Here is a 71,071-nt window from a genome sequence, read left to right as displayed (position 1 = left end):
TTCTTCCAAGATGGGAATCTCTCTCTCTCTCCCTCTCTCCAAAAAAATTCATTATCTCTATATTCAACATATTTTCTTTGTAGATTTATTTCTTCTTTGTTTGCAGTCTACTGGTACATTTATTGCTGTCTCAAGGTATGGGAGTGCAACACCTGTACCGCCTTCTGTTCTCAGCCGTGGAGTTGGTTGGCAGGTGCCTGTGTTTACCATGATGTCTTACTGTGATTCTATAAATTCTATGTTCTCAAAGTATTTACCCTCTTGATCTCTAATGTAATTATCTCGGTTTCAGGGAATAGGAATACTGCTGGATGGAATGTTTGGCACAGGGAATGGCTCCACTGCTTCAGTGTAATGAACTTAAAAACAGAGGAAGCTATCTGAACTTATTCTTTGAAAGTGTTATAAATTCAAAATCAGAACTTTAAAATTCAAATTCTCATGTGAAAATCAATTCAATGACTATGATGAATTCTCACCAAGATTGCTTATATGAATTTCTAGATCTGATATAAGAACTATAACAAGTACCTCTGGTTTTCTGATTCATAAGTTGACCGCAACTTGTGAGGATCTTGACTTGAGCTTCCAGTTGAATTCATGCCTGACTGGGGTTGAGGGTTGTCTCTCTCAGCTCCAAATAGCTAATGAGTTGGTTTATATGGGAAAGCTATATGTTTATATAATTTCAACCACCCCCTAAATCCTAGAGAGGTACTCCAGTTTCCAAGCTAATAGATTTAACTACTAATTAAATTAGTTGCTTAATTGATCTACCCTTTCTAGAGTTTCTATCTTGCAACATTAGTTAGGAACTTAACCACACAACTTTTTTATATTGTACTTTGTGAAAAAATCCATTGAACTCTTTGAATATCAGAAATTGCAAAGAGATCATTTCCTACTCAACTCTTTTAACAGAAATATCCCTTCAAAGTAGTGAATTCCTAATGGAGAATGTAATTAATTTTTTTGATGGATTGGAAAAATTGGTCACTTTCAAGCACCATATCACCAACCCAAGTTGTTAGGTATTTATGAAAACTGATCTCATTGTTAGCAACTCAAAGATGGTAAAGACTAGATTGATATGATTCTTTTATGTCTAGAGATACAAGTGAGAAACACATTTGCTTTTGGATAGAACATTGCAAATATAATGCTCAAGGAATTCATTCAGTTTAATTAAACCTATATTAGACCTTGAGCCAACATTCAAATGGCTGAGACTTTTTCTCTATTTTATAGGTGTCTTTTGAATTAGCAGTATTTTCTAGTGAGATGTCAAATCCTCCAATTGACTTCGAAATATACAAGGTCACAGGAACTGTACTCGGGTCTCCATCAGGTGCAACTCTTGCACAAAACCAAGTTCATACTCTGTTAGTTGTGGACACTGTGATCCATTTGGTAGAATTTCATAACCCCAAATAAAAGTAACACTTTGACAATAGTAATAAGAGCAGTAAATGAAAGCTACCGTTTCTAATTAAAACAATAAACAATTCATCAAAATTAATTAAAGTTCATCCAATGTTGATCCTAGCTATATCAGGTCTTGGAAACCAAACCTTTGGCAATTTTTTTCCTACAAAGTGGCTGCTCTTAAACTCAAACCCATGTTTACACACTTGGCCCGAGAATTTACTATTATGCCAAGGAGTGGCCCTTAATTCATAGATAATGGTTTCTAGTGTCTTTGTCAGGGTGCTTAACCCTGCAACAGAGACTGCCGTCAAGGAACATCCATCATGGGGTGCTTGTTCAAGTTCTCATTTCACTATAAAGATTGCTTTAACTCTTTCTTGTTATATGTACAGTGGAAATGCGGGTCTGTTGGCATTAACACGAGTTGGAAGTCGAAGAGTTGTTCAAATATCTGCAGGTTTTATGCTCTTCTTTTCTGTATTAGGTAAGTTTCCATTTCCCCACCCTAAGAGTTCCTTGTTGGCTGGACCACTAACTTATATAATTGAACACAGAAAATTTCAGTTTCATTTTTTTATATCGTCAATGGCAGCTTTGTATTCAAATTCAAATTCCTCCATTTTTTTTGTCAATCATATGTTGTTCTTCATGTCAATAAGCAGGAAAATTTGGAGCACTTTTTGCTTCTATTCCAATGTCAATAGTAGCAGCTCTTAACTGTATCCTCTTTTCCTATGTGGGTATGACCCTCTTCTCTATGTGAGTGTGTGAATGTGTGAGCATGTGTGTCGTGCTAATATGGTTTCTGTGCGTCATACTTGATTTCGAAATCTATTTGTTTTCTGGATTGCACATGAATTAGAAATATGGTGGCTGTACTTTTTCTCAGTAATCGTATGGTGGTTGTACTTTTTTCTTTTGGTAATCATATGTTGGTTGCACACTTACACTTGGTGCCAAGGCAAATGATTATTGTTTTTCTGTATCTTGTTATGTCCTAGCAAATAAGATAGGGTGCATATTCCATAAAAACATCTTATACATAGTGACTGAAATATTAGTGGTGGAACTAACAAGAAATGTGTGCATGAATAAAAGAATTTCATACCATGTTGTTTCAGCTGTCCTAATATATTTTATTTTGCCATCTTCCTAGTAAGCAAACTCTTATTTTTTCTCTCTTAATTACTAAATCCTTTGAAATTTTTTACTTGTAGACTATTTCCTAATGCTCTGATACAAATAAGATTAATATTGTGAATCACGGGATTGAATTTATTCACATTTATTACTCCAAGCTATTCCAGTTTACTAAAGCCTTGTACACACTACTCTAAAGCAGAATTATAGTAGTATTTTCCACTACATATATTAAGAGGTAATCCAAATTTTTTGACTAACCATAAGGCCATGAAGCAACATATCTAGAAAATGAATGTGGCAGAGTGTTGGGCAGTCAAAAAACATGTCCAGAAAATTTATGTGGCAGAAATGCAAATGCTACGATGGATGAGTGGAAAAATTATGAAGGATAGGAACAGGAATGAAGTTATCCGTAAGAACCTAGGAGTAGCTCCTATAGGTGATAAAATGAGAGAATAGACTAAGATGGTTTGGTCATGTGCATAGAAGACCACCAATTGTGCCAGTTAGAAGAAGTGATTTGTTACACATTGAAGGATCTAGAAGAGGCTCGGGGTAGACTAAAAAGGGCATGGGTAGAAGTAGTAAGAAATGGTTTAAGCACTATAAGTTAACAGTTGATATGGCTTTAAATAGAACGGATTGGCAAATCAGGATTCCCATAGCCAACCCCATATAATTGGGATTAAGGCATGGATGGTGGTTATGATAAGGACATGAAAACCACCACTTTTGGATGAAAATAAATAATTCCCCTCAAAATGTTCCCTAACAAATACCCAATAAGATTAAGGACTGTGGCTTTATGTTTTACTAAGCCATGAAGGAAGACATGAGTGGCATGGTAGTGAAAATATTGTACATTATATTTCGTTTTTGGAGCATCTCAACAGTTACTATTAAGATCCATGGATTCTGTGAACTTTATATGAATAGAAACTGAAAAGAATATATATTGCTTTGAATTTGTCTGAAAAATATTCTTTTATGATAAAGTTCTAAAAGACATTTAGTTGGGAATTATAAGGAACGAGAGCAACTTGATGGTAAAAATAATTAATTAATTACTGCTACACGTGAGGAACTTATCTATAAGTATGTTCTTATACTGGAGAAGCAAGTTCTTTACTTCAAAACGGTCTCTTATTTATATTTGTTTATTACTACGTCCATTTGAATTACTTGGTAGTAATGATTGATAATCCATCAGCATTTGACTTCGGTTATGGTCTTTCATTGTTCAAGCAGCTTCTGCAGGTCTTGGTTTTCTTCAGTTCTGCAACCTCAACAGTTTTAGAACGAAGTTCATATTAGGCTTCTCTTTCTTCATGGGATTCTCAGTGCAACAGTACTTCAATGAATATGTTGTGGTTTCTGGCCACGGTCCTGTTAACACACATTCCATATCGGTATGGAAACTTAAAACTGATCTAATCTTAATCTTTGTCAAGCCAGAAATTATATTTGATTTCTTTTCTACTATCTGCAGTTCAACAACATCATGAATGTGATATTCTCGTCCAATGTAACTGTAGCAGCAGTGGTAGCTTTTTTCCTGGATTGCACACTTGGTCGTGGGGACAGTACTGTTGTTAGAGACAGTGGTTCTCACTGGTGGGAAAAGTTTAGGAATTTCAAGACAGATAGCAGGAGCGAAGAATTTTATTCGCTCCCTTGCAACCTTAATAAGTTGTTCCCGTCAGTCTAGCGGCCAAAGGTTTGGTTCATGGTATTTGTCCTTCCCAATAGAATCTATTTTTAAGTGAAGTAGCGAAAGAGGAGGGGGGGTGGGGAACAAGAGAATCATTTGGTATAGTGCATGTACATGCTATATAGTCTAATTCTATAGTGTCTCAAAATCAGATTCTAACCTCCTATTTTAGAGCAAATATGTTTGATTTTTGATAAAAGGAGCAACTTTATTGGATAGTGGCTAAAACTGTAAAATCTTTTATTTTCTTCTGCTGTTAATTTGATACTACAGGTTTTACTTACTAATTGTTCCGTGGTATGCTTACATCTAGGTTTGATGTATCAAATAGAACAATATCAACTTTTATTCCCGTAAGTAGAAAAGGGTTCTTTTGTTCCATGCACCTTTTATAAGCATTTGCTAGTTCTCGTTCTCTTTTCAGAAAACATAGTGTGTAGCAAGGAGTAGTACCACTGTTACCATGGAACATAGCGGTTATTATAACTAAAGAATAGAAACTAGAAAGTGAAGAAGCAGAGTCAACAGACATGGGGCCCATTAACATTGAACTCTATTCTAAAGGTTTTTTTTTCCCATTTAATCTGATGCATTATATTAGGTTGTATTTTGGTGGTTTGTAATACTATACTAGGTTTAGGTTGGTTTGGACTGGCTCGTTAGTTAGCTCCGTTTCCCTCGAGCCATGGGGCTGGTCTTAAATCTTATAGTTGAGCCGGGGTCGACCCCAAGCTTGTCCCGACCCGCCGACATGAAAAGATGGAAGCTTATATTTGCATCAGTGTGAATGTGGTATTGTGATAGAGGCCCGTTTCTGCATGGTAGTCGTGCATGGATGATTGTACAGGCCGCTGCCTGCCCGACACTTATTCTGTCAGTTGCCAAGGCATGCCATACACTTTTTCTTTTTGCTTTTTTGGATTATCAAACGATTCATTTGTGCTGGTTATATATACTTTGGGACAATAAAAAACAGAAGTAAAAAGAAATGACTTATTTGAAAATTCAAAGAATTGCTCCTCTACGTTAAAGATACCTCCTATACATCTTTTTCTCTCTCTCTCTCTCTCTCTCTCCCCTCTTGACTTCTCCAGTGTGCAAAAAATATCATGAAAAGCTACAAGCCCACCTTGAAAAAAAAGAAGCTTGAAGAGCAGAAGAGACATAACATTACAAGTAGAGTGCTGTTTTAAAAAAACAAAGGATAATTGAACGAAAAGTTCATGCAGACAAAAGGGGAAGGGACAGGCGGCAAAGCTGAAAAGAAGGGTATTATTGATCAATCAGGACACAGAAACAGTTCTTTTACAGCATATATGTTTTTTAAAGTGTACAAGGGGCCAAAACCAGAGATGGTGGTGGTGGGGATGGGTGCTCGCTGTGTTACCTTAACAGTACACACCACAGGCCCCATGCAAAGTTCACGAATCATGCCAAGTCACACAGCCTCGTTCACCGTGTATGTCGTACCTGTTGTGGTGGGGTTTACTTCTGGCCCTAATTGATCTTTTTCCATTAATTAACCCAAATCTCCCTTTGATGGAATCATGGAATAGATCTTTACAATGGATCAATGCAAAACAACTGCAGATTTTACGAAACCTTTGCTGGGGTTCTTTACAGTTTACACAACAACGAATTCGTTATCCCCACACAGATTACAGATCAACCCAGTATTCAATTCGCCAATTCGCATATTAAGCAAGTGGAGAAAGCAAATCCTAATCTCGTTTATATAAATCACTGTACAAACACTGTATCTGCTAACATCTGTTGTTATCACAAGTCACAACTTGGGCCGATGAATTTAGAAACAAGTTACGTATATTCTTTGCAGGTTCATGAATGATGAATGGATACAACGAATTGACATTATCGTGGACATTTAATGAAAGTGAATTTTGCCCATTAAACAAGCGAATCAATGTCGGGAATGGGTTTGTGCCTTTGTGGTGGCTGGCTGTCGTCATATCCAGTATTCAACCATTCATCCTCCAACGACTGACCATTGGCGTGCTTGTCCACACAGAAAACAAGTATTAAAAAAATGAAAGAAATCAATGTCAGATATTGGTACCGGATCATATCTGGGCTGCTTTTAGTGCACGTAGAATGAATGATTTTCTCAGAAAAGTAGACAAAAAAAAAAGGTTTTCTTTACTTATTCTGTTGCTTGGCTTAACTTGGGAAAATAACTTGAATACGTGAAGAGCATTTTGGGTATGAGGGTATTTTTGTCATTGTAAAAGTTATTACTCCATATTGGTCCTGGGCATCTGCAAACAACTTTCGCTACGATGTGGCTTTAGTATTGTGCTAAAACCATAAAATTAAAGTATTGTTGTCATGCTGTGGCCCTACGGGTGCAGGTCTGGTGGGCTGGACCAGGTTTAAGTTAAACACTGGTCCAATCCTAAGAATTGGACCTACGGCTCAAGCTCGGATTAAGTCCAAAGTAAAATCCAATCTGTCCAATTCGGGCCCAGCCCATACAGAAATTTGATGTTTTAAAGTTGGGTCAAGTTCGGATTAAGCCCAAGGTCAAGCTTGATCTGTCCAATTAGGTTGGTCAATTAATCCATACTAAAATTCGTTATAAATAAATGTGTGCACATATGTATATTTTACTAAAACAGTATACATATATGTATATATAGATAGGCTGGATTCAGGCTACCAAAGAGTTAGGCTTGGACCCAGCCCAAGGAGTGAAAATTCAAGCCCAACTCGTCTAAAACTATGGATTCGATTGGTTTGGGCTTGGGTTGGATCCGCCTAAGGTGCACCCCTATGTAGCCCCACCTTGAATTAGCTGAACGTCAATACATGAAAGATTATGATCCTCAATTTTAACCCTGAGTTAATCTTAACAAAAATGAGCTTATTAGTTTCTCTAGGGTCTTGGAGGGATGGATTGGATCCAATCCTAATTTTTGTCATTTTATGCACAAAGTGACTTGCTTTACACTTAAATCCTTGCCTTCTCAAACTTTGTCAGTTCAAGATTTTACCATTAGACCAAGAAATTTCTTCTTTATCATTATGAAAGTTTTGAAGGTTCAAAATAGTCAAGAAAGCACACTTAAGTGCACAACTAATAATTGATAATCAATTGTTCAATCACTTTACTCATGATCAAAGTTTCAGATATAAGTGGGTCCATCAGAATACACAGGAAAGTGGATAAATTATCAACGAAGGAGAATTTTTTGTAGTATTAATATTAATAATACATGTATTTGATTAATTAATTATACGAAAAGACCCCATGATTATTAAAGATATATAGAACACCTCTTAAATGAGCAAAGAGAATTGTGTGAATGTCAAAAATAAGATTCAAATAACATATTGGTAAAACCCTTCTTAGATTAGAGGTGGTTCGGTTCAAATGTTGATGATAAAACCGGGTCATAATCAACCCGCTTTTGAATTATCCAACTACCCAAACAAGCAACCAGGTAAACCCTCCAAGAGAAGTTTCCTGACTCCATTGCCTGAATTTTTTTTTTTTTTTTAGTTCATTGCCTGAAACAATTAATTACCATGAGCATCGTCCCTTTAAATTGCACGATACGTAATTTTTGCATATTCATGTCAATACTTTTGTTCTATGGATGGTAAATGAATTGACGTAATGGGGCTTTATTAAGAAAATGGAGAGAGGGGGGGGGGGGGTTATGGGATGATTTCACCGAGCGTGGTAATACTTAAGGTTTTTAAAACCAGATCAGACAGGGAACCATGTTGGGTCTGGTTCCCGGGTTGAATGGTCCAACCGTTCAATCTGAATGGATAGTTCATTCTGACATAAACATTAAAAACGGCCAAAAACATTCTTGGGTCAAATAGTTTGACAGTTCAATCACCCGGATCAACAGTTTTGGGGTTAAATGAAACCAGCTAGATGATCAATTCCCGATTTTTCCGATCCAACAGTCAGGTCTGATCCGGTCTTGAAAACAATGGTAATACTTAATAAGTTGCAAAGTCAATTAGAGATTGTACAGCAGCATGGGTCCGGGTCCGGGTCCAGGTCCAGGGGAGAGACGATTGTGATGCATCACCATCACGTACTCCTTCAGCGTCAGTGGCTACTTATTGAGGTCCCACTCATTCCTGAAGAGGGGAGGAAAGAAGATGGAGCCTAAAACCATAAGACCTTGAGCTGCAATTTTTAATCAATAATTAACGTCCCCTATAGAAATTAATTCAGGAGGTACCTTCTGTAGTCCTTTCCTTCTTTAAGTTTCTTTTTTTTTTTTTTTTTTTGAGGGGATGAACAAACCACTTTTTCAGCCCAACTTGCTATTTGCTTGTTGTTTGTCCTACAGAAACATGCGCCACACTGAAACTGAAATTAAAGCGCGTTTACCAAAAAATAAAGAAGAAATTAAAGCGGAGACCGTTCGTTGAGGATGGGTTGATATCATTGACACTCTGGATCCGCTGGACCGATCATCTCATATCTAATAGTAACACACCAGCTGTCTCACAGAGCGCAGATGACACAAGTGTTTGAAGTGACCATTTAAAGAAAAAACACAACATTTTCCTCTCCTGAGTCCTGAATCTCCTCACCCAAATCTATAAAGTATAAACCCCCATTCTCTCCCTCGTTTGAGATGAAGTGAAAATCAAAGTTGCTCATTTCACATGTCATCAATAGGTGGAGGATTCACTCAAAATCCTGGAAATTACTTCTCAAATTTAAGTACTAGACAAGAACGATCAAGTTCAGCTACATCTTGAGATTGTATAATTGTAAAGGTTCTATACTTTTACGAAGTGTTTTCTTTTCTAGGAATTGTGTTTGACAACACTAGGGGGGGGGGGGGGGGGGGGGGGGGGGGGGGGGGGGGGGGATTTTGGGAAACACATGAAAGAAAACGAATCGCTTCAATTCATTTTCAGTAAATACCAGATTAATTTTCCACTAAACCCACGGATTAAATAAAATACTGTAATATCAGACAAATTTTATAATACTTCCTTTTTACGATCCATCCAAAGAGGAGGATAAAGACGAACACTAGGGCTAGGGGGTGTTCAGATCAGAATCAGATAATATATATATATATATTAAAAAGAAGAAAAGAAATAAGAAGGTAGAGATGAAAAAAGATAAGGCCGCAAAAAGAAGTAAAAACTAAAAAGAGATTTCATTTTTATTGTAATGGTGGAGGGGGTGTGTGGGTAGAGAGCGGAAAGGGCGTGGGAAGTAGGGAAGAGTTTCAACTCCCAACCTCTGCGATGCTCTGTAATGCTGGCTTCCATTGCCCACCACCACCATGATGCCTCCCCGCTCCTCTGCTGCTGCTCGGTCGGTGAACCATCTGCTCCACCTGAAAACCATGATTATACCAAATAATAAACAAATTGCATGAATTCGGAATCCATCCAAGTTTCACCTCTACCACTATTCCCTCAACCGGAAAAACAAAAGGCAAACACTGTAGTAGCTTTATGTGCTCTTTCTATCTCTCTCTCTCTCTAATATGACAATGACATGAACTACACAATTGACAAACGTGTCCTGTGCGCAGTGCTCCATTCTAATTTTCAGATGGTCTGAGGGTCTGTTCGATCGATCATTGATCCACGTGAACGTTGACAAAGATGCAGTGTTTTATCCGTACTTCTCCGTTTATCTTAATGACTAGTTTACTTTATAATTAACAAAAACACCATTACATTAAAACAAAGACTTTGCAAAATCTCTACATTCCGTTGCAATCATTACTATTTTTTTAATAATAATATCGATATCAGTTTTGTTTGAGCAAAAAAATCGCACTTGTAATTAATTAATTAATTAATAGAGATTAGGAAATACAAAATTCAATAGTATCTCCAACCTGCGGATTAATGGCTGTCGATTTGATTAAAAGTAAATCCCCACGCTTGAATTCCGTACCCAATCTACAGATTTCTCTTCTCTACTGTCTGCACAAAGTATCCATTCCACTTGCTTGATGGTTTTCCTTTTTTTTTTTTTTTGTTTTTTCTATTATATTGTATTAATATAAAAAGGAAAAGGTCCTATTATTTTGGGGATGGCACCTAATCAGTTGAATTAGCCAACTTCGACGGTCAAGATTAAAAATCGTCTGCTTTGCATTTAACCAAAACAGCTTCACCCAGAGAAGCACCGAATTGAGATGCAAAGATTAAATAAGACGTGCATCCCCGTGTAAATTCCAGATAGGAAACTATATATGGACGGTGTGTGATGTCCAAAGGATAAGGGATTTCAAATTTTTAATGGACTGATCTCATCGGCTTGGAAATTTTTTATGTGGTTCAAAAAAATATTAACTTATTAAAAGTAAAAAAGAAAAAAAGATGCCTCTGGTGGGGGGAATGGAGAAACCAGAGAGAGAAAGGGCGAAGGACAGAAGGAAAAGACGAGAAACATATTCACATTCTCATCTCAGATCCCCCACAACAATTTTTGGGCTCCCACCGAGAAACCAAATCGGACGACGGAAGGTCTAACCAATTTACGACGAGAGCTAGAGAGGAAAAAAAGAAGATGGCTGTAGCTTACCTTGGCTGAACTTGGGTTCTCCGGTTTGGAGTTGGAATTGGAGTTAGAAGGAGGCCTCGAACATCCTCCGTCTTTCCTCAACTCGAGTCCTCTCTCCTTGAGCAGCTTTCCCAATTTCACGCTCTTCTTTGCAGCGAACTCCTTCAACACCTCTGTAGAATTGGAGGGAATGATAATAATTGTAAGAACCTATTTCAAGTAATTAAGCAAAATAAAAAGCAAGGACGAAATAGTCGTTAAAAGAAAGTGAAGACAAGTTACAGTAGATTTGTTGTGTTGAATTAATATTACCTTCGAAACTGATGAGTCGATAAACCTGGCCGATATGGAGGGTGTCGTCAGGGCGAAGGAGCTTGAGTTGCCTTACCGGAATCCCGTTCTCGGTCTTGAGAGTGGGAGAGGGGATGACGAGAGCGACGTAGTGACCGGGGTTGGAGGTCATGACCTCGTGTGCACTTACGGACCAGTAGATCCTCTCTATCTTGCTTCGAGGATGTTGAATCACCACCGTCGCTGCCTCTGCTGCCTGGCAGTTCCCCATCTCTTCTCAGAGTCGATCACCTCTCCTGGAACCGACCTGATACACCCAGCAGACCTACAAATAATATGTGTGCAATCTACGTTTCTCCTTGTTCCACGACAGTTTCTGTTTCTTAAGAGAGACCTTCACAGTACCAACTGCCAAAAGCTATCAATCTACTGTAAAACCGCAGCAATTATGCTCGAGTGCTTTCGCAATAAAACGGATGAACTGTTTTCTCTTTATCGGTTTTACTTCTCTGATGCTTAATTAATAATGATCTCTTCCGAGCAATGCAAAAGTAAGCTGCAAATCTAGATCATCTATCGCATTTACGGAACTGTGGCGTTTCTTTTCTCTCTCTCTTTTCGTGAAACTGTTATTGAGATATAATAATATCTCCTGCGCTCCTAGTTTAGATCCCTAGATTAGGTTTACCAAAAGATAGAAAAAAAAAAAAAAAAATCCCTAGAGTTGAGGATTCTCCAACATTAATAGACAGCGACGATCCCGTTGGACTTCAATCCCTTGGACGTTCACCAACATAAGACAAGAATAGAGAGAAATAAATGAACAAATGGGCGAGGTTCGGGTACTTGGCTCGAATACAAATGAGAGAAGAGAGATTCTTTGTGGAGAGAGTTCAGCCTTATGTATAAGAAAAATACGACGGATCTGAAGATTCTGCACCCGCACAAAGACACAAAGACACAAAGAAGAAGAAAAGAAAAAGGAAGAGAAAGCAAAGAAGACGAAAAGGATCAAAGAATAAACTCTGAAGTAGAATCTTCCCTGCAATCAGAAGAAAGAGAGAAGAGAAGAAAAAGAAGACGTTTATTAGGGGTTTATACAGAGAAGGAGAGGAAGGAGGTCAATCGGGTGAGCAGAGAGAGAGAGAGAGAGTTGAGGTGAGCTCAGAGCTGAGATGCAAATGTAAAAACGAATATTAGGATGGCGTTGGCTTGACGATGGTTTTCCATCTGCCAACCACCTGATGTACTACTTTCCTCGAAGACGGCGTTTCAGCAGGTACGAGAGTAGAGTAAAACTAGTCTAATAAGAGAGGGAGTGAGAGAGCAGAGAGCAGAGAGCAGAGAGCAGAGAGCAGAGAGAGAGAGTGGTGCGACTTTTTCTTTTCACATTCAATATGCTGAAATGAATGCTATGGTCCTGTTTCTCTATTTATATTTACATTTTACATTACATGCATGGATTCCAACACTTTATTCTTTTTTTTTTTTTAATTCAAACTCTAGTAGTAGTCTACTAGTCTAGTCTCCGTACTCCCATGTCTTCTCCCCTCCTTTCTTTAAAGCCCTGGTGGTTATTGGATAAATAAGTAGTTATAAGTGATTTTTTTAGTCAACAAGTGCATATTTGGTAGATGTATTACCTAATAATAGCTTTGACTGCTGGTGAAAAAGGGTGGGTATTTTGATATTAACGTGACGGGCCAAGATAACGGCTTTAGGGTGAGGGTGAGTGATAACTGATAAATACCTCCTCAAGCTTTTATTCGCCAAAATACCACTTCACTGTTAAGTTGGGCGACAGAATTGCTTAAATTATTAAAATTCATTTAAAACTTTTCTTATTTTATTTATCGTCCTTTTCTCTTAAATTCTATTTGACAAAAATTACCCAAAACCAATAATCATTTTATTGGTATAGGAAAAAAGGTTTTTTAATTATTTTATTTATATAAATATCTCTCTTCATCTTAAAATATAAAAATTATCCATTCCCTTCTCCAACAAATCAATAAAATTAAATGAGACCATATATTTTTATCTACCAAATAGAAACCTCTACCTTTTCGTTTGAATATAGAATAATAGAATACAGCCATAAATTTGCAATAATCTATTGGAGCAAACAAGAGGGTTTCAATATTACATTTAGAAAATTAATCTAATTATAAATTGTCTAAATGACTAAGAAAATGGTAATTTGGGAGTTTAAAAAATATTAAACATTTGAATGCATGAGAATCCTTTTCTAAAAGTTTAGGGGGGTCTTTATTGCAAATAAAAGGCCAGGGAGCGCTTCTCACTAAACCTATAATACCCAGGGATCTTTTGTAATTTACCCTTGCCAAACAAAACAAAACTTATTCGGATTTGGGACTTACTTTCCGAATGCACATAAATACTTGTTGGTATGGTATGGGCCTAAAATAAGTACTCCTATACAAAGCTTAATCGGAGAAGTATACTGCAGTACAATGCAGAAATTCTGAAATTACAGTCCCCATGGTCTAGAACACTCCATCGCCTCTGAATCGTCATTTTGGTTTTCTTTGCTGTTTGATTGTTAATGCCTTTCTTCAGACACCTTCTCAACTATCTAACCCATTTGAGTAGAACATCCTCAACTCTACGTGCCTTCTCAGGCTCAATCAAAGCAATCCGAGAGAGCCTTTCTCATGTTCTAGATGACAAAATTTGACTAAGCATCTTGCCTCCTTTCATCTGCTTCTCTTTTCGCTTATTCTCTGCTGCTTCGAGTTCTGCTACTTTTCAATGCCATGTTGTGCCACTAATTCCTGCATTCTTCTTTGTCTGTTAACTTTCGATTCAAGATTAGCCATTGCTTTTTCCTTCCTTTTCCAACCCTGGATATTCTCTTAGTAAGCTGAAACAACCAGAGAGATATCACTGACATAACGTTTAAGCTGAGTCGATGGAGTTTAGGGATGGGAGATTGAGATCAAGGGAAGTTTAGCAAAATTGTATGTAAAATAATTTATACAAGTGTAGAATGGGTATTTAGAAAATTTGATACATCAGCGTTAACGTTTTCCGTTTGGGTTAGCGATGAAAGGGAGGTTTTTGTTGAATTTTTGATAAGTTTAGAGAGGTATTTATCAGGGAGATTTTTATTATTGTAAGAAGCTTCGGGGGAGGTTTTTGCATTTTACCCTCGAAAAAAAAAGAAAATCATTTAAGTTGGATTCTAATCCGACGGTAGTCGATAGTGGATATCCTCGTCTGGTCATGACATGCACTTTCTAGAGTTTGAATGGATGAACAGTAAACCGATCTTTTCTCAAATACGGATGGAACCAGCCTCTGCCTATTTTTCTCAGTACGAGCTTGCTGCTTTTTCCTGCACCACTGGCAGGGTACTTAGTAGTGGTACTTGTTTATGTTTGGGCATCAGTAAACCCGATTTCCCCTCCCCCAAACTAATGAACCACTTCGAACCGGACCGTCAGATTTTAAAATACCAAATCGAAATTGAATCGAATCAATTGGTTTATTGGTTTGTTTTTTTTTTTGGGATTTTATATTTATAATATATATTATAATTATATAAATAAAATATGACATATATATGTATAATGAATTTAATAGGTTAATAAAAAAAACAAAAATTTGATAAAATGAAATGCTAAAACCAAAATGACCGGTCCAATCAACAGGATCTTTCGGTCCAAATTACCGATTTTGATTCAGTATTTGGTTTTTTTATGAACACCCCTATAAGAAGTAGGAACAATTGCGGTTTTATTCAAAATAGTTAATTCTTTACTACATGTAGCCTACCTCACAATGGTTGGCCACTCACACTGCTAAGTGGAAATGAATATATATATTTCTTTTTGATAAAGAAAATGAGTGCCAGACTTTGATGCTTCAACAAGCACATTGAGAATGAGTTGGGGATTCGGGAAGTCTTTCACTGTTGTCAACTAAGCTTCCAATGGTATTAATTAATATTGATTTATTTCTGGGTCCCTTGTCTATCTAGATTTTCTTCCTCACTGTCTGACACGGTTACCAACTTCTTTTCTATTTCAATCAATTAATTAATAACAAAGATAAGAGGAATTGGGGGAGGGGGGACCATTGTCCATTGTGACAGGTGGTCTGGTCCGGTCTGGTCTGGATGAGAGGAAATATATCTGATTTGGTTTACCGTGGACCGGTGGTGGTGGAAGGGAAAGTACTGGAAAGTTAAAAAAACAAAGCAAAGCCAAAGGCAGAGTCCAATATTATACGACAATTGCATTGCTTGATGATTGCGTTTGCGTGTGTAGGGTTGAGTCTGCAAAACTCTTTCCCTTTTAATTAATACCTGCTATACACTTCTCTTGTTTGACAAATTGCCTCATTGGGAAAAAATACTTACTGCAAGTCTCTGCAACCATCAGATGAGAGCTTCACGCCTGCCATTGATCCCTTACGTTATATTCATGGATTCCAACAGCCACATGTCTCAACGCAACAGTCATTCATTCTCTTTGAGGTAGTATCCAATGGTTGCTTACTTAAGCGGAAATGCTCCTAGAAATAAGTAAACAAATAACATTCATTTTCGTGTGCTGATCCGAAGCCCCTGAGCCTGATCTGACTAGTAATTTATTTATGACACCCCATTGCTTGTTGCTTGTAGATTGTAATCGGTTAAAAGTGTTTAGGGTCTGTGTCCAATTTTAACACCCAAAACGAAAAATTCCTTGTTTGACTCTTGTTATTATTCTTTGTTCTGGAAAAAGGAAAATCTCCGCTTCGCCACCAGCAGTTTCCAGCTTTCCAAACACATGCAAATTGGTGACAGGCATGCTATGATGATTCTGTTTTCTTGTTTTATGAATGGAATACTGTATTGTATTCCATCTTGCATCGCATCCAAAATTCCAAATAATAATAAAAAGTAGTAAAAACAATATAGATAATCAGATAGGCATGAACAGGTGAATGGACGAACAAGAGAAAACAAAAGAGAAGAAAAAAAATAGGGCAAAAGGCAAAAAGAGGAAAAGCAGAGAGGAGGGGGAGGAGAAGAAGACGACGAGAGAAAGAAAAGAGATGGTCGACAAAGTGGGGATCGAACTGAATCTTGAACACGTTTTGCGGTTTGCTTGTCTGTGCAGTATCGTTGAGACCCCACATGGCGGTTTAGCTCTTCCCCTCCTCCTTTTTGTAGTTTTGGGTTTGTATCAGAAAAGCCCCACACTTAATGGCACCCAATACAAATAGAATAGCGATGGACATAGACTCTGTAGCCTTCTCCTGTCCCATTCAGATTCAGCAGCCACGTTATCAAAAATCATGTTTTTCTTTTTCCTTTCATCTTTTGGTGTTTCCGAAGGTAATTTAGTAACCTAATAAGTATTTTGCTTAGAAAACTGGTCTATCAGAGAGATTGATCCAGGATTGAGGTTCGGTTGAAGGCTACGGTATATATCAAGTAGGACGACTATGAGTAGAGTCTTAAACCATGGGAGAGAAAGAGATGAAAGAATCAAAGAAAATGAAATTGCATAATCTGTGCATGCAACCAGCCAAAGCAGGTTGGCGTTGGTCCTACAGAATCGGTGGCTCTCTCAAGTCTCAACGCACAACCTCAGCGTTATGGTCTGAAAATTAAAGTTGCCTGGAATGGTAGCATGTGGGGATGGCAAGGCGGGGGGGGGGGGCGCATACAGGCTTTTTTGTCTTGTAGCGATTCGGATTCCCACCCAGAAGCCAGAACCAGAAGAACTAAAAAACCTTCGAAGGGCTAACATTCCTCAAAAGGAAAAAAGGCCCAAAGCAAAAGACTGGCTGGGGGACAAATGAGTGGAGAAGAACTCAACACAAGACTGTTCATCTGTTATCAAATGGTCCCTAAAAGGTGTTGTTTATTTTCAAAGGAATTAAATGAATGCCTCAAGAACTAGAGACCTTTGGGAGAGTTGGTTGGGTGTATTTGTTCATGGTTGGTATCATTAGGCTGCGTTTGGTTTGAAAGAAATTATTAAAGCTTAGTTTGGAAGGAATAGACTGAAAAACCCTGTATTTTGTATCATGCATTTGTATTGTATATGTTTGTATTTATATTCTTTTCAAATTGAGATAGCAATACTACTTTTATGGGAGATTAATAAAAAAGTTTGATCCGTGGCGTGTTGAGTTTTTTTTTTTTTAATAAAAATAAAATGTTCCGTTATGGCGTGTTGAGTCAATCAATTTCAGGTAGGGATGTGCCATTTCGAGTATAAACAATTTAAGGCACTGAGGCTTGTGTTTGTCTGCCGTAGAAATTTTTATTTGCATTGGTGTAAATGCACCGGGATACAAATGGGCTGAGTATGAGTTTAGGGTTGATCTTGTTTTGTTTGTTTAGGAGAGAGAAAATGGAAGGTAAAATGATGTGGTACCATTCCTTTAACAAGGTGGAAATGGAGAGAATTTAAGGTAGAGGATGGTGGTGCAAATTTTGCATCTATTTTTTAGGATTTTAAATTTAAACTACCAATAAATTCAAATGAATCAAAACATGCAAACTTCGCATCTGGTGGAAGTGAACATGAAACCAGGTGCAAAATTTGGATTGTGTTGAGATTTGTATTGGTGTAAAAGAAAGGGAATATAATTTTGGTTTTAGAGAGAGAGAGAGAGGTGTTCAGAAAACATGAAGCAGTATTGGGCCAAGAATGGGTAGTCCAGAATGCTATGTATCAAATAGGATAAATTGATTATTTATTTATTTTCTTTAATGCAAAGGGATGAATCGTTGCTTAAGCTAACAGCAGAAATGCCATGCGTTGTAGGTGGACTGGATTCGAACACATCGAGTAGTCGGGTTGGGTTACTGGGAGGGTGGCGAGGGACGACGAGTAGTCAAACGTGTGATGAACACATTGTGACAAAGGGTATTTGGCTGAATCTAAGTGTCCTTATTAATGAAACCGGATACCGATATATTGACAATATAGCTTGGAATCTTTTTTATTCATGATGACCCGTTTCATTTTGTCATACTTTCCAGCCGAATGACCCCCCCCCCCCCCCCCTCCTCCTCTGTCCTCATATTATAAGTAGTTCAATGTCTCTTGTTTGTTTTGGAAAATCCTTTTTTAATTCCCTTTTTTTTTATTTCACCTGCAAATATTTCTCCTAACAGGAACTATGTGGTGGAAGAGTTTATTCAGCATCATAAACAGAGCCACAGATTTCACTAAAACATTAACAATCAACAGTAGCCCTGTAAGGGGTTGTTTGATAAAGTGTATAATACTTTATTGCTATGTCTTTAAGTTCATTTGCATTTCCATGCATTCTAAATGAAATTGCACAGCAACCGAACATAAAAGATGAAGTGATGAGTCATTTAATTCATCAGTTATCAAATGGCTCAATTTCCCACCATAATCACCACTACAAAAATCAATTATCAAAATGATTAATGTATCCTGTTGTGAATTTAGTGTGTCCCAATTGTGATATTGTCATGTTTTAGGGAAAGTGAAATTCTAGCAACCAGTTTGTCTATATTTCATAAAAGTGAATACTTATTTAAGTTCTGTATATGTCATAAAAATTAAATTCAAATACCATATATCAAATATGGGTCATATTTAATTTTACACACATGTCTAGCATGTGCTTAAGCTCTCTTTGCATTGGAATTCTGATCTAGATACAAATTTTGCACTTGATTCAGTTTTGTATCCATTTGTTTTTGACCATGATTTGTATTTCTAATTGATACAAAATTTGCATCATCTTTTCTCCTACCTTATTCTCTCTCTCATATAAAGTGGGGACTACACCATGCATCTTGATATATTCTTACCTCACTCCCAAACAAATAATTTCCTTGTTTTCATTATCTTTTCATATAAGGTGGGGATCATATCACCATATTACTTTTTATTTTACTTCTAATAAATAAATCAAATCAAATCAAATCTAAAACAAAAATAAACCAGAAATTACACTCAACTCAATTGCATTCCCATACAATACACCAGCAAAAGTGAAACTAATTTGCACAACAAACTAACTGAATCGAATGAAATATTTGCATGATTGACATTTTCTCTTGGCCCGACGAGTTGTGATTCTGCACACCCACTTCAGCATCTTATTAACATTTTGGCCCAAAGAAAGAGTGATGATCCAATAAGCCCGCTATCATGGAACACACGTTGCGTTGGCATGGGTGATGGGTATTCCGACAACAATATAATTTTACGGCAGTGATCAGATGGCCATGCTCTCTTCCAACAAACAGAAAAGGTGACTCATGAACTGAATGGCTTCTTGCTCTGTCTTTTAGTGAATAGGTGATTAAGTAGATTGTGACTTTGTGAGCTCCTAAATAGTAATATGGCATATGGGGTGGATTACCCTTAGAAACTTTATTATATGAATATTTTATCCGCTGAAAAGGAATTTGAATTTGGATTTGGTACTCACAAGACCGTCCTTACATCCTTTTAATAGTTATGCATTGGAAATATCTCTCCTCCATAATTAAAAATATACAAGTATGAAGATGTTCCCAATGTATGATTGTAAAAGGCAGGATCAAATTTGATTTTGCTGAAAAGGATAAAGCAACAAAACTATCCTCTACCCAACATTTTTGAACTGCCATTAACCTGGATGGTCAGACCGTTCAGCCTGGGAACCGTCTAGGCAAACGGTTCCGTTTTACCCCAAACCCAGAATCTGATAAAAAATCATTGAAAAAGTCAACAAGCCATTGACTCGGACAGTCGAACTGTTGACCCATTCAACAGTTTTGACCGTTTAATATTTTTTAACTTTTTTAATTTTGTTATCAAAATGGGCCATCTGTTCGAACCAGACGGTTGGACCATTGACCAAAAAACCAGTGGCCAAAACAATTCCGTTTCTAGGTCGTTTTTTAAAACGTTGTCTCCACCTACTTGAATATTCAATATCCTTAGTTTTGGAACTGTTGGCTATAGAAGTTCAAAACATTGCAAATCACATTTTTTTTCAAGTGTACCCAATAAATTAGAGAGAGAATTGTTTAAAAATGCTTAAGCCTGAGGTGAGAGATATTGATTTTGCCTCAGGCTTAAACCTTAAGGCGTGAGGTGTAAAAGCATAAGCCTCAAGTATGAATGGTTATTAGAATAACAAATATTTTATTTTAGTTGAAAATATATGGAAGAAGCACTTCTTTCAATAAGTAGGGACCAAGTAAAAGGAATAAAAATGAAAAATCAATAGACGAATTCAAGTTCTATTAGTTTCTCTTAGGCTACAAGTCGTGTATAGGTTTGGCCACCTTCCCTTATCTTTTTCCTTCCAACCAAGCACAATTTTAGTGTATTAAGAGAGTTCAATGCAGAAGGGCCGATAATGCTCACTGATTCTCTTGGATAAATAAAGTGAGATTTTTTTAATTATATTCTAAAATCTAACATTCTAAGTTTATTATTTTTGGCAAAGCGACATACTATCGTATGAGTAGTGACAAATTCCCACGTCTTATTGCTCAGATTAGAAGAATAAATAAATAAAAATCACCTTATCTATTTATGTGGTTAACATTCGGGTTCAAAATGGCAACTCACTTGAGGCTAAGATTTAAAAATCTCCTTTTACTACATGGTTTTAGCACACCTTGAAATCATTGCCTTCCATGTATTGTTATGTCCCCACATTAAATTAGTATTAACGGTCGTGTCCTTGTCAAATTGAACTCTTATAGCCTTTATTCGTTTTTCAGTAAGTTATTTATCCGGGCAACAGCAAAATTTTATCATGTATTGGCTCCTATCAGAGTCTTTTTGATATGCCCTACAGGGGGTGTTTCGGGTCGGCGAGTGGTTCAGGGGGTAAACCGTCTTTAAATCGGTTCATCAGAACCAGTTTTGTAAAAATAATAAAAAAAAATACATAAAAACAATACCGCTACAAGCCAATACGCCCTACTGGCGTATTGCCCTGTATCAATATTTTGAACCTTGCCTAAGTAAGTGTTCCCAAGAAAGATTTACCCAGTAAGTGCATTTATCCATGTTCTTTTATTCCCCATGTAGATTAAGCAATAACCATTTTAGCCATAAAAATCCAATATTAAAAGGGGAATTTTTGTCTTTTTCAAGTGGCAGGTGAAAAAGTTATTTACCCACCTAGGAGATGAGTATCACTTACCTGTAAATGATACTCAGGAAAATAAATTTTCCTTATCTGCACATTAATCTGAAAAAAGAACATGAATTTCTTAAACAATGGGAGTCAAAACCCCATTAACCAATTTTTTCCCTCTCAAAATCCAATAAAAGAATGCCCCCTTACTGAATGCTGCTGCCAGCAGCCTGCAGCAATGCCAAGATGGGTGAGCACTGAACAGAGATGTTGAGGCATGGATAGAACTTAGAACCATCCTGGCCCATATAGTGTATATATAAATGGGCTTTCCGGTTCAGTGGCCTTGGTTGGGTCCATTTTGAGGCTGGGCTATGCTTTAATGTGCCTTAAAGAAGGCCGTATTCCTTGCCAACTCGTACATGACCTATACTACTTTTGGCACGTAAACCGATGATGTGGCCCATCCATCCGTAGGGATTTCCATTTCCCCAAGCTCACTTTCCACCCTCACCCTATATTCCTCCTTGTATTTAGCTTTTTTCTGAATAATATTGGCTGTTTAGACTGTGTTTGGTTTGAAAGAAAAGAAGGAAAGGGAAATGAAAGCAAGAGAAACTTTTCTCTGCCTCTTCCTCTCATTTCTGGCTTTGCCTTCCCTTCCCTACTTTTCTTTCAAACCAAGCACAGCCTTAAGGGTTCAGATAAAGAGTAAAGAAACGTACATAATATTCAGATTTCAAGTACTTAACAAACTGTCCCAAACAAGAACTCATTTAAGCGACGTGGCAAGGGTTGAAGTTTGATGTATGGACAGTGGTTGGTTTAGCGAATGCGACCTTTTGCCCCAAAGCATCCTGGCAGTGGCAGTGGAAGATTCCTGGAGCATTTAGACTTTCACTAAACTACCTGATAGCTTGGGAAGTTTCCAACTAAGACATGCCCAACCGGCCCAACACAAATTTTCCATGGGCTTCGTTTTCATTTAGGCCTTTTAATAGCCTGCGCCAACTGGAGCTCTTCCCATCTTTTATAATATATTTACTCTATGTAAATACGTACATTATGTATCTATGCAATGTACATGTTTACATTATGATTATGTTTGGCTCGAAGGGAAATTTATACAAATTTACCTTTCCCTTTTTTTACCTATTTTTTCCTTCAAACCAAACATAGTTTATTTATCAATATATTATCTACACTATTAGGTTTATATAGAACAGATTGATGAAACAAGATTCATGTAGCTTGATGATGGTGATGAACTGATGATGACTATTATGTACACTTTAAGGTATATTTGTAATATGTATATTATGATTAATCTGGACCACATTCAGATGTGAATCCAATGCATCAATCCATCTAAGCCCAACCTGAGTTGTGTTTGGCTTTAGCTTTGGGCTGGTCTTGGGTTGGACAAGTAGGGCTTTGATGTTATGTTGAGCTGGGCTGCTCTTGTGTTGGCTCTTCCATATTGCAACCCTGCCCATGGTAGACGCACTCCCCTATTGTCATAATGGCAGCCCCTACTTTCAATAACTTAATTCTTTCTTTAATTGTTCTAAGCTGCTCTTAAGAGTTAAAATAAGTAATAAGCAGGTGATAAAGGCCACATCTAGGAGTGGATTTGAGCTGAGTCCAGCCGAATATTTGGTTATTCAAGTTTGGCTTGCCAATAAATTAGTAGGTTCAAGCTCGAGTTCGAGTTTGATTTGAACAAGAGACCTAAACTCGAATTTGGCTCAAGTCAAAAGTTTGCAAGTTCGTATTCGACTCGACTTGCTCTTGATTGTGAGTTAAACATTTTACAAAAATACACACACACACATATATATATATATATAATTATTTTTTATTTGACATATAAAAAATTAAGAATAATAAAAATAGTTATATATTAGGCTTGAAGCTTGACTTAAACTAAATCAAACATGAAAACTTGTGAAAAACTCGACTCGTGACCACCCCTAACTACAATCTTTTCTTCCCTCCACTACAGTAACAAAACGAAGTGTCGTAGGAAAAAAAGTTCTCTTGGAAATTCCTTCTGTATAACTCTTCTTTTGCTTGAGAATTCCTTCTTCACAATTATTTCTTTATTAGTCTTGATAGTTTATAAGAAAATTGAAGTCTTTGATACGAATATGCTGTTCTCATCTGTCATGTCCATTTTGTGGCAAATATTAAATTGTCTAATCAAAGGTAATGGCTATGTTGAAATACTCCCATAATCGGCCACCTTTTGTATATTTAGCCGATCAGGACCCACCATTTAGAGCGCCTCCATCATAGACAAGTTCTACACCAAAGGGATGTTCTCTTCTCGGATTTTGAGAGGAGGAAATTTAGTCAATGGGATTTTGGTTCCTATTGACCAAGAATCCCATGTTCTTTTTTCATATTTATGTAGACACCAAGGAAAGTTTATTTTTCTGGGTATCACTTACCCGAGTAAGTGATACCTATTTTCTAGGTGGATAAATAACTTTCCCACATAGGGGAAAAGTTGCTAACACTTGAATGGAACAAAAAAACTCTTTTAATAATAGTTTTTTATGACTAAAATGGTCGTTACCTTATTTACATAAAAAATAAAAGAACATGGATAAATGTACTTACCCGGATAAAGTGTCTCCTAAGAAAAACTTACCCTGATAACTGCATTTACCTGAATAAATAACTTATCGAAAAACGAACAGAACCCAAAAATCAACATGATGAAATGGTTTCTACTATTAACGTTCCAAGTTCTACAGTATGAACTCTCAGGTTGTAAAATACTCAAGAACAGAACAGTCCCGCGGCAGGCTTACTTTTGGCCCTGTTAATCCTTATTCTAGGGCCTATCTAAGGGTGGGCCCCCATTTGCTGTGAAGCAAAACAATAAGCTGGGTGTTGTGGCGTTGTGGGGGCCCAGGCCGGTTTATAGGTCTTGGCACAGTTGGCCCTAGACCCCAAGATATTGGGTTGATGGAATATATTCGCCAACAAATGCCGTTGGAGAAATGGTACTAAAAGATTTTTAATGGGCCCACCAAGTTTGTAGGGCGCAGAATTCCAAAAATTGCATTATGTGACGTTTACTGCTTTCGTCGTATCCTTTGTTTTCCTAATACGGATTATTGGATATTATGTAATGCTAGTTATCTGATCGGGTCACTAGTATCAACCTATCTTTGCCACGTAAAGGGATCCTATGGATGATCTAGACCCACCATTACATAGGGAGTTCACTAGGCCGTTTTGAAGCTTCATGTGCATGAGACGTTAGTATGGGTTTGAGGTAAAAGAATAATTTCAATCTATTTTTTTAAGGGTAATAGGTATTCTATATACTTCCGGGGTAGTGATAAATAGGTATCCTAAACTTTTAATTGTAACACTTGAGTGAATTCAGATCTGTGTCCCATCATGGGGCGCCCCACAACATCTCACAGTGCATTTTCGCCTTGTATTGGGAATATCTCCTGATGATGATATCATTGGGTCTGGTATTATCATGTTCCCAATACACAGCGGCGGTGCACTGTGGGACATTGTGGGGTGCCCCCTTGTGGGGCGCAGATATGAACTCCACTTGAGTAATTTGAGTTCTCAAAAACAGACACTTGGGTTCATCCCTTATTATTTCATCAATTAAACATTACATAATGTAAAAAATACTCTTTCCATGTATAACAGAACATCTCCCCTTGATGATATTTTCACATGGGCAATAATAAAATATTCAAATTTTCTGACAATAGCATTTTCTGGTGATGATTTTACTCTGTAGAAAATTCTTGTATCGATTAATAGAGAAATGCAGCAAAAAGATTAAAAACTTTGAAGAAAATTGTTAAAAAATTTCACAATTTTTTTAGTAACATTTCTCAATTTTCTGTTTCTTTTTTATTTTCAAATCAAACATAGCCTTAGGCCTTAGAGTATCAAACGATCCAAATATTGCACTCCTCACGTGCAGAAGCCCGAGTCCAAAGTTAGTAATGGTTTGCATCGGCAATGTGCAGACACTATTAAATGTAGTCTATACTCTATAGAAACATGCTTTAATTTCGAGGTTAAATTTAAAATTGGATTCAAGCCCACAATAGTCTAATTGTGGCAGGATCTACCATCTATGTCTATAGGGTTTAATGATTTTCCCGTTGCACTTGGGTCTCATTGTTTTTAGTTTTGTGTTTTGTAAAGTAATTTATAGAAAAGAGAATAATTCTCAAAGCAATGTAGTTGACAAATACGACGACGAAACAAACAATGGCTAACCAAATTGGGATGTTAGAAAGCTGACCACCTTTTTGTTTCGGAAAATTTTCCTGACTAAAATATTTAAACTACTTTTGACATTTATACTATGGAAACCCAATTCATTTGCCAAAAGGCCGAAAATTTTGATTATTACTTGATTTAGTGGGTTGGGTGAAATGGGCTTGTTCTGGTTCGGATTGGACAGGCCTGAGATGGGTGTTGTGATGGGCAATGTTGGATCCAAATCCACCCAAGATGTCATATGCTGCTGTAGAATGCAAAACATACAATACTTTCGGCCAAAATACACTGTTGTGGTCTTCCCAATATTGTGTATACGAAAATTAGATAAGGGGGTGTTCGACAACATGGCTGGTTTTGTTTTCAAAAATAAAACTAATCATGTTGCCGAACACCCCTAACTCTCTAGGTGGTTTGACATGGTTTGTCATAATAAATCTGTATCCGCTGTATCCCAACGCTGTGGATTGATCAACCTAAAGCACGACATCAACACAATACCACTTTACCAAACACCCCATATCAGGTGGCTGGCTAGAGAGAGAGAGTGTGTGTTCGCTCGAGCAAGTGTAATACATAAGCTAAGTGCAGACTGTCCGGATCTGGTTGGGAATATCAATACAGGCTATACAGAACAGTGCACAACAATGTGAACACGACATCTAGTGTGTAGACCCCCCACCCAACCACGCACTGGTCTGTGACCTGACGATGAGTCCAAACAACCATTGGCAAGCATGGCGATGCCAGAGCCAGAGGCAACAACCTAGCTCTCTCAGGATAGGAATCAGGATTTCGTTTTCTACACTCGCGACAGTGACTGAATGGGACTTTTGGTTGGGTCCTGATGCACCCAACTTCTGTCCACAGGCTACTGAGCGGAGTCTAGCCATACCATAGCCAACTATAATGGTGCAGCCGGTCAGTTTCAGTTTGGACGCACAAAGCATCTATCAAATGGGATATGGGAAGGAAGCTGGAAGCAGCCTCAGCTTTTGTCGGGAAGCTCATCTTTGCGCTGGTAATGTTCTCCCAATGAGACCAGTTATTCAACTGCTGCTCTGAATGTTGTAGTGAACACAGAATAGAAAATGAATCAATCTTAATTATCTTAGTTGTTTGGCTGTATAGAGCCATGTCATCGCCATATTATTAGATATTCCGTATGTCAGAATTTAATTGTTTTCAAAGGAGAATGTTTCCTAAACCATCACATGATATGCTTGGGTTGGAAATTAAATAGATCTTCGGATTCTATATCTTTGGGATCAGATAGAGTTTCGGTTTCACGGATCGACAGTCGGTCAAATAAGGTACAAAACTGTGAGTTTCAGTCTACTACTGTTGGTGGAATTTGAATAATACGGCAAGAAAAGCTCAAAGCAACAACAGAGAGTTGCACTTGCACCATCGAGGAGGTCTGCAAACGCAAGTATGCACCCTGTTGAAAAGCTTTTTTTTTTTTTTTTTAAAAAGGCTTCTAATTGTACTTGTACAGCTATACTCTGGGTGTGAGTGAGTGAAGACACATAATTTCTCATCTTCCAAGTGAAAGGCTCGATCGAAGCTTTTCCAGAAAGCTTGTCTCTTGCACCGACGAAAATTTGAACACCGCATTACGTTGGTGGTGTTCGTCCTTGTCCGGCGATTCCATTTCGAAATTCAACATTACAGGAAACGGGATGCTGGTATTATAATTTGATGGGTGTACTAATCGCATTTGTAGGTTGCATTGTCTTCTTTCTTGCCCTGCGTCAGCTGCTCTCATAAAATAATTCAGTCAGCCGATCGGATCAACTCTGTGTCTGTGGGCCATTTGGCTGGCTAATTCAACCTCTCTATCGAAGAAGGAACTTCTCTGAAAACTGAGCACGAAGGGCCCCTTTTAGCCATATAACCAGGTGGTCATGCAGAGCAAACGGGTGAAAACCCTTTTGTACCTTCATCTAACCAAGCTGCTTCATGGAAGATTCCTGTGTTGTTCGTCAACTCCACCTGTTTTTGTCCAGATTGATAATTCAGATCGACATAGAAATCCGTGTTTTGGCTCTTTTTGGGTCAATAGTTTTCGTTCACGATTTTATTAGCAGGATTCGCACAAGAGTTGAGTTTTGTGTTAAGTTTGAAATTCATGAAATAGTTATTTATTTAATTTGGCCACTGGAAGGGATCCTCTCAATTTCTGTTCTATAAAAGCATCGAACAGTCAAATTACAGGCTTCTACATTTCCTTTATTTTTTTCATGTGGGTTATTTGCACCTTATCAATATACGCTTTTATCCACCTGTGTACGTGGTATTCTGTCAAGCCAGAAACTGGTGGTGTGGTTCACAAACTTGAACTAATATTATTGGGAAAATAATATATTCCCCAACATTCAACCTCGGCAGGAAGGGGAGGTTTGATTGGTCAAAGCTTTTCTAGCTTCGTAACATTAGTATCATTGATTTATTCCTTGATAATATATTATTTTTAGACAGATAATAAGAATGAATGGCCTTTAATATTCTCTTGTGCTTACCTCACCTTATTAATTACTGAGAAAAGATTAAGTATGTATTTGTTTATTTATATCTTTTCATTTTAAACATTTATTTATATATTTTTATTTTAAACATTTTTTGTTTCTGTTGTTTGGTTGAGTTTCAGTTTAAACGTTTTTTACTCTTCACCTCATATTAATGTCCATCAAAGTGTGCCACATCAACATTTGGTTTTAAGAAATACTGGGGCACTGGGGGAAAAAAGAATTTGATGTTTCCCCAAATGCCCCATACACAAAAATCAAAAAGTTTCAGTTTTTTACCATTTAATTGATAATCGGTGAAACCAAACAGTTATTCATTTTTCCTCATATGCAATAAACACTAATACCTATGTAACTCTGATGTAATGACATTTTATCAATAAACACTCACAGAGCGAAACACAGCCCAAGAAAATAAAAATATAACTGAAACTAAATTGGTATGTGCGGGACACCTTATAAGAGGAATACGTGTGGTTATTGACTTTACGTGGGCCAGATGAAAATAAAACAGTTCATATGATGTTGTGAATTTACATTGCAGTGGGATGTGTGTTTATTAATTTTAGTTTTGGGGGAGATGTGAACTCTCGTAAGACTCTTATGTCATACTTTTTACATCAACAAACCATGTTTCAAGAATGACAAAAACACATTATAACATCTTGTATTTAAAAATACTTATTTTGTTGGTTCTGAAACCAGAAAAGGCAAAACGTGAAAGCAACATTCAATAAAATCATATCACACCTGTAGTGATCTATATGAAACTGATACAATTTTTAAGGCCCAATCCATATATTACACAGTAATTGTTTAGCGAAAGTATTCATAACTAACGTTTATGAATTGACACTGGCATTTATGGTGTGGTAGATTAATTATCCAAGCGAAGTAGTTCCCAGTGGGTGGTGGGTGACTTGGCAAGAGTTTTCGAGGAGTGAGTTTGTAATGTCTCCATTCTCCACAAGTTAGAAGTTACTTCCTTTTTCTAGACTGGGTAAATCCATCAAACAGGTGTTGTGCAATACTGTTGCAGCGAGAAAGAAAGAAACAAAGAACCGGACACGATCATACATGCATGGGACGTTGGTCTTGAAATGGAAATGGCGTTTTCCCGGAACTGGTCTGGCCTGTATCTGTTAAATAAAGAAAAGACTCCAAGGAAGTGGTTTCCCATCAAATGAGAAATTTATGGGGAAAACAATAGGACATTAGTGGGAAAAGGAGTGGAACCTTCAAATGTTATATGATTGAATTTGAGAGCTATATGTCTCCCTTCTAATAATACACGTTCCATTTCCGTTTTCCTCCATAGCAACCGAAGATGGGAGGGGAAGATTTCCGGTCAACCAATGGAAAAACCAGATATGACAACAACCACAGAGAAAAGACATATTTGATGTTGGAGAGTGGATTGGACTGAGAATAAAGCCCACGTTCATTACCCAGAATCATAAAAGGGTAAAAAAAATAATATAAAAGCCCACGTTCATTCTCACGCTCACGCCTCTCCTCTCCGATTTAATTCTACACAGGGAATCTCTTGTAGGGCTGTAAATGGAGCATATCTGATTCATTAAAAAAATCTGACCGATCTGAATTTGATGAGGATCTGTCAGATTTTTCAGAGCATGATTTGGATTATATTATCGGATATTTAATTCGAATAAAGTTATATTTATATTATGTAATATAAATTATATAATTATATAAATAGTACATAAAATATACATATATATATATAATATATAATATAACATTTCATACTTAACGGATCAAATCAGCCAATATCAGAATTCAATTTGTTAAGTTAAAGGATCGGTTTCTCCAATCCAATCCAATAATGTTGAATATCTGAATCCATGTCTTAACAGATCGGCATCGGATTTGGATTGAATCTGATCCGACTTATTTGCAGCTCTAATCGCATGTATCCGGAAATGAAACTGCTTTTCTTCTAGGTGGTGAAAAAAATCACTTGTTTATGCAAGTACATCTTTTATTTGAACTTTTTAAATGTTAGGTAGGAAGGACGGAAGAAATAAACCTGGTGGTGGGTTTGTATTGGATCGATTTGTTATTTTATGAATTTGATAATAAAATTACCCAAAATAATAGAAAGAATTGTACATATCTTTGTTACATTTATGACATTGAGCAGAAAACATATGTGATAAATAAAAAACCGTTGTAACACTGATTGGACTAATTCGGGTTTGCGCCTTATAGACCTAGCATATCTCATTGTCTTACACCAACCTTATAGTACATTGCATTGAAAACATTTCCGTGTGAATAATGACTTGTAAGTACGGAGATATTCGAGATATGCGGCTCCAAGTGCTGTGGGAGCAAATCCAAACTCTGATTGGACCTAGAAACCAATCCAAACTCTGATTAGGACCTAGAAACCCAGCCGGATGATACGTAGATATGCCAAACTAACTGACTCAACCATAGGTTAGAAACATTATTTGAACTTTCAAGCTCTGGTTTAAATTGTAGTGTCCAAAATCATGGGGTCATACCAGTGCTCCAGCTTTTGCCGGGGAAAACTTTGACTCTTTTGAAGAAACAGCCTGGGCTGATTGGGAGCTTCCTCTGCATGGTAAGTTGTCTTCTCAGTCCCCTCTTGGCTCTTGTCTTTTTTGTTTAAAAGAATTATCGAGGGCAATTACTATTTACCCCCACAACCATGATAGCGTGTCTTATCCAGAAATCTCTCTAACAGCCTGGCCTGTTCATTAGCAATACCCAGTGTTTTTCTGCTATTAATATTGGACACAGCCTGCGCCGTTCGCAGGGTCTCTCTCTCACACATCACACCTGACATTATGAGGACAAGTTAGTTCATACTTGATAGCCATGTGGGCAGGGCAGCAGAGGCTGTTTCTTCCTGCCATTGGAACATTATTGATTAGAAGTAGTAGTTTGAAATAATGTAATCTCGGTCGCCCGTGGCCATGCCAACCATTCAATCAACTGTATCCTTCCTTGATTGTTTGGTTGCTGCTCTTCTCAAATCCATATGCCATATTATGATGATGATGATGATGATATGAAGAGTCAAACGTGTCACAGGGAGAGATTAGATTGCATTTATGAGATTGAGATGGTTAAAGGAGACAGGATCATCTGGTTAGGTTAGGGCTTTGAGTAGCCCAAACCAAAAGTCCTCACTCCTCAGACAGGAGTTCCAGAGCGGAAGCCGTTCATCAGGTACGGTTGCTCCAATAGCCATCCCGACTTCTTGCATACAGCTAAGCAGCACCGCCCACACATGGGTTTAGAGTTTAGACCCCCTGCTAGCTGCTACTCTCTGGTCAACCTGGACCATATCGATATTCCTCATACTAATTATGTTTACCCTCCATTTTACATAAATTGATAATCCAAATTCCAACCTACCTCTACGCTCTACCTCACTTATGTGCTTCATTGCAGTTTGCAGGTCGGTCCCACTCAGCTCCTACACGGAAAGATGTTTGGCCACAACTCAGGATCAAAAGAGGGAAATTCCTTGGACAAAGGCGTCAGTGCCAAACGGTGCATCACCTGTAGCTAAGCTTACCCAGTTATCAAGAAAATAAAAGTAGGAGATAAGTAACTTTAGTCCCGTAACTATCTTCTGAGCTTTGGAACAAGCTTTTTACAGAGAGGATCACAGCCTCCGAGAGGATTTTGGGGTGGTGGGGGGGACCTATGAATGTTATAGGTTCTAATATTGACAAAGAATAAAGAAACAGGACAAACAAAAAATACAAACTCATTACTCACATTTTTCACCTACAAGTAGCCCATATTGTAACTCTGATCTTAAGGCTGTGACAGTGTGAGATCGATCACTCACGTTATCACAGTAGAAAGAAATAGGCAGTGTAGATCACCTCCATTAAAAGTTTTGGTTGAATTTAGCCTTAAAAAGGGTCCGTTGAAACTTCGAATTAAGGTATCATTCATTCATAATAGTATTCACATCCATTTTCTTCTGCCAAGAGTTGCTGACTATTTATTAACCATGCCATAATGAAAAAAAAAAAGTTATGTAGTCACTATCAGTGGTTCATCATCATCAATCCCATCTTCTACATACAGGGTTATGTTAATTTTCTTTATATTTTGATGATCAATCATCATCATCCATCACAGGGTTTGGGTCTGTTTGAATCTGAACACTTTTTCCTCCTTTTCTTTGTCAAGCTAGATGGGATAGGGTTTCAACTTTGAAATTTGAACCATTTATGGAGAGGACTATTGGTTGGCCCCATGCTCTTGATTTGAGAAGTATGGCTGATATGCTCTGCAATAAATGGTTTCCCATCGGACCCGTCAGGTCAGATATCCAGCCATTTCATTGCATTACTCCCTAATTCCAGACTCTTCAGTCTCAGCAGAGACAAATTATTTTTTTATTTTTAACACAAAGTAATTGATCTATCCTGATGATAACTCTCTCTCTCTCTCTCTCCCTGAGAGGAGTTGGGTTTGGTGGATGACCGATTCTGATTAGCCAGCCGGGTAACCTTTGAGAAGAAGGTGGAAGATAAGACAACTACGGTAACATTTACCCAGTAGACAGGGACCATCTATTGTGTAGGTCCTCCCAAAAGTAATTTTTTGATTTGAGTAGGCAATTCGAGTCAATTTAATTCGGGGGAAAAGGTTAGCCTAGTTGGGTCAATTAGGGTTTCCTTTTTTGTATGAGGACCACGTCTCCTTGACATCACGTCACGTGTAGGAAACATCTGGCAAGTTTTCATGGAATAACTTAAGTCCCCTCAGCTCTATTACTGTTTTCCCGGAATAACATAAAAGAAGTCAATGTGGCAAGAGTAAGAGTGTTTGGGGCCTTCGGTGTGATTTCGATTCGAAGCCAAGGAGCCTTTTGGGTCTCCACTCTCCAAGTTAAGTTGTCACGTGGAAGATTTCTGGATCTTGATTGTAATGGAGGGTGCCCACCGGTTCATCACTTGGTGGTAACCGACACTTTGGGATCAAGAGGCAGATCTAGACCCAAGAATTGATTGAGTGCCCAATCCTAATTAATTCCGTACCTTACCTGATGGTTTTGTCAAATTATCCATCCACGTGGCAAATACTAGGTTAATAAGGTTCTTCCCGTTTAAATATTCAATCTAGCGGATGTTTTGACGGGATGCAACCAGCAACCCGGACTACAGAGATTCAGTACGTTACGTGGTGTACAGAGGAGGAACCTGCGAGAAAGAGTGGAAATGATCGAGTGCACCGTGACAGACATACAACTAGCGAGTAGCAAGTAGACACCTCGAGTTTATGATATATAAATAAAGCTGAAAGCTTCTTCTCCCTCTGTCGTTGCTGAAACGCCTTTCTATTGTCCTTCGATATCAAAGACCGCCATCAAAACTCAAAAGAAAGAGAAGAGAGAGAGAGAGAGAGAGAGACGTAGGTAAACATGACCATCCCCAAACCATAAGCGGCCATGTCCAAACCCCCTGGCTTTCCCAAAACCAGGAAACAGGGCTTAAGTGGTTTACCAAAACCACCTAAGAACAACAATGTCGCTGTCGTCGTCGTTCATTTTGCCTTGATTTGCCTTGACCATAATGTCGCTGTCCCCCGACGAACACTCTGCTTGTAGCTTATACTGTGGCGAAGGGGAGGTAGCGTCCTGGGATACCGACACCTGGAACCCTGATCCCCGCACGAGCACTGGTTTACCGACCAACGACGATGACGATGAGGACAATGAGCATTTTATTGCGAGACTCATCAATTTGGAGCTCGATCACATGCCGGAATCCGACTATCTCCAACGCTTTCGCGATCGTTCGGTTGATGTCACCGCGCGACAGGACGCCATTAGCTGGATGCTGAAGGCATAATATTTGTCCGTCTAATAAGACTAATTTTGAATGTGATTTTAGTCTACTTGTTCCTTATCGATTTTGCCGTTTGGTTTTTCTCTCGCCACGCAGGTGCATGCGTACTACTGTTTCAGACCTCTAACGGCGTACCTCGCTGTCAATTATCTCGATCGTTTTCTATCCTCTCATACTCTGCCGGTACTTACTCTCCGTCCCCTGTTCTCTCTCGCCGGAAAGGTCGTTTTACATGTTAAAAAGAAATCTGACGCCTTTTTGTTTATTGTTCTGGGAAACAAACAGCACGGGAATGGATGGCCTTTGCAGCTGTTATCGGTGGCATGTGTCTCCCTAGCAGCAAAAATGGAGGAAACAAGCGTTCCACTCCTTTTAGACTTGCAGGTGTTGGAACCCAGATTCATGTTCGAGCCCAGAACAGTCCAACGAATGGAGCTCTTAGTCATGACCAATCTTAAATGGCGAATGCGCTCCGTTACGCCTTTTGATTTTGTAGATTATTTCGTCTCAAAGCTTCCTAGTTTCGTTCCCCGACACGCATTTCTCAGTCATGTTTCAGATCTTATTATCAGCACTACTCGAGGTACTCTCTCTCTCTCTCTCTCTCTCTGATAAAGTCTTCTATTTATCGAAATTGAATCTTTTCTGCAATTACCTTGGTTCGTTTTCTAAACTATTAATAAAAGCGCTAAATACTAAAGAATTCTATTGTGTTGCTGAATGTATGTGCATCAGTGACAGATTTCTTGAGCTATTCTCCATCGACGATAGCTGCCGCAGCCGTGCTTAGCGCCGCCGGGAAACGCGTGGATACTTCCGGTGATGATCGAGGGGTGGCATCTTTTGATGACAAAGTGGACAAAGTAATGTCTCGTGTTTAATTAAAGTCTTAAACCATTTTGTAAATGCGAGAGAAATCGTTAAATTAAAGTAAAACCTAAAAAATCTGAGGGTTGTTGTTTGGATATTGGTTACAGCAAATGCTGAGAAATTGTTACCAACTAATGGAGGAGTATCTGGTGGACACGTGTCCGATGGCTAGCCTTAAACACCGGAGAAGGGAACCCGCGCCTCCAAGTCCGATCGGCGTGCTGGATGCGGCTGCCTGTGCGAGTTGTGACACTCAAAGGTCTGGTGCAGACAATCCGGATCCCAGCCAAGCCGAGCCGCCGTATAAGCGCCACAAGCCATCACCGGTACCGTCGGATGTACAGCAGTTTTAGCCTACTGATTAGATAAGACTCCCCTGCTGCTCCCTTCTTTTTCTATTTATTTCTTTTTTCATTTTTTTTTCTGAACCGAAAAAAAAAAGAATGTGTTTTGGGCTTTTTTTCTAAAAATTTTGCGATGATGTAGATGTAGACGTTGACCATGTGGAACGGTTAAGATCGTAGGAGCTGGTGGTGGGGTATTTCTTTCTTTTTCTTTTGGTGGCCCATTTATTGGAATATATAAAAAAAAATTAATATGTATATTTTATTTTGATTGGTGTTTCAGACTCTATCACTTAAAAATGCAAGCATCTAAAAAATAATGTTGCAATGAAGCCAACTGTATTGCAATGATTGTTGCATGAAAAAGCACGAAATGTTAAACACTCAGGGACAAACAAACGCCCCCAGAATTTCATTACTACTAATATGCCCGTACTTATTCCAGCTACAAGTCTGGAACCTTTGGGGGTAGTTTTGTCATGTTGTTGAAAACGGCAGTAAGCATATAGGGGTAGTTTTGTCATATAAGTAAGGGTGTGGTATCTCGTATCTGGGTCCTCGACTCCTCTCCTCTCTCCTCTTTCGATGTATTCGTAAATCGCTGGTCACACACTCCCGCTATATTCTCTCTCTTCAAATTTCAGAAATATTTGGGACTCGACTCGAGAGTCGAGACCATCGGTTTCGGACCATATCTTTAGCTTCTTTTAGGAAACTGATAAATATATTATTATTATTATTATTAAAAGATTACTTTAACGAATCTAGTTGGGAAGTTTTCATACGACCATTTATCTTTGCCACGTGGAGGCATGAAATATTAAGTTAGCCACGTATTCAATCCTCAGTTCTTATTAACCGTGGAGGTATTTTGATTTTCGAGCATCGGAGCAGGAAGGTGTTTGCCTGTATGATTAACGCGTCTCTTGGCTAAGACAATTGCGGGAGAGACATATGAGAAAATATTATGACCGTTGAAACGGGATCACGTAGGCATGACGTACATTGACCACATATGATAAACGTGTAGGGTGTTGCGTGCGAGCCAGCCAGAGAAGCATACCGTGGCCGTCCCCTACAGGGAAATGTTGGAGTAATTGAGATACGTCTCGTGGAGGACAATAAGTGTCAAATCACCAGGAATTTGTACCTTTTAGAGGATTTATTGGGTAAATTTTTTAAACTACGGTTTAGTTTAAGTATATGCTTACTGTTTGAAAATTTGATCGATACTATTTTGACACTTGTCTAAACATTACCAAAATCGTTAAATATAGAGGAAAATATAAAATGACCACTCTTAAACTCAAACACTCGACCAATCAATCACTCATTTTAGGTTTTAACTCAAAACATTTGACCCCTCTCTCTCTTACACACTCCTTTCGATGAGAGCCACAAAATGTTTTAGTCTGAACTTGAGTGGAGAACGAACACCTTGGATGCGTGGGGTTATCGTTGCAACTCCCGGCAGTGCGACGGTGTTTTTGTCCAGGAGAAGTTAGTATGAACCTGAGTGGAGAACGAATACCATAGGGTGTGTGGGTTTCCACGAACCAGATTCTTCTTTTGGTTTTGCTTTCACCAAGAATCTCTGATAACTTTTACATGGGCATCTTCGACTTTGACGAGTTTGAGTATTTTATCAATCGGTGATTAAGGATCTGGAGAATGCGATGATGGCTGACAATGGGTGGCAGAACGGAGGAAGCGAAAGAGGAGGGGAGAGAGGAGAGAGAGGAGAGAGGAGAGAGGAGAGAGGAGAGAGGAGAGAGGAGAGAGGAGAGATAGTGTTTGAAAATGGAGTAGAGTGGGTGGTATTGGGAGCGGTGGAAAGAGATTGCAGCGGTGGTGGTAGAACTGAGGAAGTGAAAGAGGAGGGGAGAGAGAAAGTGAGAGATAATGTTTGAAAACGGTGCGGAGCGGTGATGTTGAAAGTGGTGGAAGGAGAAGTACCAAATCCGCCACTGCAACTTGCAACGACGGTGGGAGAACGAAGTGAAAGAGGAGGGGAGAGAGAAAGAGAGAGAAGGGGAGAGAGATGGTGTCTGAAAATGGCGTGGAGCGGTGGTGTTGGAAGCGGTGGAAGGAGAAGTACTAAATCCGCCGTTGCAACTTGCAGCGGTGGTGGCAGAACGAAGAGAAAGAGGAGGTGAGAGAGAAGGAGAGAGAGATGACTCGTTTGCCCCCTGTCCAAAGATGACTCATCTTCGACACTCACTTTTTCTCTGTTGAAGATGACTCGTCTTGCCCCTGTTCCCCCTCGCCCTGTAGAAATCTTCTCCCAACAAGGTATGGATTCAGTGACAGAAAAGTGTTGGAAAGTAAATGAATACTTATTTGTCTCTTGTATCCGATGTCTTTCTTGTATTCGAGTCAGACCTATCTGCCGGTGAGAACATTGCCACTGTTGGAGTTGTAGTGGCGACTGTAGATGAAAAAAATGAGAAAAATGAGAGGGAGGACACTGTCGGAAGATTAAAGACTTAAAAAAAAAAGAGAGAGAGAGAGAGAATGGAAATGGGCCAAAACATATATTGTCAGTAACTCGATTGTTTTCACTGTCAACCATCAAAATCCAAATTTGCTCCTTCGGTGTGAGGAAGGTGTTGCCGGTTAGAGGAAGGGGACGAGGGAGGGGTAATATTAGATTGTAAAAGAATTTTAACTCTCACATGATCTCGAGTGTATTTGGGTTTTGACAGAATATTAACAAATGTTAACTATAAAGGTAGAGTTAGTTAATTGTCAGAAATAATATGAATAGTGTTAGTCAATTTTTAAATAATAAGAAATTAACTAAATTAACTAAACCATAAAAGTAGTTTAAAAAGTTTACCCGATTTATTTCCTGAATTTGCCAAACAATTTTATTTGGACTGCTACAAGCCAGCCAACCGCTAGTGGAAATGAGTAGTCCGGATCTGCTCCTTGCACCGACCTCACATGCAAATTTTACCATGTATCGGGAACATCTCCTGTACTTCTATGTTATTATTCGTGAAAGATGTACCCAATGCATAGCGGGATTTGCGTGTGAGGTCGTGTAAGGTGCATTCTCTAACGAGCAGATCCCAATTTAAAAAAAAAAGATATCTATTATGCTTTTCCCCTCATTTTCCCTTGAATATACTTCTTCTAACCATTAGACTGCATTTGGAAGCAGTGTAAATACAAAAGCCTGTCGATGTGATCCAGATGTGTCAGTGTAAAAGGCGAATCATCCAAATGCACCTTTTACACTCTTTTGCGTTTGGAAGAACGGTGTAAACCAATGGTGAATATTTTATAAGCGTTTGGAGTGAAGAATGGGGTGAACTGGTGTCAGAGGCGATGGCATCTCTGATTGATGACTACATAAGGCCAATGGTGGATATGTTGGTGGAACGATGATCGAAGCTCAACCTGTCAACGAGTTGTGTCATCTCTCAGTGCTCTAGATTAGGGTTAGAAGAGTTGGATTTCAAAGAAGGGAAGCTGCTGCACATGGTCATCTCTCAATGTTCTAGATTAAGGTTGGACAAGTCTAAGATTTACATAAAAGGACCAGAAGAGAGAGAAAGAGAAGTGAAGGAAGAAGTACTACCTCTAATAGGAGGATGCTGGCGAAGAAGGTCGCATAGAGTTTTAAACCATGATGGAAACAATAAGGCGCCGATGAAGATTGAAACCACAACATTGATAGAGCAGTTTCTCTGGAGGAGGAAGAGAGACATTAGTTTTGCACCGATGGATAGAGTTTTACACCAATTTTTTCGATATAATTTTCACAACGATTCTCGACGTAAAAGTACGTTTTAATGGTCATTCACATCAACAATCATTCTTAGTTTACATCCCAACCAAACATATACAAAAGTGAATAGAGTGTAAAACTACACCGAACCAGGTTTTACACCGCAAATAAATGCAGCCTCTTAAGGTGTGTTTGATATGATAGAAACTTACGGAGAAAAGAAAATTAAGGGAGATTTTACAACAGATTTCGCAGACTTCTTTAAAATTTTCCCTCAAATTTTTTATTTTTCTTTTATTTTATATCAAACCAAACACAGCCTTACGTTGTGTTTGCCTTTCTTTCAAACCAAAGACAGCTTCAGGAGGCTGAGCTGAAAGATTCGGCTAAGTTGATTCAACTGTTTTGAAACATTCAGGATAAGCTATTTAGGCCATGTTTGGCGCAGATTAAAATGAGTGCTTATTGTGTATATGAAGCCAAAAGCACCGCCAAAATATTCTTGGTAAAAAAAAAAATGTAGTAAATGGACTTCTAGCTTCTTCTGTTTTTGAGAAGCGCTTCTTATTTTTCATCCCGTTTTTGTTCATTTAAAATGTTTTTAATATCGAAAATGTCCCATTCAACTCTAAATTAAACTATCACCCCATTTTCTTCGTCACTTTTTATTTTCATTTTCACTTCTCACCATTTGTAGTGATGATGAGCTACAATCAGGTTTGATTTCTATTATTTTTTGTTTTTCTTAAAAAATTGACTGAATATTGAATCCCACCACTCAATCTCACTCCTTTATTTTTTCTTCGTTTATTGTTGCTTTTTTTTTATTGGCAAGCACCCATTGTGAATCAAGCAATGTTGTCAAATAAGTGTTTTTTTTTCATTAGAAATAGCACCTTACCAAACACAGCCTTAAAAGAGGTTGAACCAAATGGCCATATAGATTATTAATGTAGGACCCATCTTAGATAGCCACACGCCTTTGCACATCAACCTCTCTAATGGGCATTTAGGCTCTGTTTGGAAGGAGTACAAATACAAATATGTACAATGCAAATATATACAAAATAATAGAAAATACAAGATTTTGCACCCTACATATTTGCATTTGTACTCCTTCCAAACTGAGCCTTAGGCTGTGTTTGGTTGCAGTGCAAATATATTTGCACTATTACAAATGCATGGGAGTGCAAATGTAAAAAATGCAATTTCTTGTTTAATTTTGTTTTGGATTTTACTTTATTCTGTTTCATGTTTTAATTTACTTCATTTGTACTGAAATCAAACAAAATAAGCTAAAATTTAAAACAAAAATAGGTCAGAATTTACACTCAAATCATTTGCACTGTCATGGTTTTGCATCAGTGCAAATTTATCACATTGCAACTAAACACAGCCTTAGGTCCTATTCATTTTTCAGATTTTGAAGGGGTGGGGGAAGTTAGTCAATGTAATTTTGGTTCCCATTGATCAGATATATCAAAATTCTTTTTTTTTTTAATTTGATATAGGGTCAAAATTATTTTCCCTATAAATCATTTAGTGACCCATTTTCAACATACAATGAAACAAAATTGCCCCTATTAATAATGATTTTTTATGAGTAAAATAATCATTATCTTATTTATCTAAAAATCAAAAGAACATGGGTTATTTAACTTATACAAGTTAGTTTATTTAACTAGATAAATGACCAAATGAAAAACAAAGGGAACCTTAATTCATTCTGAAGTAGTGTACCGTGAAGCTACATAATCAGGCAATGAGACTCGTTGAGTTTCGAGAATTGAATTTTTTCTAACAATGAAGGGTATCCACATTCAGCTATAAACCCCAACGCTAATGACAGTAGGAGTTTATAATCAGGACCAGCCAAAGATCTTACCAATTGAGACCACCTTCAAGTTCTCTTTTTTTTTCTTTTCTTTTGGCTCAGTTTAGAAGAAATATAAATACAAGTATATAGAGTGTAAAACCTTACATTTTGTATTATTTTATATGTATTTGTACTGTACATATTTACATTTGTACTCCTTCCAAACTGAACCTTTAGAATTTGATTATGATACCAAAAAAATCTTGTATAAAAGAAGTGAAAACATATCAAGTGATATTAATCAAAATTGAGTAATTGATTAGGGGTTTTTATTGGTCAACAACCTTCCAGTATCGTGTTTTTTGGCAATATAGTTTATCCACTGCAATCTTTTCGGTACCCGAAAGGTATAATAGCTACAAAAAATTACTTAATATTATACTTTATATTTTTATCTCACCCCACTTTGTCTCGACATAAACGGTAAACCCGCTCCACTCCATTCATAGGGTATGGTTGGTTCCCCGGGTGAAGTCAAGTCTGGTTGGATACAGTTTAAAGCATGGTTTTGAAATTTCGACAGTTGGGCAAGATGATCTGGGAGCTGATCAGCCAGCTGATTCCGTTTTACCTTAAAATCGTTTCTGAGAAAAAAAAAACTGTTGATTTGGTCAGTGATTTACTAATTTGAGCAATCGAACTATTGAATTATCGATTCGGACATGATTCTTGGCCTTTTTTATTTTAATTTTTTAAATCAGAACAAACCATTCATTTGAACTAGATGATTAGACCATGCCCAGGAATCAGTTTCTAAAATGGTTTCTTGTCCAGTCCGATTTTTAAAATATTCGATTACAATATATTTTGTTTAAAGAAAAATGTAGGGAAAAGAAAGGAAAGGAAATGAAATCTTTACAAATCTTGTATAGATTTTCCTGTGTTTCCCTTCCTTTCCCTATTTTTTCCTTCCAACCAAACATAGCCTTAAAGTTTAAACCGAACTTAACCCAAATCAGATCCCAATTCTAGTTGAGGTTAGAATTTTCGGCAAAAACGATTTATGTAGCTATGTAAGCCCCGTGGTCCAGGTTATCGTCGTAAAAGTGGGACCCATTTTCTCCATCCAATCAACAGTTCAACGCAACACTGTAAATCCAAGAGGAGAAACAAATTGCAAACAAGGAAAATATTGAAGAGGAAGAAGTTGAGAGTAATTAAGGAAAGGGGTAAGGGCTGTGAAACCTGAGCCGAGCCAAAACAAAAAGCACTAAAAAGTTCGTATTAGCAAAACTTAATGGCTGTATTAAGGGCTGTGTAAACCAATAATAACACCCCACATCAGCGTGGGGGCGCATATTATTGGTTACAGAGCTCTCAACACAGCCATGCAAGTGGAGAGCCCAGAGTCTCTAGGGCCTGCATTTTGGACAACAAATCAACAATGGTTTTAGAAAGGAACCAGTATGTTTTAGACAAAACTGCATTAACTAACTCTCTCCATGCTTCAGGTTGAGGCCATCACTTCTGAAGGAAGCTTCCTCTCAATTCTCTATGAAAGAAGGATGTGCACCTAGATTTCCGACCAGGCCATTAATCCGTTCAGCAACGTGCTCTGCATGTCTCGATCCCACCTGCATGTCCCCTATCCACCCCCATGCCCCTCCCCCTCCCCCACTCATTTGCCTTTTCAGATGTATATGTTTGTGGTTGAAGTCATTAAGGCATTTGTCAAGGTTTGGATCCTTCAAATTAAATGTCTCAAGATAGTAGGCATTTATATTTCACTTATCCAAAAAAAAAAGATGGTAGGCATTTAGTTCCTGTTATTCTCCTCTCTCTCTCTCTTCTTTTTTTTTTCCAGCTCTTTGAATCTGTCTCTGTTTTTGAGATACCTGCATTTTTATTTCCTGACAGCAATATATTTGAGTTACACCCTAATTACCTCCTTTCATTCCTACAACATCATGAACTTTGCTAGAGCTGTCAATGGATAGAGTCTTGCAAATAGAGCCAAACCAACCAATCCAATTATGTCGATCAGTTCTGGTTTTACGATTTTGTTGGGTCAGGACTTAATCTTATTGTTACGAATCAATCATATAGTTAATAATATATAAAGATCTTTTTTTGGCAATTTTATTAAATTTTATGTCGAAAGTGATAAATTTCATGAAAACACCTATTATTTTTATTGACATAAAAACAGTTTATTATACTGTTTTACTGTCAGTTTTGTTAAGATTATATATTATCAAAATAAAGTTTTAAGTTGTTATTATTATTGATAATTATAAATGACAAGTATTATCAGGTCTAATTGGATCAAACACACCCCCCCCACACACCCTAATTAATAAAAATCCTAACAAGACTAGTACATTCTGTCCCAAACCAGATCTGACCCGTCGATAGCTCTAAGTTTTAACCTGGGCGGCCTGTGGATACTAGATACAGATTAGCATCTATAAGCAACCTAGAAAATGAAAAGGAATAAATTTTCATTACGACAACAAAGCCATTAATTAATGTAAAGAGAGTAAAGACACATATGGGCAATTAAGTATGGCATATATAGATCAGACCTTGCCAAAGGAAATAGCTTGTTTGTCTTCTGTTGGGCTAATGTTGTAAAAGTGCTTTTGATAATCTTCCACCACCACCTTCTTGTATCCTTCGCCTTCCTTATCCGAGTCCTGATCCCTTACAGGCTCGAGCATGCATCGGAGTGGCGGATTATAGAAGAGTGCCACCGAGATCCTCTCTTTGTCCACCTGGGTCACAACGCGGTGCCAAGAGCTCTTTACCCTTCCATTGCTCATTATTTCTAGCAAATCTCCTACATTCACTAGCAATGCGTCATGAGGCCAAGGTATTTTGAACCACTGCTTGTCCTTGAGCGCTTCCAGTCCTCCCGGTGTGGAGTTGAATTGAAATAAGAGGGTCAGCCCACTGGCATCCGTGTGTGGGATAATGCCTAGTACTCGGTCTGGCCTTGGGCATGGTGGGTAGTAGTTGATTCTAATGTTCACCACGCTTTCTGTGGGTTCGAAGTTTTGGAGGAAGATGTGCCTTTCCAGACCCAGAGCTTCTGCTAATGCTTGAAGCAACTCATCGCAGAGCTTTCTTGCTTCCTCTACAAACTTCTCCATTATTTGCCTGCAACAAATCAAAAGTATGATTTACTTGTTGCATGCAGGGAAAATCAAATGAAAATACTATGTTTCCGTTTGTTTTTCAGGATGTTATTTACCCGGTTAAATGCATTTATCTGGGTAAGTGTTTTTTGAGAAATATTTATTTAGATTAATGCATTTATCCATGTTATTTTATTTTTCAGGTAAATGAAATAATGTCTGCTTTATCCATAACAATCTATTATTAAAAGGGGCAATTTTGTCCCATTCAAGTGTCGACAACTTTCCTCTTGTATGGAAAAGTTACTAATCCACATGAGAGATGTGTATCACTTGGAAAATAAATTTTTCATGGACCTTACATAAATCTGAAAAAAAATAAACTTGGGTATCTTTATCAGTGGGAAACAAAATCCCGTTGACCAACTTTCTCCCCTCTAACAATCCAAAAAAGTAAAACATCCCTTAAGTATTCTATTAAGAGATGCCTTCCCAGACCTCACTCTTGTCTTGTATGTAGGAACCATGACCGACGTTTGAAATAAGTCTAACTACTAGATTGCCTAGCATGTTTGGATGTTTGTTAACGATCAGAGCAGAAAATTGCTTTTGGAGCTTTCATAAAGTCACTTTCATTTTTCAAATTAAACATAAAAATGTAACTTAAGTACATGATCTTTACATACAAGATTAAAAGCAACATGTCCAGAATGAGTGCAGAAGAGATGGAGATATCAAGACAAATCACTGGTAATGGTAATTCTGTAGGAGAAATGGATGAACAAATGAGAGAAAGATGATATGGACATGCTCAGAGAAGATCATCTACTTTACCCATGAAAAGGAATGATCTGATAGTTGATACAAGATCAGGATTCCAGTAGAAACAAGGCATTGTGGGAAAAGACTATATACTACGGAATTGCAATTTAACAATATATATGTTCTAAAGCTGCGATTGGTTGCAGTGCCAATCTTGATTGGGTGCAAAATTTATACGGTTGTACCGGGTTCAGTTTTACTTTTTTTTTGTTTCAATGCAAAACAAGATATATATCCCTACCAGATACAAAATTTTTATTTTTTTCTCTCTTTTGCACTCCCTGGTAGTGCTAAATTTTCCATCCCAAAAGCTGGTGCAAAATTTGCACCACCTTCCTCCTTCCCCAAATCTTTCTCATAGTAAATTGGGACTACATCTTCTTGCATCCTACCTCACTCCTAAAAACCTAGACAAATTTCCCTCGTACCGCTTTTCTCTTTCATTTATTTTGGAGGTCATTCCATTTTACTTCTCACAAACATATAAGATGAAGTCAAATCTGAAGCAAAAATAAGCCAAAATTTGCACTCAAATGCATTTACACTTAGTGCAAATGAAATTTATACTGCAAATAAAATGATACTATCATTTTCCGGTAAATGGGGGCAGGTAAGTTGGTGGGTCCTGCATTAAAAAATTAAATCCACATTTGTGTTTTAGTATTAATGGGTCTCACAGAAAAGAATAATTGGTAAGCAGTTCAGTTACCTAGGTAAATAATACCCTCCTAAGACTTATGTAAATGACTTTCCTGTCTGCGTGAAAAATTACTAATGCATAATGGGACAATATTATCCCTTTAAATAATTATCTTTTTTTATGGATAAAATGGTCATTATATAACTTAGGAAGTAAATGAACATTGATGTAAATATTTCCTAAGAAATAATTGCTACTGTTATTTTTATCTAGTTTCAAATATTGTTATAGTAACAAGACCATACTGATTTTGTTTTTCTAAATTTTTGCAATTTTTTTAATTCAAAAAAGTGGAATACTCTTAAAAATAAAACAAGAAAAATTATTAAAAACTCCATTAAAATATATCCTAATCACTGAATTAACAAGATAGAGACAAACAAATAAAAAGAGAGCAGGACAATAGCCCTATGACAGAAAACAACCAACAAGTAAAGCATCAAAACACCACTCTTCCCTGAAACCCAAGGAACATTAAGAAGAAAAACATCATTAATTAGTAGCCTTGTGGACAAACCAACATGTCATATGAGAGTTGCCAGAGTAGCATGTGAGCTCCTCTGATATATTTTAGAAAAGAGATAGCTGTTTAACATTCCTATCAGCTAATAAACAGAGAATATGCTAACTGAGCCCCCACTAGCTTCTCAGTAGAGGATATACGGAAAACACTACTGCCACTTCTTTTCTAGAAATACATCTGGCAGGGTCAATTAATCAATTAAGTCGCATAATGTGGGACTCTAACTAATAGATATATGCACAACCTATGATTCAGGAAACAGTACTACTACCTTTGTCCTTGAATCTATTTTCAGCATTCAGCAACAGTAAACATAATAATTGTTGTCTGAATCAATCAAGGTTTTTAAAATCAGACCGAACAAGGAACCCTTTTGGGCCTGATTTCTGGGTCGAATGGTCTAACCATTCAGACCGAACAGACAGCCTGCTTTAACAATAAAATAGAAACAAAAAAAAAAGGATAAAAAACCATTGTTCGGGTCGATGGTTTGATTCATGGTTTTTAAAAACGAACTGATGACCGAACCGGTCAGGGGTCCAGTTACCGGTTCGAACGGTCTGACCATTCAACCCAAATGCTGGCCCATTCTCACAAAAAAAAATTAAAAAATTAAAAATTGGAAAACGGTTCGAGCGATTAACCAGCCGGTTCAATGGTTTGCTGACCAAAATCAACGGTTTTAGGGGAAAAAGCGGTTTTGGAGGAAAACAGAACGGTCAGGTGACCGATTCCTGGTTTCTGGTCTGACTGTCCGGTCCGGTCCGGTTTTGGAAACAGTGGTTCGATCACCCAAATCAACAGTTTTTACCCAAAAAGTAGTTTTGGGTGAAACGGATGTGTTCCCGGTTTTCCCGGTCGGGCTTTGAAAACACTGGGCTGAACATAACCATAGGGCTAAATTGCACCTGATCCCAACGCATTTCATTTTCTATCTTATTTAAAGGCAAAAAGTCTATGTTTAATTTCAGGCTTGAAATTTCAACCCAGAAAGATCAAGCAAAAGCATCAAAAGAGAGTCAAGAAGTAGTATACAATCTCTGTACAAATGAAAGAGAAAATTTCGATTTCGAGCATTTGTTCTACAAATGCCATTTTCTTCTAGCCATGTGGTTTACACGCGCAACATCAACCCAGAACAAGTGACGGCTGACTCTTTCTGAGAAACCCATAAACCAATGGCAAAACCAAAAACTCAAGAGGTTGGATAAAAGCACTAAACAGTACAAATTTGCACTGCTCATAACAATAATGAGACTACTATGGAGATAACTCCAAGCAATAATCTCTTCAACAAACAACTAAAACCACCAGATTCCACGATGAAGAAGACAGTTGAAACAGTAGGTAATTAACTTTGCTGGATGCAGCAGGGAAGCTGAGCAAATGAAGTAGTAGATATTTTGCAAGAGATGAGCTTAGAAGTCAGATGGGCACAGCGAGCTCAAGTTGACTATGTTACATAATGATATGGCGCATACACTTGTTACTTCTGCTTGCTTTGCTACTCAAGACTGGGATTTAAACTTCAAATTTTAATTAAATGAAAAACTATCTTTGCCCAAAAAATATGTACTTTTTCGCTTGGTAAAAAGTAAAATATGTACTTGAGGTCTTAACTTCTGTCTCTGCTTGCTCTCTTCAAGCAGGAATCTGATAAAATATCTTCATTACGAGGCAAAGAATTGCTGCAGGTAGCAGGTTTCTGCAACTGTTGAGGGTTTTTGTTTCTTTTTAATATTAAAGTACTTTCCCACAAAAATTTATTCTATGCGTAGGGTGGACAGAGAAATTTACATAAGATAGGCAGTCCTTTTTGGACTTCACACTCATAACACAGATTACTGGGTTGTTCCCTGAGCAACATATATAAATTGGGAAATAATTTTCTATTCTTTAACACTAGAATTTACGAGAGAGAGAGAGAGAGAGAGAGAGAGAGGACCTGAATCCAACCGGTTTTTGAGGCCAAACATGGATCCCTTCTGTGTCCTTCTTAGGAGAAGCCCTCATAGTAAGACGGTCTATCCAATCCAGCGGCTGGTCGTCCGATTTAACAAAGTTGCGTCCGTAACCCACGTTATCAACACTAGCATACGATTCAACACTCCCCTTCTTCTCCTGGAAAGACAGGCTAAAGAATCCCTTCACAACGTCCTCTACAGACTGCAAAATGGATGAAGGGATGCCGTGGTTCGTGACCAGGAACAAACCCCACTCACTGGCTCCTCTACCAAGCTTGGCTAGCTCTTGGACTCGAATCTCTTCTTTGGAGCCTATCATCAGTAAGTTGGCCATGTTGATAAACGGTGGCCCTGCTGAGACATCATCGCTAGACACAGCTGCAGGGGGTATTGGGTGCATCCTTAGGAACCTCTCCGGCACGCTGTTGAACCCCTGACGAACCAGTTCTTGGACCACGGGCACCTTGGATTTTCGCCGTCGACCATCTTGGCCAACGAAGCTCACTTCATGGAAGCAGCCCTTCTGTATCTCCATCTCTTCATTCTTGCAATCCATCGATCGATTCAGACGGTAACCATCACGATGACCACAACATAATCCTCCTTAATCCCCTTTTTGACCCAGAAATTAAACCTCGCGCATGTATCGGAGACTAACATATCCATCTCTACCCATGAATGTAGCGTGAGAGGAATCATGGGTCGGTTGGGTCATACAAAGATTGAATTTAGGCACTTGGGAATTTGTTAAAACATCTTGCACGCTTTCCACTGAAACTTCGAGGTTATTTCGCTTACTAGGATATGCCAGGCTACAAATTAGAACTTGAAAAGATTTCCACTTGGAAATCAGTCATTTAAAAACTAAATAAATAAATCTATAATTTCTCATCCTTGATTGCATGTCTTCAAGGTGTAAAATCAATATTTTCAAATGGTCGTTGATCCGGATGGCCGGATTATTCCGCGTAGGAACCGTTTAGACAATTAGTTCTGTTTTACCTCAAATCCTTTTTTTGCTCAAAAATATTGAATTGGTTAATGATTCGTTCACTCATGAAATCGAATTATAGATTTATTTAATAGTTTTTTTACTATTTTTTATTTTAATTATTATTTTTAATTTTTTGTCAATAAATCATCCATTCGAACTAGATGGTCAAACAGTCAATCCAGAAACTGATGTTTAGAATGATTCCGAGTCGTTTTTAAAACATGGTATAAAAGAGGCCTAACTGGGACCAAGTGGAAAAGTAGATAGACGATGTTGATTAGATCAACAATTTTAGGGACGACCCAAAATCTGATGAATTATTTTAAAGGTAAATTATAGGCACCTCCCCTGTACTTTTGGGTATGAAATTTATCCCCCTCTAATATCTTTTTTTTAATATCAACCTTTGTACTTTTATATAAATGTATTTATATTATGAGTAAAACATCATCATCATTATCATCATCATCATTATTATTATTATTATTATTATTATTATTATTATTATTATTATTAGGATAGGGGTGCTCTTTCCATGCAGGAAATGAAATCTACTTGTACGAGTAGATTCCCACGTGAGAGCACCCAGTAATTACTGCCATATAAATAACAGTAATTACTGATTATTATAGTAATTTAATAAATATATAATTAGTGGTTATAATTAATAATTACTGTTATTATAATTATTGTTAATAACTAGATATTTACTTTAAAATTATAAATACTGTAATTAAAAAATACTATTAAAAAATTACTGATTATTATAGTAAATTAATAAATATATAATTAGTGATTATGATTAATAATTACTGTTATTATAAATATTGTTAATAAATAGATATTTACTTTAATTTTACTTTAAATTAAAATTATAAATATTGTTATTAATAAATACTGTTAATAGATTTAGTAATTATTGTTATATTAAAAATAATTAAGAATGTTATTAAAAGTGTTGTTATGGATTATTTAATAAAATATTATAATTACCGACTATTACTAATAAATACTGTTAATTTAATTTAATTTTGGCAATTATTAATTTAATGAATATTGTCAATAAATCCTATTCATAAATTTAATATTTATTGTTATATTAAAAATAACTAAATAATATTATTAAAACTATCATTAATGATTATTTAATTAAATAGTATAATTACTTACTATTATTGATAAATGTTGTTAATAACGTTCTGACAACTGACGGTTCGACCGTCCAGTTCGAACGGATGACCCGTTCTGACAACAAAAGTTACAAGCAAAAAATTACGAAAGCTTTCTAGCCACCAGTTTTCGAGTCAACGGTTCGATCATCCAGTTCGAACGAAAATATTTTGGCTACCAGTTTTCGGGTTGACAATTTGAATAGACGGCTTGTTTTGACAATAAAAAAAAAAAACTGCCAAAACCATTGAATGGGTTAACGGGTTAACGGTTTGACCACTCGGGTCAATGGGTCGTTAACCGATTCAACGGTTTTTGGCCAGGGGCCGGGATTGTTGTAAAATAGTACTGGTTTCCTGAACGGTTCCCAATTAAAAAAAAATAAAAAACGGGCGACCCGTTTTGACAAAAAAAAATTACAAGCAAAAAATTGAGTATGTGAGGTCCATTAAGCAGTCATTCGAGCGTGTGACTCATACAACCTGAAGACGGAACCGTTCTGGCCACCGGTTTTCAGGTCAACGGTTCGACTGTTTGGTTCGAACAGATGGCCTGTTCTGACAACAAAATTAAAAAATGACAAAAACCATTGAACTGGTCAATAGTTCGATCGCCTGGGTCAATGGATCATTGATTGATTCAACGATTTTGTGCCAGGGATCGAAATTAGGATAAAACGGAATCGGTTGCCTGGAAGGTTTCTGATGAAGGGTGATTTGGCCCAACCTAGTAAAAAGGGGACACACGGACACGACCTCACTAAGAGATGACAGCTCAGCCTGACATGCTTACTTCGCAACAGTTGAGCTCGGATATTCAACCACCTCAGCACAGGGTCACTTCGGGACAAGGTCACCTCGGGACAGGGTCACCTCGGCCCCAAGGCACTTCGGCATTCAATCCAGTTTGGAACTAAAAGGTATAAGCTCGGGGATACTGACCCGGACCACTACGTGACGATCCCGAAAATCTCCCCAACAGACTCCGAACCTCACGGGATCATGCCGCGTAACGGAAAGCCTTATCTCCTACCCGCCCGGTTCGGGTGGAATTGATAAGATTTATTAGTTGGTAGCGTTATCTCCCAATTAAAGCGGAAACGGATCCCATCATGACGAAGATCCCGGAACCGATCCGCAAAACCCGCGAGGACCTAACTATATAAAGGCTCCAACCCCGAAGGCACAAAGTACGCGTGATTTTTCTGCTCTCTAGCTCTCTAAGCTATCAATGCTCTTCAGCTCGCATCAGATTACTAACTTAAGCACCAGAGCGATCTCACCGGGTTAGCCACCCCGGGTTCTCTGATCCTTTCTTATAGATTCACTTAGCTCACCGTCTGACTAGAAGTTAGATCACCCTCCAATAGGGAGCAATCAGATCGCGCTACATCCATTGGCGTCGTCTGTGGGAAGTCGATCAAAAAGCCTTCTTCACAATCAACAACTTTCCATTGAAATCTTCTAGTCACGCCAGACAGAGCAGTGAGATGAATGTCTCTCAGGGGCAACCTCAGCTTCCTTTAGTGTGCATTGGCCAGTTCACCATACCGCTTACTACGGCTAGAGTCCCAACACTGACCATGCCACAAAACACCACACAGGTGAACACCCCACTCCCTCCAGTGGTAGGCACAACCTTCGCTGAGCCATCTGTGGTTCCCCCCGGAGTCGAACAACGTCAGTTCAAAGACCTGGTACACTGCATGCGAGCCATCTAGGTCCAAATGCAGCAGGTCATGCAGTTCCAACGATACATGTTCTACCTGCACTACCAGCATCAGTTCCCCCTACTGTCAAAGAGCCAACAGCCGGTTCCACCCAGACACCCAGGGACTAAGCAGAACCAGAATCGACCTCGCGCGAACCAGAACATCACTCACCGAGGCGAAGACTTCCCAAGTCCTAGTTTCTCCCAGGAGTCAAGTCTCACCCCGCGGGAGGAAAGACGGTTACATCATTCCACCTGCTTCACAAGGCAACCTCGAAAATAGGTCTGGGGACAGTCAGCCCAACATGGTCACTCTTCCTCGGCGTTCGCATCAAGAAGGATCGCTCGCAGAAAACCGGTTTGGGGTTCTAGGCACGAACTCAAGGTAAGGCCCCTCCATCCACGATAGTCAGCCCTAGAACTCCACAAGGAACCAGGAGCTACCTCGCGGCAGAATAGTACCAGAGCATACCGAGGTTAGCAGCACCAATGCAGAACCATTAAAGAAGCAGCAACGAAGGCGTCGCAAGGCACGCCAAACTTCAGTACAGAACAACCAGCTCACGAGACCGAACCAGCAAGAACAGATGAAAGGTAAAGAGGAGGGTAGCTCGGTAGCTACAAAGACCGCTCCTCTACTCTCTGGGTCGTCCCCTCTGTCTTCCGAGCTCTTGGGGACCTCGATGCCCAAGGACTTCAAGATGCCTCCCTTGGATAAGTATGATGGATCTTTGGATCCTAATGATCACGTGGATTCCTTGCAGTCCTAGATGCACCTAGCTAGGGCTGACAAGTCCTGCATGTGTGTAGCTTTTTCCACCACCTTCAAGGGAGAAGCTTGGACTTGGTACCGGAACCTCGCACCAGGATCAATCAAGAGTTGGGCGCAGTTCATGGAATTATTTACCTTGCACTTCATCACCAGCAAGAAGTGCCCGAGGTCGCAGGAGAATCTGTTTAACGTAGTTCAAAGAGAAGTGGAGTCCATCAGGAGATACATCAAGCGGTTCAATGACACCTGCCTGCTGATCCCTGACCTAGACCTAGCGATGATACTCACGATAGCCAAAAAGGGCATAACTCACAGAGAATTCAAATGGCATGTGGTGGCCAATAAACTGAAAGACATCACAAAATTCCTCAAGCTCGTCGACCAGTTCATCGAAACCGAGGAAGAGATGAATCAAAAGATAGACAACCTAGAAGAGAAAAGAAAAAGAGATGGTGACAACATAGGTAATGACGGGAATAATAGAAGAAAGAGTAAGTCCCCGACCAGGGGAGGAAACAAGTTTGGGAGCCGATCTCCTTCGCGACCTCACAAGTCAAGTCAACGCTCTAGGACCCCACCTATTGAAAGGACGAACTACACACCCCCTAAACGCTAAGCGAGGAGAAATCCTAATGGCCATCGAAGACTCTTCCTTTGTCAAGTGGCCTCCTAGGTTGAGGGGAGATCCCACCACCAAAACTGTAGGAACCTCCGCGACGAGATCGAGGAGCTCATCCGTTGCGAGCATCTGAAAAATTTCATACAGAGAGAAGAAAGAAGCCAGGCAGATCGGCAAACAGACCGGTAGGAGACCCAAATAAGGAATGCTCCCGAGTCCAATAACAAGCAGAACGAGCAGCCGCGACGGTAGTTGGCCGAAGAGAGACCGATCTGTGTGGTAATCAATATGATTACTGGTGGGTCCATCATCGCGGGGTGCACTTCGGCAACAGGACAAAGTTCAATCCGTGAACTAAAAAGCGAGGAGCAGAACCCGCCGAAGTGACCTTGACTTGAAGACCCGATTTACTTCACGGAGGATGACGCGTGCGGGATCCAGTATCCTCATGTTGACACGCTGGTGATAAAGCTAAGGCTAAACAACTTCGAAGTCAAGCACATCCTTGTGGACTCGGGTAACTCGGCGGACATATTATTCAAAGACACATTCGACAAGTTGCAACTCCAGGAAAATGACCTAAAGCCAACAGATACTCCACTAGTAGACTTTGGCGGCGAGGAGCTCAGACCTCTAGGGCGAGTTTCAGTACCTGTAGAGGTTGGCACGTGGCATAGTAGGTTAACCCATTGCGCATGCCCTACGTGCAGTAGTATCCACCTACTACCTAGCAATAAAGTTCCCTACGGACTATGGAGTAGGGGTTGTATGAGGTGACCAGCTCGAATCTTGCAATTGCTACGTATCCGCCCTCAAGGGGAAAGCCAAGCTAGCGGCTGACATCGAGCTCGAGCGACCAATGACCCAGCTAAGACCCTCCAAATCGATGCGACCTCAGGTCTGCGGCAGAAATGCCCGCAATAGACTCTAAAATTTTAGCTCACAAGCTAAATTCCGATCCCTTAGTCAGGCCAGTTAGATAGAAAAAGTGCAACCTCACCCCAAAATGCTGGAGGATAGTTGATGAAGAGGTCGGGAAGCTCTTAGCGGCAGACTTCATAAGGGAAGTCCATTACCCGAGCTGGGTAGCTAACCCAGTTCTAGTAAAAAAGGCTAACGGTAAATGGCGCATGTGCATTGATTATACCAACCAGAATAGAGTCTGCCCAAAAGACTTTTTCCCACTGCCCGAGATCGATCGCCTAGTGGACGCGACCTCAGGGCATGAGTTGTTGTGCTTCCTGGATGCCTATTCCGGTTACAACCAGATCAGGATAGACCCTACCGATGAAGAAAAGACGGCCTTTATAACTGAGTTCGGATTGTATTGCTACAAGGTCATGCCCTTCGGATTAAAAAATGTCGGGGCAACTTTTCAAATACTTGTAAACAAGATTTTTGAGCCGTTAATCGGCAATAAAGTTGTGTTATGTAGATGACATGGTCGTGAAGACCCAATTTTCAAAATTTTTGTTAGACGATTTGCAAAGTGTTTTCGAAATTTTACGAAAGTATAATATGAAATTGAATTCCAACAAGTGTGTCTTCGGGGTCACCTTGGGTAAATTTTTGGGCTACATAGTCAACCAACGTGGCATCGAAGCCAACCCGAAAAAAATAAAGCCCATCTTAGATATGAAATTTCCCCGCAAAATAAAAGAGGTTCAGAGGCTGAATGGTCGGATAGCCACTTTGAGCCATTTTATGTCCAAATCGGCAGATCACTGGCTACCTTTCTTTAAAGCTATAAGAAAGAGTAAAGACTTCGAGTGGATTGCAGAATGTCAGCTCGCCTTTGACGAGCTAAAAAGATACTTAGCTAGTACCCCAGTTCTGACCCAACCCGAGGAAGGGGACATTTTAAAGTTGTACCTCTCCGCGAGTGACGAGGTGGTCAGCTCGGTACTGATCAAAGAGGTAGATAGGGTCCAACAACCCATCTACTTTGTTAGCAAAGTTTTGCAGGATGTTGAAACAACATACCCGGAGATCGAGAAACTGGCGTACGCGCTAGTCATAGCAACTCACAATCTTCGTCCGTACTTCCAAGCCCACACCATCGTCGTTCTCACCAACAAGCCTCTGAGACAAATCCTGCTCAAGCCCGAGGTGTCTGGCAGATTGGCGAAGTGGGCTATCGAACTCAGCGTGTACGACATCCAGTACGAACCTTGAACGACAATTAAAGCCCTAGCCTTTGCCGATTTCATGGCAGAATGTACGTTCAGTACCACAACTCCTGAGCTGGCCGAGCTCGAGCACATGGTGGAAGCTTTAACCAATGTGGCACCAATCCCGGTTAGATCTGGTCCGACCTGGGACGAGGAGCACTGGATCCTCCACGTTGACAGCTCATCCAACCAACAAGGAAGCGGTGCAGGAATAATTCTGTACGGTCCAAGCGGGGTGAAGTTGGAATATGCACTCCGGTTCGGGTTCCCAGCATCGAACAACGAAGCAGAGTATGAAGCATTGGTTGTTGGGCTCGCTCTTGCAAAGGAAGTAAAAGCTAAGCACCTCGTCATATGCAGCGACTCTCAACTCGTGGTCAACCAAGTCAGCGGTGAGTATGAAGCCCGCGACCCCACCATGGCTGCCTATTTAACCAAAGTCAGGGAGATCATGCGCAGCTTCATCTCTTACTTCATCAGACAGATCCCGCGATCCAAGAACGCTAAGGCCGACGCCTTATCTCGATTACCCAGTACAAGCAGCAGCACCATGCGGACCGTGTACATAGAGGACTTACCTCGATGTGGCATTCTCGGGGGGCAGGAGAGGTCACTACTGTAGCACAAGTAGAGTCGAGCTGGACTGATCCACTCATGAGTTACCTACTTCACGGGACCCTCCCTACCGACCGCAATGCGGACCGAAGGGTAGAGTGCCAGTCGGCTAAGAACGTCATTATAGACGGACAGCTATACAGGAGATCCTTCACGCTCCCCTACTTGCCCTGCTTGCGACCCTCAAAGGCCGAGTTTGTTCTCCACGACACCCATGAAGGCTTGTGCGGCAGGCACTTGGGGGCAGGGATCTCGCCCAGAAGGCGTTACGACAGGGCTACAGCTGGCCCACGATGAAGGCAGATGCACTCGAGCTCGTCAAGAAGTGCGATAAGTATCAGAGGCACGCTAACATCCACCACCAACCTACTGACGACCTGAAATACCTCACCAGCCCATGGCCTTTCGCACAGTGGGGAATCGACATACTTGGCCCATTCCCGCCAGCGACAGGACAGAGGAAGTTTCTGGTCGTGGCAGTTGACTATTTCACGACGTGGGTGGAAGCTGAACCTCTAAAAACAATCACAACCTGCAACATACAAAACTTCTTTTGGAAGAACATAGTGTGTTGCTTCGGGCTACCTCGAGTACTCATCTCCAACAACGAGAAGCAGTTCGAGGATATAAAATTTTAGAATTGGTGTGCTGAAATGGTAATTCAGCAAAATTTCACCTCGGTGGCACAACCCCAGGAAAACGGGCAAGCGGAAGTCACCAACAGAGCTATACTTCGTGGACTAAAAGCCCACCTAGCTCAAGCCAAAGGATTGTGGATAGACGAACTACCTAGTGTGCTATGGGCCCATCGGACTACTATTAAGACTGCCATAGGTGAGACTCTCTTCAACCTTGCTTGTGGCACGGAAGCGGTGATCCCAACGGAGATCGAGGTGCCTACACTACGCTTGGAGGCCTACGAAGAAGAGACGAATGATGACGAGCTCCGTTCTAACCTAGACTTGGTGGAAGAAGTACGAGACCTAGCATACATCCGGACTACAACTTACCAATAGAGAGTAGCTCGGTACTATAATGCCCGAGTCAAGAAGCAACACTTTTGCGTCAGCGACCTGGTTCTTCGGAAGGTTATGGTACCTGAGCCCGGTGTCGGTAAGCTCGGACCAATTTGAGAAGGTTCGTACCGAGTAAGACGGGTATATGGGGAAGGTACGTACGAGCTCGAGACTTTGGAAGGGAAGAAAGTAACTCGAGCGTGGAACATCGGCAACCTAAGAAGATACTACTTGTGATCATCGAGCTGGAGAGAGGATTGCGGGTCACTCCCAGAAGCCCAAGGGCCATGATGCCGAGCTGATATAAGACCTCGACACTACGATAAGTCCTAGTCGCCTCTTTGGCATGGGCGGATAAGTCCTAGTCGCCTCTTCGGCATGGGCGGATAAGTCCTAGTCGCCTCTTCGGCATAGGCAGATAAGTCCTAGTCGCCTCTTCGGCATAGGCAAATCAGTTTTCATGCTCAAGGCATAGACAACTCGGGTACAAACCCTACTATGTTTAGCCCACCTCGGCATATAACAACAGGTTGATCCCATTTGAGGTCAGGCCCGATGGCTCGACACTAAGAGATAATCCACACCTAAGCGAATAGCCCGTGTGCAGACAGGTCGGGTATATACCCTACAATGTCCGCCCACCTCGGCGTACAATATGTGAAGGTACCCCTACTCGTAGTCCAGCTCGTAGCTTGACAGTTCGGGGTAACCTACACTTGGAAAAAATTTACTTCAGTTATCCCGACTCATAGTCCAGCTCGTTAGCTTGACAATTCGGGGTAACCTACACATTTTTACTCCTATTTGGTTTAGTTCACCAGTCCAGGAGTTGTTTACACTTAGAAAGTTTTGCACAGAGTCAAAATGTTTATATTTTATTGATGTAAAGTTTAAGTACAAAAAAAAGGAGAAAAACTTTCACTATGAACCGAGCTCGCAGGCTTGGTATTTGAGAGTGTCATGAGGAATTTGGGATGATCTTGTCAATTGGGTTATATGATTAAATGAGTTTTCTGTGGACAGTAGTAATGTGTGGTTGGATTGTCATTTTCTCCCTAAGTTGGGGTGACCATCCTGTAAAGTGGGTTTCCATGGGTCTTAGTATGTGGATCTTCCTTCCATCTTTCAACTGCCACATTAAGTTATTCTTTATTTGCTCCATTATATTCTTCTACTTTTTTCCTTTAAGTTGAGTCATGCGATTTTGTCTGAAGATGAAACAAGGATTTTTTTTCTTCACATACTTCTTCTTTATTACTTTAGCCCAGAGCCCTTTGTCATCAGTTAACAACCTTTATATTTGTTTCACAAACATATGGCTTTATTGAAAGCCCCCATCTTCCTAAATCCCATTCCTCCCTCATATTTTGGTTTAACATAATTTATCCCACGCAATAGTATGTATGGATTGATTTTTGGGCGAATGACGGTTCAGCCCAGGGTCAAAATTTATAGATTCAACGTACGGTTCAGCCCATGCAATAGTATACAGTGTGGGTGGTTGGCATTTTGAATATTTATATCTTTGCAGTGGAAATCAGAAATCTGCATTAGATCTGTTTATACTTTTCCTTCTCTGTTGATTCATTTTTGGATTTTCTCCATCCCACCAAGAATTTCTGATACTTCTCTACTTGATTGATTATTTTTGTGGGCAGAGTTGATGGAAGTAGACATGGAATATGTGCAGATTGCTTGTAGAACTGATTTAACCAAAGTTGTTCTCCTGCCTGTGTGTGTGAGGAGTTTAGCTTTCCATGAGGCAAGTTTACAGTTTATTTTCTCTAGTATTTCACCATGTGGTGCTATAATTCTGCCACAAAAGCTTAGCTTATTTCCCAAATATTTTTCCTGGGCATTCATTTGTTTAAATTGGAGCATAGAAAGTATATATATATTTTCTTTCTCCTATGAATGCAGCACTTGCTGAAACAAGCACCCCCGATTTTGAGAGGTTTATTTTTTCACCAGACACTTGTTCAAACTTTCCTAGTATTTCTTTCACCTTTCTGACTTGGCTAGGTTCAGCTTCGCATACAGCAAAGAGGATGTATGAAATAGTAGTTCCTCCTCTACATAACTTAAAGCCCTGAATTTCCTTATTTTGTTCAGCTTTAAATAGCAGATTAGAAAAGGACCTGCCTTCCAATATGGAGATAGTGGCAAGAGGAAAACCTTGAAAAGAGACAGAGAGAAAAAAAGCAAATCTTACAGCGGTACGTAGCACACTAGGTTGCAGGAGAGCCCAACGGTAAATGAAAAATGGAAAACGGGAGCTAGCTCACAAAACCTTTCTAACACTGTCGTTAGGAGAAAGGTTTTAGTTTTTACATGCAACTGTAGTCCAGGGTGGAAAGGAAAATAGAAAAACCTATTCTAATCTAAGCTGAGAGGAAGTGGCCGGAAAGGATAAAAGCGGAAAATGATCAGAGGTAGTCGTTTTAGAAGAAGAAGAAGAAGAAGAAGAACAGAAAATAGAGAGAACATAGTCCAGGGCGGTTAAGGAATAGTAAGAAAGATCTAACACTATACCAAAGGCAAGACATTTTGCAAAACCACAACCTCCGAAGATGAATATAATCTCAGAGATAACCACAAGCTCCAAGCTGCTCGATCAAATCCTCTCAGAGATATCCACATCCATAGAAAACCACCTACAACACACTATACCCCTAGCCTACTCTTAGTCGGATCATACCCGATTTTCTCTATTTAGTATTTATGATTGGTTCAGTTCTATTTATGAACCGATTAATAATCGATCCGGGATTGCTCCACCTACCACTCTGTCCCGAATCAGACCCGACCCATTTAGAGTTCTATTTGGCAAAGAATCGGAAGAGTAGCATAATTTTTCAATTGACCAAGTCAATAAGAAACAGTCAATAATAAACAGCGTCTAGAGTTGCCTTTCCTTTTTGTTTTTTTGTTTTAAATTATTCATAATCGAAAAAAATAGAAAAATCGTTCGTTGTATTTTCGTTTTTTGACTTAAAAAAAAAAAACAAAAGTCAAATAATAAAGAAGATATTTTTATCCAAAGCAGGATTTGTTACATTAGAATCTTGATGACGAGATCTTTCGTGATCGTCGGATTGGTGTCAAGTGGGAATCGGAAACAGCTTATCATAGATTATTCAGGCCCTCCGGCAATTCCGAGTGAAGATCCATCATGGCATCATCGACTGGCTCTTCGAGTCAAGTCATGTTTGGCTCACTCCGACAGAGAAAAAAGAAAAATAAAATTACAAAAATGACCCATCGCTCTCAAATTTCCAACTTACCCGTGCAGAGAGCAGATCGGGTCTGCTTCTCAGAAAGAGCGCCTCACACCAACCTCATAGTTCATCGCAGCCGTGCGCTGAGAACATCTTCCGTACATGATGTTATCATTCATGGAAAGATGCTCCGAACGCACGGTTACGATGCACTGTGAAGATAGTGTGAGGCGCGCTCTGTGACGAGCAGATCAGAACTTTTGCAGAGAGTCCCACTCCCCAACGAACAAAACTATCTTCAAGCATCTTCGAATCTCTTCTCGAATACTTCTCTCACGATATTCTAAATTTCTAATTTCTACTTGTTCCTCTCCAACCACCATAAATTACCCAGAAGAAGAAAAAAGATTAAGATCTAAGGGAGGAAAGTTGAAAGTTTCTGCTACTCACCATTCTCAATTCATCGATGTTTATCGGGTTCTGAATTTTAATAAGTATTAAATACTTGTAAGCATTCGTTGGGAGTCAGCTTTTAACCTCAGCTGTCCCTTTTCTTGCATTTGATCGTCTCTTTACCGAGTGGTGGGTTCTCTACTGATCACCGCCTAAGAGATTCCAAATTGATTAAATAAATAGAAATCAGAATTATCCGCTTCTGGGCTCCGCTCCCAGGTGGCGTTTCTGCAATTCCAGGTACGTTTTTGTTCGGTCGGTTCTTCTGGGTCTTTTATTTTGGGGATGAAGGGTTAGGGATTTTAGGTTCTTCCTCTTATTCTATAAATGGACCTTCGCTTCATGATTGTTTTATTTATTTGCTTATTACGACTTTCTTCTCTGGGTTGAAGAAATGGGCAGCGGTTGTAAGGAGTGCGAGAATTTGCCCTTTCCTTCCGAGAAATTTGAGAATGGTCGGTTCGAAGAAGGGAGTCAGATATGTTCCAAGGGAGGGAAAAGGACGAGGTTCTGGAAGAAGGTGAAGTATCAGCTCGTCGAGTACCACTCATTGCCCGAGTATTTGAGGGACAATGAGTTCATTTTGGGTCATTACAGATCTGAATGGCCTCTGAAGCAAGTGCTCTTAAGCATATTTTCTATTCACAACGAGACTCTCAATGTCTGGACGTAAGGATTCCTTCCTAAAAAACGCATCTTTTCCTTTTAACTCTTTTATCTGTTATTATGTTGTAATTTGATGTTTGAATTTTTCCCCCCTTTTTTTGTGGTGTGTTGCATTTCGTTCTTTCTCTCTAAGATGGGTTTTCTTGCAATAACTCATAAATCTTTGAAATCTGTTAGAATTGGGCCGATTGGCAATTGACAAACATATATTGAAGCATAGAAGTTTCAGGGTTTTTTAGTCATCTTGAATTTGCGAAAATATGGGTTTGTGTTTACTGATTTGCTCTCTCAATCTTTGTCATTGTTAATTTTAAGGGTTTGATTATAGTTGTTGGCTTTGGTAGTTGAGATGATAGGCAATACATTATTGAAAATGTTTCTTCTTTTCCCTCTGTCTTTAATTTTCCATAGCTGTGAGCCCACGGGACTCACCACTCATACACCTACTAACTATTCAAACAAAAGATGGTCTTCAACCAAACTAATAACAACTATGCTAGTTGCATGTTTGCTTGTGTTTTAGACTTTAGCAAAAGAAAACATATCTGGTTTGACCTTTTTCAGCTGTGGAAATTTTCTTGTCCTGAAACCCGAATAATAATTGTTTCAGGCACTTGATAGGTTTCTTCCTTTTCCTATCCCTTACAATATATACTGCAATGAAAGTTCCAAAAGTTGTGGATCTCCAGTCCCTGCCTCATCTCCCTGATGTGCTGAGAAAAGCTGATCTGCACGAGCTATTGACTTGCCTTCCTTCCATGCCTAACATGCCTGATTTGCAAAAGCTGCGAGATGAGTTCAAAACATCCTTGCCTTCGATGGATATGCTTCCATCATTGTCTGGTTGGCATATTCCGGAACTTCTTGCAAACTGTTTGCCTGAGCGGTTCTCCCACAGCAACCATACTGATCCTTGTGTTCTGGTAATGCCCTTTTCCCTTAGTTTGGATGTTGCAAATGAATATCTCTGTAGACTCAATACCAACATCAGACATCATTCTTCATTTCTTTGTTATTTTACTGGTATAAATGATGTCAACCTTTTTGTTTCTCTCTTTGAATTGATTGAAGAAAAATTAATTCTTCATATTGCTACTTGTTAACCTTTTCTAGAAAAATTCAAATTATTCCCTGTGCAAGAAAACTAACTAAAAGCAATGTAACTTATATTTTTTGTTGCAATTTCTCAGCTATTCTTGTCCTTTATTTAAGTTAGGATGAATATTCCTCATAGAAGATTTTTGTTTGGAATATCACGAGTGTCATATGTTTTGCAATGAATGTTTTGAGATATTTGTGTTTCTGCTTAATTTTTGTTCATTTATCAGCCTTTAAATATTGTTTACTTATTCATTTAGGTTTCATTATAATTGGGTTTGGTTACTCATCCTCTGCTTTAGCAATATTTCTTTAGTGGATAAGATAGTTGTATTGAGGAATGAAATAATTATTAACCCTACATGCCATTCCGCCATTAAGGAGCTCACAAACTACTTAATGACTTATTCGCTGAAAACCAAAGCAATGAGCCATTATGTTCAGCCACTTCAACTGTTATCAAATGACCCCCAAGTGAAAATTTCAAAATGGAATAAAAAGTTCAATGCAAGTTATTCTCTTGAAGCATTATATCCATACTGGTAGGATTTTAATTCTGTTGAAGCACATGATTTCATCAAGCAATTACTTGCAAGTATTTTATGTTTTACCAAAGAAAAAAGTGATTAAAAGCATATTGAAATTAAAATCCTCTTTTTTGGGAATTCACGTGCTGAAGGTCCCCTTGCTTATCTTGTGTGGTTGGGATAATTCTTTATTGAGTTGTTAGATGCTGAAATGAAACTTGCTAGAATTTGGCAATAATTGTGCTATGCCTGGGTATAATAGATACTCAAGCATCTTACACCTGGAAGGCATTTGTCCATACCTTTCAATATAGAAGAGATAATAAAACCCTTTATTTTGTCAACTAGCAAAGTGGTGTTAGCCCCTAATTATCTTGTAGATTAAGGAAATGAGGTTTGTTGCCTGGTAAGGTTTTACTGGCAGAGGTTCTATGCTATCATAAAAAGTCTAATTTGCATGAGGGTGACGGTCAGATGGTGATGGTTATCCCAAATATTAACTTTTTGTCACAATGCAAATGACTGGCTGTGTTTGGTTGCAATGCAAATAAATTTGCACTGATGCAAAACCATGGCAGTGCAAATGATTTGAGTATAAATCCTGACCTATTTTTGTTTCAAATTTTAGCTTATTTTGTTTGATTGCCGTACAAATGAAGTAAATTAAGACATGAAGCAGAATAAAGTAAAATCCTAAACAAAATTAAACAAGAATTTGCATTTTTTACATTTGCACTCCCATGCATCTGTACTAGTGGAAATAAATTTGCACTGCAACCAAACATGGCCCTAGTGCTTAAATGATTTTCTCATATGTGCAAATTGACTAGAGAACTTGTGCTTTTACCCCAGAACCTGTGTCATTTGTCTTTATTTTCAATTTTCATGTTTCTTACATAATTTTCTTTTAAAAGATGGGAGAAAAGTTTGAATATGGAATTGCTAACTGTATTCAGTGTGAAAAATATATGACTATTTTATCTGTATATCTTTGATAATCATGCTTTTAATCTCCTGACTTGTTTTTTATAGACAATATTCCACCTATAATTGTTCAATAGTTATTTTTTGCCACTTTTCTTGTGATTATTTTGCAAATTTCAAATTTACTTGGTGGTACCAATGGTTGTGTTTGTCTTTGCTTTGCATGGTGCTGCTTTAAGAAAATAAACGATGATCCAGTCTATTAATAATAATAAATTCCAAAGCTTGCAAAGATGATGCTAACATGGCAATGCATATCAAGTTTCCAGAAAAAAAAAAAAGAAAAGAAAATATGGCAATGCACATCTATTGCTCCTCCAGTCCTCCCTTGCCAATGTTACCAAAAACTACTAGTGTTTCAGAGGGTTATACAAGTGACCAATTTTTCCCACTGAGAGAACATGTTACATTAGGAAACATGATATGTTTTACTTTACAGAAAAAGAAAGGAGCTAATATTAATCATATTTTGATTAAATGCAGCGTAGCATGAAGGAGGATGTGGTAAATATGATAGCACCCTTGATGGTAAGACCAATCACACGGTGGCCATTCTTTGCTTTTATGGGTGGAGCCATGTTTTGTCTATTAGCCAGCAGCACTTGCCATCTTCTCTCCTGCCACTCTGAGCGCCTCTCTTACATCATGCTCAGGCTTGACTACACTGGCATTGCCGCCCTCATATCAACCTCCTTTTATCCTTCTGTGTACTACTCCTTCATGTGCAACCCCTTCTTCTGCAATCTCTACTTAGGCTTCATTACACTGCTGGGGATCGCCACGATTGTGGTGTCTCTCCTCCCAGTCTTCCAAAACCCAGAGTACCGCAGCATACGCGCCATGCTCTTCTTTGGCATGGGCATGTCAGGGGTAGCTCCCATAATGCACAAACTAATCCTGTTCAGAAACCAACCAGAGGCCCTCCACACCACAGGTTACGAGATATTGATGGGTGCTTTGTATGGGATTGGGGCCCTGGTGTACGCAACTAGGATTCCCGAGCGGTGGAGGCCAGGGAAATTTGACATTGCTGGTCACAGCCACCAGCTGTTTCATGTGTTGGTCGTGGCTGGAGCATACACTCACTATCGTGCAGGGTTGGTTTATCTCAAGTGGAGGGACCTTGTAGGGTGTTAAAAGAATGAATCAAAGGATTAGGTGGATGGGTGTGTAATGTAAGCAGACATGTTTCTGGATCACTCCCCATTAAAACTCGATTTCAATGTATGAGAACATGAAGGAATATTGAGTGATATAGTAGAATCCACCATTTGCTTGTTTTCCAATGTGCAATGACCAATAGATTTGATGCCTTTTCATTTCCATGATTATTCCATCCACTTGTAAATTATAAGACCATCCTGAGTGCTGTCCACTTTTGGTTGGGTTAAAGCAAACCTAGAGAAAGAACACCTGGAACCTTAACTGTTGGCAAGTGAGGCGCAAGTTGCAACCCCCTAGTTTTTCCAATTGGGTATGCCTATTTGGAAAAACTATTGCCGAGTTGCCTTTCTGTGTCCAGCGGTTTTGGGTTTTCAGACTAGTCTGTAGCCACCCAGCAATAAAAAGATACTACATTAGCATTTTGAATTTCGGCTTTAGTCAATGGGCTTTCTACCGTTAGTAACTAAGAATCTGGTTGAACCGAATACAAGGACAAAAAATACATCAAACCCACTTCCAAGCGATTTCATTCCAACTCCCTCTTCTTCCTCTCCTCCGCTGACCCCTAACTCAAAAACATCCCACATTCCACCGGCCATTTCACTATACATTGGCGTTTGTGCATGCAAAATCCACCAGCGGCGGTAAGTGGCGATTATTATTCATCTTCTTCCTCCCATTATTATTCCTCCTCTCCTTCCACGGGATGCAAACTCTTTTATGCAAGCTCAGGTCCATTGCTTCTGATTTTATCAATGTTCTTATTACCCCCCCCCCCCCCCTCTCTCTCTCTCTCTCTCTAACGGCCTGATTTATGGCTGCATCTCTTTCTAGTAACTTGAGATGAAAAATAACATGAAGAGGATTTGTTTCCTCTTATCTTTGAATTTTCCCTGTTGATTTTATTGCTTTAAGGAAAATAGAACAAAATCATCTATTTATCTCAAAAGAAGCTACTCCAATATATAACATTGGTAGGAAATTTCCCCCACCTAAAAACTGCATTTCCTCCATTTCCTTTGAGGGAGCTCTTTGTTTCTCTACAAATCCGCATAGCCAATACTTTAAAACAATTTGTTCCTCTCTCTCTCTCTCTTTCTGTCTGTGTCAACTCCTTCTGATCTTTTATTTTCACAATAGGTGAAAGCCAAAAACTGGTCTAAATAGTCTCCTCGATTCTTAAAATAATGTGCAGATGCTGGCAACATAGAAGCTTGTTATACCCTCGTCTGTGGGATATGGGATGTTTCTGGGTTAGGGTTCAAAGAAGATTGGAAGAAGAGGAAGGAGAGGAGGAAGAGTAATGGGAGGAGGAAGAAGAATATTCTCCGCTTACTGCAGGACCGTCGTAGGTGGATTTCGTGTCCATGAACACCGGTGTATAGTGAGATCACCGGTGGGATGTGGGATGCTTTTGGGTTAGGGCTTGACAGAGGAGAGGAGGAGGAAGGAGTTCGAATAGATTTAATGTATTTTTGTCCTTTTGTATCCGGTTCAACCGGATTCCAGTTGCTAATGGTAGGTAGAATGTCTGTTAACTAAAGTAAAACTTAAAATGTGGCATACTTCTTGGTAAACCCACAGGTCCACAGAATGCCAACTCCCATTTAGGCGGTGTTCAGTGGTGTAGAAATTTTGTGGATTACCTGGTTCATCCAAGGGTGTGGCACGTTCTGAAACAATCTACTGACTGTTGAAATCCATGACATTGACATATCACAGTTTTCCTTCCATGACAAAATAGTGTGGATTCATTCAGACAACAGTTTTTAAAATCAGACAACAGTGAGGTAGATTCAACCACCATAAAAGAGAAACAGAAGTTTATTTCTTTTTGGGGGGTTAAAACTACTTAAAAACTTTTCCTCTACTTTCTTTCTGTTTTTTGGTAAAATTACTTACTAACTCTTTTTTTCTAATTTTCGGTTCCTCCTTTTTTTATCAAGGGTTATTATCTAAAACTCCCCTCTTCACTTTTTTCAAAACCTCTAGAGACCCCTTACCAGAGATTGTCAAGGTTTATCTTCATTGTCTCCTTACCTCACTTTAACGTCAAAATCCTTAAGCAATTCTTATACAAAAGGAATGCATTTCATCGACTCGCTACTTGTCCGACGGCATTGGACAAGCTGTTTTATATCGGTGATCGATTAAGGTTAACTAGAAAAATCCATAAGTTGGTGCTTTCACTTTAGACATGTTTTCTTTTCAAAAATTTATGATACCAGAAAGACACGATGCTTGAAAGGCTTTAATCAATCAAAACTCCCATGAATTTTGATGAAACCCACCTGATTCTTTTATGATGTGGGTTAATTGGTTATAAGTTCTTTCAATGTCATGTCTTTCTGCCATCTTTGTCCAATCCTTTTCCTTTCACATGTCCGATTTTGCTTTTTTACCTTGTTTTCTATTCTAAACAATTGTTTAACAAAGCAAGAAGGCTAATTTGGTCATCAAAAATAATTAATGTTCCAACTGTACAATTTTTGTTAATTATTACTAACATTGAACTGATGGAAGGTAAGTTTTATATAACAAAAGTTTTCTGAGAGGGGGTCCATGGATATTTTGAAAAATTAGGGTAAGTTTAAGAGAGATGAGAAAAAGTGAGTGGAGTTTTAGATTAAAGAAGAAAACCTTCTATCAACCTAAAGGTGCATTCTTTCATTTTTCTCGCTGACGGTGACAACAGTTAGAGTGGTGAACTGGTGAGTAATGAATAGGAGTGCAATTGGGTACCCGATTTTAATATTTTATACTGCATGGTGCCCAGGTTTCTGGGCCCGGGCCATTTAAATTTTGACAAAAACGCAAATCCGAACCCACCCAAGTTGCACCCCTGATTCTCTGCGCCAAGCTTGCATTTAACAGGCAATGTAATCAATCACCAGTGAATACGTTAGTATTCAATGCAGTCCCATATGTACGTAACACTGACGTGGTCGGTGCGCGTTTGGTCATGTTTTCCAGGCTCGGACCATTCAAATTTTGACAAAAACACCCAATCCAAGCCCACCCAAGTTGCACCCCTATTGCAGTGGGCCAAACTGCATTTAACAAAGTGTAACCAATTTCTAGTACTTCATTCAGCTCCTTATGTATGATACACTGGCATGTTAACTCATAATGGGTTACATAGCCTATAATACAAGCTGTGTTTGCAGCAGATACCGTCGTACCGAGTCCATTTTAAGAACTAATGTGCTGTTACAGTATTATGCTTTGGGGAGTTTGGCTGTTTTCCAACATTAAACATTTGCTAAGTTGCAATAATTCCCATGAAAATGATAACCACAGGAAACGATTTTAATTTCAGTGTTTTATGAATTAGATGAATCGTCGATATGTTTTTCTCATGTTAATTGATTCTCTTTTTCTTTGAAGTGAGTCCCACACATGATATCGACACAAAAGACAACCACAATAGTGATAACTGTTTGTCTGCTAATTAATCTTCTGTTCAGCTCTTCAGCCTACAAAGTCAAAACAAGAGAGATGGGAGAAAAAGAAAAGAAGAAGAAAAAAAACACACCTTAAAAATAAACAATTAAAAGAATATTATAAAAAAAATAGATATTTATAACGATATAATTAAAGAGGAAAACTCGGTTGTAGGTATAACAGTGTAGCACAGAGATGACCGATTTTCCCCCAACATGTGACTTGTCACATGACTATGGAATTATCCAACATGTTAAGAATGAACAAATGAGGGTTTTGGTCATTCTCCCAACAATAACTGGGTCAACAGACAAAATTAGAGAATAACTGGATTTAGTGATTTTGAATGGATAAAACCACCTAATAAGTCCAGAGATTATAACATCATAAGACCAATTATCAAAATTCAGCCTCGTCACCATATATAATTTAAAATGTATAAGAAAATAATTAAATGTAATATGTTGAATTTGATCACAAAAAAATTGGTTTTTTCGGATTGTCCATGGCATGCATCAACCCAACCTTTTCTTTGCATTAAATTTTGTTTGGCTAACTAATTGAATCCAAAGTTTGGAACTGTTTGAAATTTGATTTTGCAACAAATAATTTTTTTAATATGAGATGAAAATAAATAATTTACCCCCCCACCTTCATATTATTTTTAAGGATAACTAACAAGTGAAACCATTTTTTCATCTAGGTGGCCGAGTCAAATAGGTCAACTTGGGATGCCAAAATTAAATAATAAAAAATTTAAATATATAAAATAAGTAGAAAAATATATAAATTTTCTTAAAAGAATACTTTTAGATACATCTCTAATATTATTTATCCAGCATATTAAACTAAGGAAAGTGTGATAAATAAGAATTATATTTACTAACAATAGAAATTGAATATAAAAATGAAACTAATATCTAACCCACCCCATTGATCAGGACAAGCGGTCTAATGGTTCAATTGGTTAGACCACCATGTTGACATACAAAAAGAAAGTCATAAATTTTGTAGAAAAATTGGACATTTCTCTATTATTATATATTAATAATAAAAATGATAAAAATTTTGTCAGACCCAAACTAGTACAAATGATAAAAATGACGCATTGATCAGCTCAAAGTGGTTTGGATTGAAAATAGTCTCAAAAGTGTGTTCATGTTGAGAACATTTATATAAACTATTACAAATGGTAAGTTTTGATTTTTGAAGCTCTATGGGTCGAAAGACAACAAATTCATCACAACGCTATGTCTTGATTACTTTACTTTACCACATGGGTTCTGCTAAGGATATGTTGTTATTATAATAAAAGTTGCCACGTGTGCTGTAATTGTACATTAAAATGATGCAGAGGCATCATATCCACAATAATCACCATCATTTAAGCCTTATCCCACCAATTATATGGGTTACGACGTACTTGCTACATGGGGGTTCTTTTAATGGCTTTTCTAGATCAAAGCGTCAACCCTCCCAAACAGGCCCTGCATGTTTGCCTAACAGACCAAATATTCCCATGTATTGTAATTACCATAATACCCCCATGTGACAAAACAAGAGCACTGGAGGCCCTCTTCAAATATCAATTGATAATTGATTCGTAGTGACAATGTTTAAGCCTTTTTCCAATTACGTACAATTTATATATACGTTTGAACTCAAGAATTACGTACAATTTATAAATAAATAACATTTTATTTGTTCACAAAAAATAATTGAGGATACCACTCAAAAAATAATAGACTTAATTAAGGCTCCGATACTCTGAAATCTGAATTAATTTATGGCAAGTAGCCAGTTAAGGCTCCAGACAACAAATACAGGTCTTGTGTAGTTGTGTCTGTGATCGAGGCCCAGACAATCCCTCCGGAATATTCGGTTTTTTTTTTTAATTAATTAATAAAGGAAAGTGCTAAGAACACTTGAGTAGCATGATTAATGTAGCTTCACTCCATTTGTGGTTCAACTCTCCTTCTCCCCCTTTAATGAAAATTGCTTAATGTTTTATCTTTTCACATAACGAAATAAATTTGTTCAGACTTCAGATATAAATAAAAATGGGATTTTTCCCATTAAAAAATAAAAACATATTAATAGGATGCAACTTAGGTCGGATTGGATGGAGAAACTATTAAAATTTAATGAACCCGAACCGTATAAAATCGGGCAACCCGATTTGCAGCCCTACATGATCTTGGTAATATTTTTATTTACCCGGCATTAATTAAAACTAGTTCCTTATACAATTAATTGATTTTTCCGGCCATTGTTATACTGTATTAATTTTTTAAGAAGCAAGTGAACAATGCCAACGTCATAGGCTGAGACCTTATAAATCACAAAAGGACAAAAGTATAATGCCCCATAATCACTTTTTATCTGGACATAGGCACAAAGACAATGCTCTGTTAATGTCTTCCCTTTATGCTTTAATTCGTGGCACTGGCACTTGGCAGAGAAGGTCTGTGTGCCTATTATTTGTTTATTTTAGTTGGCTGAAATCTGTCACGTGAACTGTTAGTAGTTGAGAAGAAAAACATGTGATCACTGATCACTTATCACTTTACAGATATTATAATTAAGGCTGCAATTTGATGCTCGGGTTAGGGTTGATCTTTCGGACAATTCGACCCAATTCAAACCTGATTCTATATTATTTGTTTAGATGCAT

At 38.6% G+C, this 71,071-nt stretch overlaps 5 protein-coding genes and 1 pseudogene across 12 annotated transcripts in view; 3 read left to right on the top strand and 3 right to left on the bottom strand.

Annotated features, from left to right (window-relative positions):
• The window catches only part of LOC104608662 (nucleobase-ascorbate transporter 7-like), a 9,748-nt gene extending 5,179 nt beyond the window's left edge, over window positions 1-4,569 (top strand). For 3 of the 6 annotated variants that reach the window (XM_088888763.1, XM_088888764.1, XM_088888765.1), the window contains 6 exons: window positions 107-193; window positions 293-351; window positions 1,821-1,912; window positions 2,088-2,168; window positions 3,820-3,980; window positions 4,061-4,569. In XM_088888763.1, coding sequence (XP_088744889.1) covers window positions 107-193; window positions 293-351; window positions 1,821-1,912; window positions 2,088-2,168; window positions 3,820-3,980; window positions 4,061-4,279 — 699 coding nt within the window. In that variant the 3' untranslated portion in view covers window positions 4,280-4,569. The remainder of the gene's footprint in view (window positions 1-106; window positions 194-292; window positions 352-1,820; window positions 1,913-2,087; window positions 2,169-3,819; window positions 3,981-4,060) is intronic. The other 3 variants (XM_010274732.3, XM_010274726.3, XM_010274734.3) reach the window with 2 other exon arrangements.
• Window positions 4,570-9,211: 4,642 nt separating this feature from the next.
• On the bottom strand, window positions 9,212-12,509 carry LOC104608685 (uncharacterized). The gene is made up of 3 exons (XM_010274742.3): window positions 11,124-12,509; window positions 10,833-10,984; window positions 9,212-9,627 (listed from the first exon to the last, which is right to left on the bottom strand). Exons 1-3 carry the CDS (start codon window positions 11,371-11,373, stop codon window positions 9,517-9,519), a joined length of 513 nt encoding a protein of 170 aa, XP_010273044.1. The 5' UTR covers window positions 11,374-12,509; the 3' UTR covers window positions 9,212-9,516.
• Window positions 12,510-13,538: 1,029 nt separating this feature from the next.
• LOC104609810 (uncharacterized) lies at window positions 13,539-13,942 on the bottom strand (annotated as a pseudogene).
• A 19,210-nt stretch (window positions 13,943-33,152) lies between these two features.
• On the top strand, window positions 33,153-35,412 carry LOC104608694 (cyclin-D2-1-like). Its single transcript, XM_010274746.3, has 5 exons — window positions 33,153-33,861; window positions 33,961-34,047; window positions 34,150-34,447; window positions 34,600-34,727; window positions 34,842-35,412. Exons 1-5 carry the CDS (start codon window positions 33,589-33,591, stop codon window positions 35,085-35,087), a joined length of 1,032 nt encoding a protein of 343 aa, XP_010273048.1. The 5' UTR covers window positions 33,153-33,588; the 3' UTR covers window positions 35,088-35,412.
• A 7,558-nt stretch (window positions 35,413-42,970) lies between these two features.
• Window positions 42,971-48,738, bottom strand: LOC104608698 (protein LATERAL BRANCHING OXIDOREDUCTASE 1-like). Of its 3 annotated transcripts, none has more exons than XM_088887283.1 (3): window positions 47,758-48,738; window positions 43,216-43,789; window positions 42,971-43,106 (listed from the first exon to the last, which is right to left on the bottom strand). In XM_088887283.1, the coding sequence occupies exons 1-3, from the start codon at window positions 48,330-48,332 to the stop codon at window positions 43,089-43,091; spliced, it is 1,167 nt and encodes a 388-aa protein (XP_088743409.1). In that variant the 5' UTR covers window positions 48,333-48,738; the 3' UTR covers window positions 42,971-43,088. The 3 variants fall into 3 exon arrangements, with proteins under 3 accessions (XP_088743409.1, XP_088743408.1, XP_010273057.1); XM_088887282.1 differs by having other exon boundaries at window positions 43,033-43,068; XM_010274755.3 differs by lacking the exon at window positions 42,971-43,106 and having other exon boundaries at window positions 43,115-43,789; window positions 47,758-48,735.
• An 11,645-nt stretch (window positions 48,739-60,383) lies between these two features.
• LOC104608703 (heptahelical transmembrane protein 4-like) lies at window positions 60,384-65,075 on the top strand. Its single transcript, XM_010274758.3, has 4 exons — window positions 60,384-60,754; window positions 60,907-61,183; window positions 61,791-62,103; window positions 64,273-65,075. The coding sequence occupies exons 2-4, from the start codon at window positions 60,909-60,911 to the stop codon at window positions 64,924-64,926; spliced, it is 1,242 nt and encodes a 413-aa protein (XP_010273060.1). The 5' UTR covers window positions 60,384-60,754; window positions 60,907-60,908; the 3' UTR covers window positions 64,927-65,075.
• The last annotated feature ends 5,996 nt before the right edge of the window (window positions 65,076-71,071 follow it).

The sequence above is a fragment of the Nelumbo nucifera genome, chromosome 5 (genome assembly GCF_055504915.1).
Source record: "Nelumbo nucifera cultivar China Antique chromosome 5, China Antique-T2T, whole genome shotgun sequence".
Classification (NCBI taxonomy): Eukaryota; Viridiplantae; Streptophyta; class Magnoliopsida; order Proteales; family Nelumbonaceae; genus Nelumbo; species Nelumbo nucifera.
Note: the sequence above shows the minus strand (reverse complement) of the source record. Positions and strands in the feature narration are given on the sequence as shown.

What these genes read in the sequence shown, in the direction of transcription:
- LOC104608685 (XM_010274742.3), bottom strand. Translation starts at nt 11,373, where the DNA reads ATGGGGAACTGCCAGGCAGCAGAGGCAGCGACGGTGGTGATTCAACAT. An exon ending in TCGACTCATCAGTTTCGAAG is followed by an intron (nt 10,985 to 11,123) that starts GTAATATTAATT and finishes CCAATTCTACAG; the next exon opens with AGGTGTTGAAGGAGTTCGCT. An exon ending in AGAACCCAAGTTCAGCCAAG is followed by an intron (nt 9,628 to 10,832) that starts GTAAGCTACAGC and finishes CATGGTTTTCAG; the next exon opens with GTGGAGCAGATGGTTCACCG.
- LOC104608694 (XM_010274746.3), top strand. Translation starts at nt 33,589, where the DNA reads ATGTCGCTGTCCCCCGACGAACACTCTGCTTGTAGCTTATACTGTGGC. An exon ending in TATCCTCTCATACTCTGCCG is followed by an intron (nt 34,048 to 34,149) that starts GTACTTACTCTC and finishes GGAAACAAACAG; the next exon opens with CACGGGAATGGATGGCCTTT. An exon ending in TATTATCAGCACTACTCGAG is followed by an intron (nt 34,448 to 34,599) that starts GTACTCTCTCTC and finishes TATGTGCATCAG; the next exon opens with TGACAGATTTCTTGAGCTAT.
- LOC104608698 (XM_088887282.1), bottom strand. Translation starts at nt 48,332, where the DNA reads ATGGATTGCAAGAATGAAGAGATGGAGATACAGAAGGGCTGCTTCCAT. An exon ending in CAAAAACCGGTTGGATTCAG is followed by an intron (nt 43,790 to 47,757) that starts GTCCTCTCTCTC and finishes GATTTGTTGCAG; the next exon opens with GCAAATAATGGAGAAGTTTG. An exon ending in AAGCTATTTCCTTTGGCAAG is followed by an intron (nt 43,069 to 43,215) that starts GTCTGATCTATA and finishes TAGTATCCACAG; the next exon opens with GCCGCCCAGGTTAAAACTTA.
- LOC104608703 (XM_010274758.3), top strand. Translation starts at nt 60,909, where the DNA reads ATGGGCAGCGGTTGTAAGGAGTGCGAGAATTTGCCCTTTCCTTCCGAG. An exon ending in GAGACTCTCAATGTCTGGAC is followed by an intron (nt 61,184 to 61,790) that starts GTAAGGATTCCT and finishes TAATTGTTTCAG; the next exon opens with GCACTTGATAGGTTTCTTCC. An exon ending in ATACTGATCCTTGTGTTCTG is followed by an intron (nt 62,104 to 64,272) that starts GTAATGCCCTTT and finishes GATTAAATGCAG; the next exon opens with CGTAGCATGAAGGAGGATGT.